This window comes from Pseudophryne corroboree, chromosome 2, assembly GCF_028390025.1.
Source record: "Pseudophryne corroboree isolate aPseCor3 chromosome 2, aPseCor3.hap2, whole genome shotgun sequence".
In the NCBI taxonomy this organism is placed as follows: Eukaryota; Metazoa; Chordata; class Amphibia; order Anura; family Myobatrachidae; genus Pseudophryne; species Pseudophryne corroboree.
In genome coordinates, this window is record NC_086445.1 from 427,523,052 (window position 1) to 427,595,140 (window position 72,089).

Consider the following 72,089-nt stretch of genomic DNA (forward strand, 5'->3'; position numbering starts at 1 on the left):
TGCAAGTTATATCATGTCTGCTTCTGAGGGTAACGGTTCTGGGGCTGAACACACTGCCGGTGTTGCTGACGCCACGGAGCCATATGAGGAGAATATAGCAGCTGTGGGCTCTGGTTCTGGGGGCTCCTTGCCCCCCAGTGGGACTGTGGCAATGGAGGCACATACTGACCCACCATGGGCTGCTTTTTCCATGCTTCTGCATACGCTAGTTCATAAACTAACTCCCCCTATGGGACCCCCAATGCCGGTACAACCGTATGTGGTCCCTGCAGCTAACCCGCCGTGGGCGGACGATTTATCTGCTCAATTAAAGAAGTTGAACCAGTCCTTGACTACTAAAAAGTCTGACCAACGCTCGCCTAAGTCCAAGAGGTCCTCTAAGCGAGCGCTTATCTCCTCACAATCCACTGCTGTCACTGACACCTCGTCTGATGAAGACGGCATTTACACTGACCCCACAGGTTCTGACTCAGATACGGCTGATGGGGAGGGTAGTTCATATGTGGATGTTCCTGATCTTGTGGAGGCTATTAAGTTATTTCTGCAGATTACGGATGATCCCGAGCCATCCGTCCCTCCTAAGAAACCAGATAGTTTCAAGCGTCAGAAGGTGGTTAAGCAAGTTTTACCTCACTCTGACCACCTAGTGGATATACGTCAGGAACCCTGGGAAAACCCGGGTACGAAGTTTGTGCCTCAAAAGAAGATGCTGGCTCGCTATCCCCTCGCGCCAGAGATGTCTAAAAATTGGTTAACGCCTCCTCCAGTGGACTCACATGTGGCTAGGATGGTGGATTCCTCAGCTCTACCTGTCACTACCGTCACGACTCTAAAAGAGCCTATGGATAAACATGTGGAGGGTTGTCTGAAAGCGATTTACACCCTCACGGGTGCTGCACAAAGGCCCACTATTGCAGCTACATGGGCTGCAGAGGCTATTGAAGCATGGGCCCTGGAGTTAGAAGCTGAAATCTCTTCTGACCATGCTAGACAATGCTTGTCATATATTGTCACAGCTTCTCGCTATATTAAAGAGGCGGCTTCTGATGCCGGTATCCTAGCAGCCAAGGCCTCTACTATGTCAGTCCTGGCTCGACGGATATTGTGGCTGAGATCCTGGTCTGTGGATCTGGACTCTAGAAAAACCCTGGAGGTACTCCCTTTCAAGGGAGATATTCTGTTTGGGGAGGACTTAAATAAGATTGTGGCTGACTTGGCTACTGCCAAAACTGCCTCTCTGCCTAATACCGCTCCTTCTGTGTCAAAGGCTAAAGGTACATCCTTTCGCCCCTTTCGTCCTTCAGGTAAAGCAAAAGGTCAGTCGTACCATAAGCAGGCCCGCACTTCCAAGCCTGGTAAGCCGAAGCCCAAAAGAGCCTGGGCTGCCCGTCAGCCAGCTGTCAAGACCGATAAGCCTGCCGCATGACGGGGCGGGCCTCCCCCTGGGGGATCCCAGGGTGGGGGGATGGCTTCTAGGGTATACCCAGGAATGGTTGAAGACCACTTCAGATGCCTGGGTACGGGAAGTCGTCACACGAGGTTACGCCATAGCCTTCAAAAACCGACCCCCTCATCGATTTTGCCAGACAGACGTCCCTTTGGACCAGACAAAGGCAAAAACTCTACACTCGGTGGTACAGACCCTCCTGGAGTTGTCGTACAGGTGCCTCTTGCTCAGAGGGTTCCGGGGGTACTATTCTCCGCTGTTTCTAGTCCCGAAACCGAATGGGTCCTCCCGGCCCATTCTTAACCTCAAGGCATTGAACAGGTTTGTGAAGGTTTCCAAGTTCCGTATGGAAACCCTTCGCTCTATAGTTCTGGCCTTGGAACCTGGGGACTACATGGTCTCCCTGGACATACAGGATGCTTACCTGCATATTCCTATAGCAGTATCACATCAACAATACCTGAGGTTCGCTATTGGCAACCTACATTACCAGTTTCGGGTGTTACCTTTTGGTTTAACAACGGCTCCGCGAGTCTTCACCAAAGTTATGGCGGTGCTGACGGTGGTACTCCGCCGTCAAGGGGTCAGGATACTGCCGTATCTGGACGACTTGTTAATCCTGGCAAATTCCCCAGATCTTCTCCTGCGTCATCTGGATATGACGGTCCGGTTTCTTCAAGCCCACGGGTGGCTCATCAACTGGTCCCTACTCAGAGCATGGTGCACCTGGGAGCATTGTTGGACATGCAAACCAGAGGTTGCTCTTGTCTCAGGAGAAAGTCCTGAAGATTCAGGACAGGATTCGTTGCTTCCTTTCTCGTCCGCAAGTGTCGATACATTCGGCAATGCAGGTGCTGGGCCTAATGGTATCAGCATTCGACATGGTGGAGTATGCTCAATGACATTCTCGCCCCCTCCAGAGGCTGATTCTTGCCAAGTGGGACGGCCTGCCTCACCGGATCATATCTCAAATGATCTACTTGACTTCGGAGGTCCGTCTGTCGCTACACTGGTGGCTCCAGGACCAACAATTGTGCAGGGGTCGTCCCTTCTGGATATCCAACTGGCTCCTGTTGACGACAGATGCCAGTCTAAGAGGCTAGGGCGCGGTGCTGGAGCAACACTCCCTTCAGGGTCGGTGAGCCAAGGAGGAATCTCTCCTCTCGATCAACATTCTGGAATTGCGGGCGGTCTTCAATGCGTTGAACCTCAACTCCTCGTGGAAAAGTGGGGTCTTCCAGACGTGGATCTGATGGCGTCTCGACACAATCACAAGGTTCCGGTCTTCGGAGCAAGGACAAGGGATCCTCAAGCAGCAATCGTGGATGCGCTGGCGGTACCATGGAGGTATGTGTTCCCTCTGGTGTCACTCCTGCCCAGGGTAATTCGGAAGTTCAAGCAAGAAAAAGGAAATCTGCTTCTCATAGCTCCAGCGTGGCCCAGACGGCACTGGTTCTCAGACCTGCAGGGCCTATCGTCAGAGCATCCAATTCTACTTCCACAATGCCCATACCTCCTCGTTCAGGGCCCCTGTGTCTACCAGGACCTAGTCCGGCTGTCTTTGACGGCGTGGCTCTTGAAGCTTCCGTCTTAAGGGTTAAGGGTTTTTCTGAAGAGGTCATTAAAACTATGTTGCGGGCCCGGAAACCGGCTTCTGCTCGGATTTACCATAGGGTCTGGCATTCCTACTTTGTTTGGTGCGCATCTAACAATTATGACGCTTCCAAGTTTAGTACAGCCAAGCTTTTGGCTTTTCTGCAGCAAGGCCTAGAGTTGGGCCTGCGTCTGGCCTCCCTAAAGGTTCATATTTCTGCCTTGTCGGTGTGGTTTCAGAGAAAAATTGCGACTTTGCCTGATGTTCATACTTTCACTCAGGGCGTGTTGCGTATCCAACCTCCATATATCCCGCCTGTGGCTCCTTGGGACTTGTCGTGGTTTTGGAGGCGTTGCAGGAGCCTCCGTTTGAACCCCTTGGTTCAGCTGACCTTAAGTGGCTTTCCCTTAAGGTGGTGTTCTTGCTGGCTATTGCCTCTGCTAGAAGAGTGTCGGATCTGGGTGCCTTGTCTTGTAGTTCTCCATATCTGATTTTTCACCGTGATCGGGCGGTTCTTAGGACTCGTCCCGGATATTTACCTAAGGTGGTTTCTTCGTTTCACCTTAATCAGGAGATTGTGGTTCCGGCCTTTGTCTCTCCTGATTTGTCTCCCAAAGAGCGGTCTTTGGATGTGGTACGGGCTCTCCGTATCTATGTGAAGAGAACTGCTACTATCCGAAAATCTGATTCTCTCTTTGTTTTGTTTGGATTTCACAAACGTGGCTGGCCTGCTCACAAGTGGACCCTGGCCAGATGGATTAGAATGGTGATTGCACATGCTTATGTGAAGGCTGGTCTCTCTGCTCCTGTTCACATTAAGGCCCTTTCTACTCGGTCTGTTGGACCTTCTTGGGCGGCCCAACGTGGTGCGACCCTTGAACAATTGTGCAAGGCGGCTACGTGGTCTTCCGGGAACACGTTAATAATTTTCTATGCCTTCGATACTGCCGCTTCCCAGGATGCTTCCTTTGGACGCCGGGTTCTTGTGCCCGCTACAGTGCGTCCCCTCCCATAAGGAACTGCTTTAGGACATACACATTGTCCAATCCTTGTGGAGCCCAGTGTACCCCGCAGCAGAAAACGAGTTTTATGGTAAGAACTTACCTTTGTTAAAACTCTTTCTGCGAGGTACCTCGCAGAAAGAGTAACAAAGGTAAGTTCTTACCATAAAACTCGTTTTCATTTCCACTGGCAGTGAAAGAGAATAAAATACCTGGAATACAGTCAATACTTGTCATTTATCCCTAAGACACAGCATACAAAAGTGTATAATAAGAAGATATATACTGCGCTTCACCTAAGGAAAATTGTGTATATAGCTGAAATAAAGATGGGAAAGACACAATAAGAAAATAATAGAAAAATGGTGCAGATGTATCAAAGGGTATCCCGGCTCTATGAGTAGTGTTAAAGTTCAGGTGCGATACAGCACAGCTCAGACTGAAAAAAAAAGGATGGAGAAAGTAAAAAAGGGAAGGGGAAAAGAAAAAAAAATTAAACATGGGAGAAGAGAAAAAGGAAGAAGGAATAATAGAACCAGTACTAATAATAGGATTTTAATACCTGCCGGTAAATCCTTTTCTCTTAGTCCGTAGAGGATGCTGGGGACACTTGAAGAACCATGGGGTATAGACAGGATCCGCAGGAGACATGGGCACTTTAAGACTTTGAAGGGGTGTGAACTGGCTACTCCCTCTATGCCCCTCCTCCAGAATCCAGTTATAGGAACTGTGCCCAGGGAGACGGACATTTCGAGGAAAAGGATTTATTGTTAAACTAAGGTGAGATACATACCAGCTCACACCACAACACACCGTACAACATGGCATTTAACAGAAACTCCAGTCAACGGCATGAACCATGTCAGCAACAGGCTGACTATAACAAAAACACAACCTGTGTGTAAACATAATTAATAACTAATAACTGCAGATAGAGTCCGCACTGGGACGGGCGCCCAGCATCCTCTACGGACTAGGAGAAAAGGTTTTACTGGTAGGTATTAAAATCCTATTTTCTCATACGTCCTAGAGGATGCTGGGGACACTTCAAGAACCATGGGGTTTATACCAAAGCTCTAGAACGGGCAGGAGAGTGTGGATGACTCTGCAGCACCAATTGATCAAACATGAGGTCCTCATCAGCCAGGGTATCAAACTTATAAAATTTTGCAAAAGTGTTTGAACCCGACCAAGTAGCTGCTCGGCAGAGTTGTAATGCCGAGACTCCACGGGCAGCCGCCCAGGATGAGCCCACCTTCCTTGTAGAGTGGGCCTTCACTGATTTCGGTAACGGCAATCCAGCCGTAGAATGAGCATGCTGAATCGTATTGCAGATCCAGCGCGCAATAGTCTGCTTTGAAGCAGGCGTACCAATCTTGTTGGCAGCATACAGGATAAACAGAGTTTCCGTCTTCCTACGTTGAGCCGTTCTGGTGACATAAATCTTCAAGGCCCTGACAACATTGAGAGATTTTTGACTCCGCGAAGGCGTCAGTAGCCACTGGTAGCACAATAGGCTGGTTCATGTGGAACGATGAAACCACCTTTGGCAGAAATTGTACACGAGTCCTCAACTCCGCTCTATCCTCATGGATATGCAACTATACTGAAGACACTCGCTGAAGCAAGATATGCAGATACACTGGAGATGTTGGCAGATGCAGGAAATCCGTATAAGATGGAAATGTAGCAGATGCAGGGAATCCAGATATGCTGGAAATGTAGCAGATACAGAACCCAGATATTCTCTACTGAGAACAACATTGATCAGTACACAGTAGTTGAAGACAGCGCTGAGAAGGACACCAGGATTAGCTGATGGCAGCGCTGAGCAGGGCACAGTTTCCTGTCTCACGTTTAAATAGGAAAAGGATGAAGTCCATTGAAGAATGAAGTCAGATGACTGCTGCAACACAGAGGTTGGCTGAATACACCACTTAACACAGTACAAGATTGCCACAGAGAACATGTAGGATGTTTAGAGGTTAATAACAGATCAGGATTTCAGGATCATTGCTGTAAACATAGGAGTGTATTAACTAGTAGCTAGCAGTGGCGTAGACATCTAGGCCGGGCCCAGGTACTCGGAGGGTGCACGGCCAAAGCAGGGAGGTGTGGCCAGCCCCCCTTCCTTAGGAAATATATATAAAAAAAGAGCAATGATGAACATTTGAACAGCGCAATGATGAGATTAGAGACTTGCAGAGTATACCTTGATTTATGACACCGCGGGGTTGCAGATTACCACTGGAGGCAGACGGATCTCTGGTCACTGCTTTGCACTCCATAAACTCACTTGTTCTGTGTCCACCTTCCTCCTCCCTCTAATCACTTCACTGGCTCCAGCGTGATTGCCACTTGGGGAAGTCTATGGAGTGCCTATGTGTGTGGTTTCTCCTATCGATGCCTATGTGTGTGTGTGTTTTCACCTATCAGTGCCTATCTTTGTGTGTTTTCTCCTATCGGTGCCTGTGTGTGTTTCTCCAATCGACAGTCACAAACAATCGCATGCATCGATCCCCCCACACTAATAAGCGTGAAGGCACCTGTACCTGCCAATTGGCGCCAGTATCTATCAAGAAATGGAGATATAGGGGGTAATTCCAAGTTGATCGCAGCAGGAATTTTTTTTTAGCAATTGGGCAAAACCATGTGCACTGCGGGGGGGGGGGGGGGCAGATATAATATGTGCAGAGAGAGTTAGATTTGGGCGGGTTATTTTGTTTCTGTGCAGGGTAAATACTGGCTGCTTTATTTTTACACTGCAATTTACATTGCAGATTAAACTCACCACACCCAAATCTATCTCTCTCTGCACATGTTATATCTGCCTCCCCTGCAGTGCACATGGTTTTGCCCAACTGCTAAAAAATTTCCTGCTGCGATCAACTTGGAATTACCCCCATACTTCGGTAAAAGCGGCTGCTCCCAATTTATAAGGATAATTGCACTCCTTATATTCAACAACCAAACTACTCACAGGGAAGAAAAAACTCCCCGTACAAAATCAGGAGCGCTACCTGTACCGATTAAAACTAAAATTCAGAATTAATATTCAATCTTTTATTCAAAAAGACATATATATAAAATGAACGTTATGGTAAGAACTTACCGTTGATAACGTGATTTCTCTTATGTCCACAGGTATCCACAGGATAACATTGGGATATTGTCGAGCGACAGCGAAAATGGCACCAACACGGTCACGAGCTTTCTGGCCTCCCAGGATGCATTGGGGCCTCCACTATATAGTCCCGCCCACTGACTCAGTCAGATCAGTTCTTTCCACAGCGATTATAGGCAGGAACATTAGGTAGAGACCTGTACAGGCGATAAGAACACACATGCACACCCTTCCATACAAGAAGGAAGAGGTTTTTAGTGTTTGTCTAGATCCTCAAATCAGATGCGTCCGGGTGGGATCCCTGTGGATCCCTGTGGACATAAGAGAAATCACGTTATCAATGGTAAGTTCTTACCATAACGTTCATTTCTCTCGCTGGGTCCACAGGATTATCCACAGGATAACATTGGGATTCCCAAAGCCATTTTAGTGGTGGGGACGCTCCTGATTGCACAGGAGGACCTTTCGCCCGAAGTCTGCGTCATGAGAGGCAAAAGTATCCAAGGCATAATGTCTGATGAATGTGTTTATGGAAGACCATGTGGCTGCCTTACATATCTGTTCTGCTGATCAGGGGCGGAACTGTGGGAGGCAGTGGAGTCGGCTGCCGCCGGGCTCCTGACCTCAAGGGGGCACTTCTCCACTGTCTGCTCGCTGCTATTGCAGACGGAGGAGCTGTGAGTCCAGGGCCATTAACTTCACCAGGGGAATTACCGGTGGGCTGGTTGGTGCGTGAGGCCGCCTGTCATCTGTGGCTCCGCCCCCTTAGGTCATCACCGGGTCGCGGTTTTGTGCATGACAGGCAGCCCATACAGACTGTTACTAGTGAGGCCACTGTAGTGAGAAGAGGCTCGTCCCACCTAACTGAAAGGCGGTACACGCGCCACTGAATTCACGGCTGTCACGCACCTCGGAGGATGAAAGGGAAGAGGGTGCGCATCCAGGAGAGGTGAGTTCAGCAGCCTGCACAGCGATCCCCCAGGCAGTCATCAGCTGTAGCCTGCCAGCCTGTGCACAGGAGCAGGTACACGAGGGCAGACAGAGTGGGGAAAGTCAGGTGCCACTGAATGAGTCTGATTGCACTGTTGGCACATGCTGCAGTCAGTCTTTAAAAAGTAAAATGTCATGCAGGTTGCAGGACTTTTTTTTTTTTTTAAAGACTGACAGGCTGCCTACAGAGGTGCACTGGCTGATAGGGGGACATTTTGATCTGTCTGGGGGAGTGGGGGCACTAGCGCACGCAGGGGGGGTTTCTGAGTACCCAGAAACCCCCACTGCCAGACCAAATTATTATTATTTTTGTAAAAAACCCGCCGCGGAGACCCGCGATTTAAGCCCCGCCCCTTTTGGATTTGGCTCTGCCCCTTTTAGAGACCCGCAAATCGCGGGTTGTACACCTGTTGTGGGCTGGCTGTATGTCAGCTGCAGCTGCTGTTGTCTCTGATGCTGCCACAGCCCTTACATTCCGTTCTGCTTCTATTCACTCAGCCCACTCTTCCTTCCTGGAGGAAGGTACTGTATTTCAAGCTTAGATAATTCACAAATATACATACAGCATGCAGTAATATTTTATAAGTTTATATTATATATATATATATATATATATATATATATATATAGATATATATATATATATATATATATATATATAGATATCCCATATGTACAGCGGCACTCAGAGACTCATGTTAAGTGAAAAAAATGTGCAAAATTTATTCCATGTTACAAACTGTTCAGGCCTGAACAGTTTGTAACATGGAATAAATTTTGCACATTTTTTTCACTTAACATGAGTCTCTGAGTGCCGCTGTACATATGGGATATCTGGATATTGATTACTTTCAGAGGGCACCGGAGCAAAGTATTTATGAGAGGTGAGTGCCGGTCCTACACGATATATATATATATATATATATATATATATATTTATTACAGATGTAGCCAGCCTCCTCTATCTCGCGATGTGTATGCACAGGCATACGCATCACGGATAGCGCATATGCGCCACACTGCGATTGATCGCAGCGTGGCATTTGCACATTGGAATACAGTGTATGTGCGTACGCACATGCGCAGCGGTCACACTACTTGCATCATCCAAGCCGCTATGTGTACGCATTGCGAGATGGATGAGCATGGCTACATGTGTACAAATGTTATATATATATATATATATATATATATATTAATTATACAGTGTATGTGTAATGTGAAAATGTCTTGTAAACGCCATTGAAGCGTTGAAGCACTGAAGACAAAGTCTTTCTGAGCTACGAGTGCCGCCGACACATGTATTATTTGGATGGTAATGGCTTTGTTTCATTATTACCAGAGGGCACCGGCATATGCTACCTGAGGATGGGGAGTGTGTATGTATGTGTATATATACATATATATATTGGTTTCCTTATCTGGCTAACCCCTTCAAGGTCTAGCACCTGGCATTGTCATGTTTCTATACAGTGATGGTTTTCTAATACATTTTTAGAATAGCTCTATGACTATTTTAAAATACATTTGGTCTGTCTGTCTATCTATCTATCTATCTATCTATCTATCTATCTATCTATCTATCTATCATCACATGTAGGCCTTTCTTTCTATGCTAGTTTAATGGACCTGGCATATACTGGGTCACTACAGTCTCCACCCCCATGCTTGGCTCCACCCCCCTCTGGAAACCCCCTCCTGCATATCCTACGTTTGCCCCTGAGTGGGGGGGCAATGTGTAGTAGGGGGGAGAAGGTTATTTAGTGCCAGGAGCGTATCTCTTTATCGACCAGGATGGAACCTGCCCGAGGCACTAGCTAAGGAGGGGCACTGCCTGGCGGTGCCTCCAACTGCAATGGTTCGGAGCCAGCAATAATTAATCCGCAGAAGCAGTGATACGTGTGAGCTCCCCTAGAGTAGCAGACAAATACTCTCCTCATGGCAAGTTCCTTGCTGCTGCATGCACCCCTCTCCAGTAACAATCTCTGGCAGCCCATTGTGGTTTGGAGCTAGGGGGAGAGCAGGACCACACAGACAGCAGGACTGGCCTCATTCACTGCTGCCTGCTACAATCCTGGGAACCAACTGAACTGCGGTCACTTTAACTGATGGTCACTACACACTGGCAGATCCACGCCGAGCTGCCCGACGAAAGAGGCATGTGTGTATGTTTAAGTGAAAGAGGCGTGTGTGTGCTTTTAAGTGAATGAGGTGTTTGTGTGTTTTTTATATTTATCGGCACACCGCTGCGCCAAAGCATCTCCATCGAGACCTACTGGCGGGTGAGGGAGTGATGTAGGTGTACTATAAAGGTATGCTGGTTTCTGTTTTTATTGTAATGACTGACTTGGAGTGCGTCTACTTTTTATGTGTATCTATATTACTGTTGGGAAAGGTACCTGAGCACGCTGCTACTGTTCACCCTGAGTGCCGGATAGTTACATATGGTATGTGTATGTATATGTAGGGGGGCACCAACATTTATCATGCCTCCGGGCGACTGGGACGAACTTACGCCACTGCTGCTGATGCACCCTGTTGTGCTGCCCAAGAAGGACCTACCTTACGTGTAGAGTGTGCAGAGACATTAGTCGGAATAGGGAGATCTGTATGAGAATAAGCTTCAGATATTACCATTCGGAGCCATCTCGCCAGCGTCTGTTTACTAGCAGGCCAACCTCTCCTATGGAATCCGTAGAGGATGAAGAGGGAATCTGTTTTCCTGATGGCACTAGTACGATCTATGTAGATTTTTAAAGACCGGACCACGTCCAGTGACGCTTCTCCCGCAGATAGTCCCGATACCTGAAAAGCTGGGACTACAATCTCTTCATTCAGGTGAAACTTTGACACCACCTTTGGAAGATAACTAGATCTCGTTCTGAGAACTGCTCTGTCTGGAAAAAAACTTAGGAAAGGAGACTTACATGATAATGCTCCTAAATCTGACACTCTTCTGGCTGACGCCATTGCCAGTAAAAAAAGAACTTTAACCGTTAACCACTTAAGATCTGCTCTCTCAAGTGGTTCAAACAAAGGACCCTGGAGAAATTTAAGAACTAAATTCAAATCCCAGGGAGCTGCAGGAGGAACAAATGGAGGTTGAATATGTACTACTCCTTGGAAAAAGTACGTACATCCTGTAGGTCAGCAATCTTCTGCTGAAACCATACAGTCAACGCTGAGACTTGCACCCTCAAGGAAGCAACCTTCAACCCCTTATCCAATCCTGCCTGCAGAAAATCCAAAATTCTAGCTACTTTAAAGGCTCTTGGATTGTAATTTTTTCCAGAACACCAATGAATATAGGCTTGCCATATTCTATGATATACACGGGCCGAAGAAGGCTTTCTTGCTCTAAGCATGGTTTGGATTACTTGCTTTGAAAATCCTTTAGCCTCTAAGATAGAGGTTTCAACAGCCACGCCGTCAAAGACAGGCGATCCAGATGACTGTGACAACAAGGACCCTGCATTAACAGATCTGGACGTTGAGGGAGCAGTATCGGTGCTTCCACGGACATTCTCCACAGATCTGTGTACCAATGCCTTCTTGGCCAAGCTGGAGCTATTAGAATGATTGCTCCTTTTGCCTGTTTTATCTTTCTCACTACTCTGGGTAACAGAGATATTGGAGGGAACAGATATGCCAGCTGAAACCTCCATTCTACTGACAGTGCGTCTACCAGGACTGCTCCTGGGTCCCTTGTTCTTGATCCGTACCTCGGAACTTTGTTGTTTAGACGAGACGCCATAAGGTCTATCTCCGGTAGACCCCATCTGTTCACCAGTGTCTGAAACACTTCTGGGTGTAGTGCCCATTCGGTTTCCTGAATGGTGTGCCGACTGAGAAAATCCGCTTCCCAATTTAGTACACCCGGGACAAATACTGCTGACAATGCTGGGAGATGGAGTTCTGCCCACTTTAGAATGGGAGTTACTTCCTCCATCAGACTCTTGCTGTGAGTCCCTCCTTGATGATTTAGGTATGCTACTGCCGTCGCATTGTCTGAGCGGATCTGGACTGGTCTTCCTTGTAGATTGTCCTCTGCCTGAACTAGGGCCAAGTAAATGGCTCTTATTTCTAACAGATTTATCTGCAGGCGACTTTCCCTTGCGGTCCATTTTCCCTGGAACCATAGGCTTCAGAGTACCGCCCCCCAACCTTGCAGGCTGGCATCTGTCGTCGGGACTTGCCACTCTTTTATCCAAAAGGGTCTCCCCTTGTTTAAATGGTCTGTCTGTAGCCACCATGCTAGAGACCTTTTACATTTACTGGAATCTTTATCATCTGCTTCTTTATTGTTTGATGATTTCCGTTCCATTTTGTCAAAATGAGATGCTGCAATGGTCTGGAGTGGAATTGCGCATATTCCACCATGTCGAACGTTGATACCATCAGACCCAACAGTCGCATTGCTGCATGGACTGACATTGTCTGGGCTTGCAACGCTTTCTGAGCCATGACCTGCACCTTGACTATTTTCTTCTCTGGTAAGAGAACTCTCTGTAGGTCTGAATCCAATATGGCTCCCAAATGAACCATCCGCTGTGATGGATTCAGGGACGACTTCTCACAATTTATGAGCCACCCGTGTCTCTGTAAACAAACTATCGTCTGTTGGAGATGGCTCAACAGTAAATCTTGCGACTGTGCTAAGATTAATAGGTCGTCTAGGTATGGGAATATCCTTCTCCCTTGTTTGCGCAGACAAGCTGCCATAACCACCATGATCTTGGTAAACACCCTGGGTGCTGTAGCTAGCCCGAAGGGCAGAGCTTGGAACTGGAAGTGTTCCTTGAGGATGGCAAACCTGAGGTAACACTGATGTGATAGTGCTATAGGCACATGTAGGTAAGCATCCCGCACATCCAGAGATACCATATAGTCTCCCGGTTCCATAGCCAACATTATGGAGCGTAACGTCTCCATGTGGAACTTCGGGATCCATATGTAATTGTTCAACATCTTCAGATTTAGAATTGGTCGATATGACCCATTTGGTTTCTGGATTAGAAACAGATTGGAGTAATACCCCTGTCCCTTTTGTGATGAAGGTACTGGGACAATCACACCTGACTGCAGTAATTTTTGGACTGCTTTTTGCAGGGCATTGGCCTTCGACTCTATACGAGACGGGCTGGTGCAAAAAAATCTTTGAGGAGGCTGCCTCCTGAATGGGAACCCATACCCCTGAGATATTACCTTCTGCACCCAGGCATCTGTTGTTGACTGTTGCCATGTGTGTGCAAATTGCAGGAGTCGGCCCCCAACCCTGGAATCCTCCAGGCGGAGGCCCGTCTCTTCAGGCTGAGGGCTTTTGTTCAGGTTTGGAAGCTGGCTTTTTGCTAGCCCACTGCTTCTTACCCCTGGATTTAAACTGGGGTTGTTTAGGCTCCTCTTTACCTTTCGCTTTGCTTTGCCAGCGAAATTAGCGAAATTTTAAACCCTTGGACTTAGGGTTGTAGGTAGCCGGAAATCTGACCTTCTTCGATTCAGCCTCTGACTCTAGGATATCCGATAAAGGTTTTCCAAATAATATATTACCCATGAAAGGCAAAGCTTCCAATTCCTTCTTGGACTCCGCATCTGCCTTCCAGGTCCGTAGCCAGACTGCTCTGCGAGCGACTACTGCCAGGGCTGAAGCTTTAGAAGCAACAGTGCCTACATCAATGGCTGCTTCTTCTAAATACTGGGCAGATTGTCTTAAACGGCAAAGACGATCCTCTTGCTCCCTAGTAGGAGAGGGGATGTCATTCTCTAGTTCCTCTATCCATTCGCCCATTGCCTTTGCTACCCAGGCCGAAGCCATAGCAGGTCTTACCACTGCACCCACAAGAGAAAAAATATTTTTCAATAGGCTCTCTACCCTCCTGTCTGTGACATCATTCAAAGAGGTAGATGACAGTGGCAAAGCAGATTTGTGCACGAGTCGCAGAACATGTGCATCTACTGTTGGAGGAACTTCTCTCTTCGAACAATCTCCAGCAGGAAATGGATAATAAGAATCCCATCTCCTAGGAATCTTATACTTTTTACCGGGCGCTGCCCAAGACTCATCCATCATTTCCGTCAACTCCTCTGACGCTGGAAATTCAGCTTTCACTGACTTTGTTCGTTTGAATACAGGTGCTTTTGCTTTTAACGCTGTCTTGGCTGGTTCTTCCAGAGAAAGCACAGCCTTTACTGCATTAATGAGTTCAGCTACATCATCTGAACTAAAGCTCTGCGACTGATCATCATACGGAGTTGAATCTATTGTTTCCGCATCATCATCCGATGTATCCTCTTGTGTAGTCTGCCATACAGACGTATCTGTCTTAGTCTTACCTACCCCTTGGTTGCTTGTAGAGGCTACTGGAACCAAACCATAGGAAGGGAGCTGCATGTATGGGTTCATAGTGTAACCTAACCCCTGAGGTGGTGCTACTGGAGCTAACCTGTCCGCTATTGAAGACAGAGTCTTTGCGAACATATTCCATGGTGGCTCTACTGGAGGTTGAACTAACTCCTGTTTTTTACTTCGCTGAAAAGCGAAACAGTTTGCACACAAACCCTCATAAGTGACCAATTGAATCATATCAATTACCCCTGACTTACAAGATAAGCATGTTAGGGCTGTAGGAGTGCTTGACAAATTCTCCTCATCACTTTTGCCGCTCACAGACATTTTTTCTGATATTGACTACACAATTTTGTGACTGAACCACACCCTATAATCAGTATATAGAGGTGAAATCAATCTGACCACAGTGCACCTGATTTGAGGGTCAGAACAGGACTGACATTACACAGAAAAGTCAGCACACATACTAGCAGTCAGTCACATGTTAAAGCATTAGACATTGTCATATGAGAATACAACCTCCATAATAACTTATACATAAGTAGGAAATTTGTACTTCTGTTTAACTGGTTCTTTTTCAACATAACATGCAGAAAACACAGTAATATACAGGTCTCATATGCAATAGGTACTAAAAATTAACAGTGCACACTAAGAAGTAGAAGGAATTTTTAGTACTGTATACCCTGCCTCCAGGGAGCGGGATACAGGGAGACTCACCACACTTCCATATCCAAGCAAAGACGCTCGAAAGACGCTGAGTGGATTCAGACGCTACTGGTGTACACTGCCGCTCTTGGTAACTGATAACGGACACGGACGCTCACCAACGGACACGGACGCTGAGCGACTCCACGTGCATGCAGACACTAAAGGCCTGCGACTCGGTCTGGGCGGGTTTATATCCAGTGTACACAACCGCAGCGTCTAAGCTGCGACCGAGTATCCTCGTGGTAGCGTCTGAGCCGAAAGTGAGGTCATTCAGTTCATGAAACGAGAGACCCGCGGGAACTGGCCATGAACTCGGAGGAGGGACGGCCAGGAGAGCGTCTGAAACCCCCTGTTGACTTAAACTCCCAGGATCGCGGCCTCACCTAGTCCTGGCGCCTATGATCCCCGGAGCGTAGCGCTGTCACACTCGAGATGTTCAGCGCATCAACACGCTGTTTGTAGTCTCCACCAAATCAGCGTAGCTGTGTCCTGACCCCTCTAGTAAGAGGAAGTCCATATACTCACTGTCTCCCCATGCTCCGGCCACAGCCTGGTAACGTCTGTTGGACCTGCTAGAACATCCGACACAGATGCCCGTCGAGACAGCACTGTACCGCGAAGGTAAGCGTTGTTGCGACCCGGTGGGGAGTTGTTGGAGCGACTCTTTCTAATACACGTTTAAGACGCTGTTAAGAGAAGTCGCTCAAACAAAAACAGTAAGTCTATAAAAATAAAGTAATGAAAACTTGAGGCTGCTTTCACAGCAGCCCTGTGACCATGCGGCTTCCTGCCGCACCAAGCAAAAAACTGATCTGACTGAGTCAGTGGGCGGGACTATATAGTGGAGGCCCCAATGCATCCTGGGAGGCCAGAAAGCTCGTGACCGTGTTGGTGCCATTTTCGCTGTCGCTCGACAATATCCCAATGTTATCCTGTGGATAATCCTGTGGACCCAGCCAGAGAAAAATACATAATGATGCAGCATACAATAAAAAATAGATATATATAATAAATCAATACAAATTTAAATACAATTTTTTCTCTCCAATCGGGTGGCTATTTGTGGTTTTTTTTCCCCCTATCTGTGGTGTGTGTGTGTGTGTGTGTGTGTGTGTGTGTGTGTGTGTTATCCTATCCGTGCCAGTGTGTGTATTTTTTTTTTCATGCAAAGCTTACAAGTTTTATATTTTAAAATAATAACTTTTTTTTATATATATACACAAAGCCTGTGTGTTTTATAATTTTCTTGTGGGGGCCCGAGTGTTTTATTTTTCATGTGTAGTCTATGCATTTTATTATTTCCCTATGAGGGCCCATGTTTTAGTTTTTTTAACCTGTGGATGCCCATGTGTGTGTTTTTACCTGTGGGGGCCTATACTTGTGTTTTTTCCTATTAGGACCTATTAGTCTGAATCACGTTGGATCGCTATTTGCAATCCTACCGCAAAAACTACTAAAGGCGCAGAGTGAGAGGGGCGGGTACTCTTTATCTGGTCCCACTACCCTCCCCCTCCCCTGTTGCTGACAGCTGCACGTCTGGTCGGGAGAGAGGCTGCGGCAGCTAGACCCCTCTCCCTGCGTGATGAAAGGAAGGGAAGCGATCACCCACAGGTTTTGACACCGGCGCGTGCCGCGGGCGGAGCGGTCTTTGGCCATACCCCCTCTCATTACTGGTGCCCGGCAAAGCTGTCGGCGCCCCTATCAGTGCCTGTGTGTGTGTGTTTTCTCTGATCAGTGGCTATTTGTGTGTGTTTTCTCCTATTGATTCCTGTTTGTGTGTGTTTCTCCTGTTGGTGCCTATGGGGAGGGGGGGTAATCCAATTGCCGGTGGGAGATTTAAAAAACCCTGTGGTGTGGGATTTTGGTATTCAATTGCAGAACAGAAAATTGGATGCTTCGATTTTTATAGACATCACCACGGCTGCACCAAAGATAACTAATTAAGCATTTGGAAGCTATCCTATTAGCTTCCAAATGCTTCATTAGGGGCTTATCAAGGATCTTGTTTCACCTGCCTCAGGCAGGCGAAACCAAATCACTTGAAATGGCCCCGCAGTTTCTACCGAAAACACTGATCCCGCAGTTTCTACCGTTTCACTGAACCTGTGTGGTTTCGTGAGAATTTTTCTTTTTTATACAGTCAACCAAATTGGATAGCCTGTGCAAAAATATGGGTGAAATATTGGGAAAAATTTGGAAAAAGTCTGTTTTTTTTTATATCCGATGCTTCTTCACAGGTAATTAGATATCCCCCCTTCCTTCCTCCAAGTATGTATATGTGCATGTGAGTGACCCCACTGCGTTTGTGTATGACCCCCCGTAGAGCTGCTGCTGTGAGAACTACGCCTCCCAGCAGCCTTGGAGCCTTCCAGCAGCCCCCAGGACTCCCAGAAGCTCCCTCCCAAGTCAGAAAATGGAGAGGAGACCACCAGGAGCCGCAGAGACCTCCGAACAGGTGTCATTTTTGGGGTTTTTTAGGGCGTAAATATGTGTGTGTGTGTGTGTGTGTGTGTGTGTGTGTGTGTGTGTGTGTGTGTGTGTGTGTGTGTGTGTGTGTGTCTCCTATTAGTGAGTGGTTTTTTTTTTCATGCAAAGCCTGTGTTTTATTATTATTCCCACTTCAACCACTGCTTTATATATGTTTTAAGCCCACACTAGTGTCCTACTGTTTGCACCATGAATTGTGCGCCAGCATGCGAAAGAGGATAGGAATTACATCACCACCCTCTTCAAGATGCTGATCATCGCATCAAATGGGTGCAGCAAGTCATATAATGACGTTCTTTCCATCATTCAGGCATATATCTGCTCCTTTTACAGGCCAGTGAGTGACCTGGAAGTTTATCCTGGCCTCCTAGTAGTACGGAAAGTATCCCAAAAGCACTGTTGTCGAATTTCCAAACTTCAATTGAATATACTTTTGTTGAATTGCCGCCTTTGTACCATTGCAGAAATGTCGAATTTGACAAATGTCGAATTTCAAAAAGTCGGATTTGGAAAGTCCGTTTTTTTGACGAAAAGTACTGAATTGCATTGTCGAATTTTTTTTTTGGGCGAAAATGTCCCGTTTTTCGACATTTTCCGGAATTCGACCGCAATTGCATATACCCCATTGAGCGTATTGTCCTTACACACGGCACGTTCCCGGCTGCCGGGTTGCAGACGGAACTATCCACTGGAAGGTTTGGCTTACGGGCCGGCGCCGGGCCGTCTTTGCAGCCAGTAAGCCGTGTGTGTGAAGGGGAGCTTTCACACACAACGTTTTTTTCTCAAGCTGTGTCTGATGCTGCGCATGCGCACAGCATCACACACAGCTCAAAGCCGTCCTGTGTGACAGACTCTGCCGGTTTCTCCCGGATGGCAAAAAGCCGGACAAAGTTTGTCCGGCTTTTTGCCATCCGGGAGAAATCGGCCAGTGTGTTACAGCCCTTATGCAAGTTTTAGTGATATCGAGGCTGCAGCACAGTTGGTTAAATCAAAATAACTGAGGTGCTAATTAAGTCACCTGTGCTCAAGCCTGGATATCACTAAAACCAGGACTGTTAGCGTGCCTTGAGGACCGTGGTTGGGAATGCCTAGTTTACAACCCTCTCTCTCCCAGCCTGTGGTAATCCTATGCTCAGCCTGTAGCATGCAGTGTTGTCTCCAGCACTCCGTCCTGTGTCGGCACCGTAAGTGTTACCAGCAGTGTGGCCCCGCCCCTCCCGGCGTCTCTATATATAGCCCGTTACCCATGATCCTCTCTTTCTCTTCGCCATATTTGCCGGCGCCATGAAGTAAGATGGAGTCGTGTAATGTGTATGAGGCTCTGGGTGTGAATCCGCCGCCATCCTCCGGGCTGGGCCCGTGGCTCGCTCTGGCGGGATGGAGAGTCGGCGGCGCCGGGACTCCCGTTCACTCACCGCTCTTCATTGTCTCTCTGCAGGGTCGAGCTGTGCAGCTTCAGCGGCTACAAGATCTACCCGGGCCACGGGCGGCGCTACGCCAGGACTGACGGGAAGGTGAGCACCGGGGGTGTCACAGGGGAATGCGGAGGGGGAAGTATGTGCGCCGGCAGGAGAGCTTTGACAATAGGGGGTCCCAGGCCAGTGACTGGGGAAGCCTCTTCCTGCTCCAGTGTCAGTACGGGGTGAGCTGTGTCCTGGCCCAATGATGCTGCCGGTGGCCCCGGGTCCTCTCTGTGTGTGTCCTGTGTGTACAGCTTGCGGCCTGTTTACAGGGTACGTGTCCTGCTTATACATACTCACATTGGTGTGTCACTACTAGCTACAGTGTATAATGTGCGGCCTGTGATGTTCCGTATGTATATAAAGGCACTGGTAGATACGGTGTATAACATTGTCTTTGATGTATATGTGTATAGCATTATCCTTTGTTATACTGTATTAAAGCCATTTTCTTGTGATTAGGTCTTCCAATTCCTGAATGCAAAATGTGAGTCTGCATTCCTTTCCAAGAGGAACCCACGTCAGATCAACTGGACTGTTCTGTACAGACGAAAACACAAGAAGGGACAGTCGGTATGTATGCTTATAGCTTATCAAACGTGTTAGTGTGCGATTACAGCTTTTTAATTATAGGTAAGTTATTAGGGCTGTCTTAATAGACTGGTCACTTATAGTGTAGCCTTAATCAATGTCTGTAGTCTCAATACCAGAAGGCAAAATGTGGTCTGCCATGCAGTTGGCTCTGGTCTCTCTTGCTGTAGTACATGCTGTATGTTTCCAGCAGATTGGGTACTGGGGCATGGGCTTCTTGCTGCAGTTTGGAGGTTAGGCCACACATTGGCACAACAAACTTCCACTATAAGGCTGTGTACACACGGCGCAATGCGCCTTACAGCCTGACATTGACTGTTCGATGGGACCGGAGCCTGGCCGCACCATTATAGTCAATGTTGGGCTGCCTGCAGAGTATATTTTTCCTTGCGATGCTGATCTCGTGGGACTGCGCGTCTGCATCGCAAGGACTATACAAACAGTGCAATATGCTCTATATTTTCTTACGATTTTTTTCTATATAGTCAAAATTGAAAGGCATATTGCACTGTGTACACACCTTAAGCTTCTGTCTCCCAGCTTCATAGTAGTTGGCTATGGTAAAGATCCAGTGATAGGCTTGTAAAGCCTGACTCACAAGGTACCTTCTGCCTTGAACCTTTACTGCTGCACCCTCACCTGACCCCTTCTTTCCAACCAAGGGCCTGATTCAGACCCGATTGCTGCTGTTTTCTCACAGCGGGCGATCGGCTATTGGCTGCATAGGCACTACAATGCACATGTGCTTCTGCAAACAGGCATCACTGGTCAGCGTAAAGGCTGGTGTGAAACTTCTAATCGCACAGCCATTCACATGCTGATTAACATGAGGAAGCCATTTGTGGGTGACAACTGACCGTTTTCTGGGAGTGTCAGGGAAAACGCAGGCGTTCCCAAGCACTTTCGGGTGACGTCCGCTCCGGCCCTGATCAGCCCGTACTTATCGCACTGTAGAAGTAAGTCCTGAGCTGCGCACAGACTGCACATACAGGGCAAATCATTCAATGGTTAGTGAGCTGCAAATGGTTTTGAAGCTGACTGTTTTTTATTTTTAGCAGCTCGGCATGCACATGCGATCGCACACTTGCACGGCGAATATACACTCCCCTTAGTGGCGACTATCTGATCGTGGAACAATTTTAGCAGCCTAGTGATCAGGTCTGAATCACCCCCAAGTTTGTATGTCTTTCCAATAAGCTGTATACTCTGGGTTTTGTGTCACATTTTGTATGTCTCGTCTTTTATTGGTGACCCCACAAAGACCTATTATAACTGTCAAATGCACAAACTAAAGCTATTGGTGGGGTTGTGGCACTACTGATGACATTTATTAATCATTTGTTTTATCCTGTAAGTAACGCGATTTTGGATAATAATCTTGGACATTGTATATTCAGTGATACGCCACTGTTTACTTATACAGGTTGGGTATCTCGTATCCAAAATGTTTGTGACCAGAAGTATTTTGGATATCGGATATTTGGGTATTTTGGACATACTGTTATGAAAGATTATGGTGATCAGACCCAAGTCTAAGCACAGAATGCATTTGTTTCATATACACCTTATACAAAGCCTGAAGGTCATTTAATACAATATTTTAATAACTTTGTGTATTAAACTTTGTGTACATTGGGCCATCAGAAAACAAAGGTTTCTCTGTCACACCAATATTCCGTATTTCGGAATTTTCCGATAGGGGATACTCAGCCTGTATCCCTTTTCCATTGACATGAAAATCCCTAAAATAACCCAGATTGCCGACCCGGTGGAAATGGGTCTGACTTGGTTTGGAACAGTGTTCCAAATCTCAGGTCAGACCTGGGACTAAAATGGAAAAGAGGTATAAAAGTACTTTGGGTAGTCTTACTAAAGTTGCATTTTATTGTACTGTGGTTTATGAAAATGCCAATTTTAATGCTGGTGTATAAGTTACATAATTGTGTACTGGCTGATGCCGGTTATTAACCCAAAATGCTAATTGCTAGTTGTCAAGGCTTGGTTATAATATGCGTTACATTGAGAAGACGTACAAGGATATGTACAGTGAACGGTTGACTTTGTTGGCCAATCTAACAGAATATGGTCAAGCTGTATTAAAGATGTCCTATGGTCAGTTGGTTTTATACATTGAGTTTTACAGAAGTTCTAGCTCTCAAGAACTTACTAAGGGGTATAATCAATTAGGGTCGGATCCATTCTGACATGCATTTGTCGGAATGGATCTGACAATCCCTATTCAATCCCATCTCAATTCGACTTTAAAAAAAGTCAAATTGAGATGAGACCTGAGAGGGGGGGGAGAGCCGCGGGCAGACTGAGAGCAGCGCTGCAGAAGGATGTCTCACAGCCACCAGACCTCACAGTAGTGTCCACCTGGCTCCAGCAAGCGTGACCTCACTTGCTAGAGCCCTTTGGACGCTGCCGTGAGCGGCGCGGCTGTGACACATCCTCCTACTGTGCTGTTACGCTGCTCTCCCGTCTCCCCGCGGCTCTCCCCCCTCTCCTCCTGTTAGGTCCCTCATCTTAGTCCGACATTTTTTTGTCTGCCTGAGATGGTCTGAAACGGGGCCAAATCCTGTCGAATTTGGCCCCGTTTCCCTCAAAAGTACGTGAATCGGCAGCTATACCGCTGATTCACGTACTATTCGACAAGTCGAATTCCCCGACTTGTCGAATAAAAATAGCTGTGATTGAATAGGTCGAATCACGATTCGACCTTAAAGTCGAAAACTGCCTTCTCGACAGACGGCAGCTTTCGACCCTAATTGAATATACCCCTCAATGGGGTCGATTCTATTCGGCAACTAATTAATAGCGCCGGGAATTAGCTCCCGACGCTATTCAATTCAGCAACTAGTTACGTCGGCGATGGCCCGTTCTCGCCGACAAAACAGGTTGAATTGTCGGGAGAACGGGCATTCTCCGACTTAACTCCCCGGCGCGAGGCTGATTCCCGACAGAATCAGCCTCGCGCCGGCCGCGAGGCAGCACTTTTGTCGGGTTTCTCTTCTCATCCCCCGGGGATGAGAGAAGAATTCCCGACAATTGCAGGTAATTAGTTGCTGAATTGAATAGCGTCGGGAGCTAATTCCCGGCGCTATTCATTAGTTGCCGAATAGAATCGACCACAATGTGAGCTATGAAAACATTGAGGATCATGCCTGGCAACACATCGTGGGATGCTTGCCTTGCAACACTTTGTCAAAGTGACAGACTTATGGGGAAATTAAATTGCTTCTCGAGTCTGTTGTGCCCATTTAACGACTGGGAGCTGTTTTGTTCTGGGCGCCCATCACTTATCGCGGATTTCTGTTTGCATCCTCCTGACGTGAACAGAAATCCATATAAAGTAGGGCTTTTAAGCCAAGCACACTTGGCATGGGAAAAGCTGGATATTAGCCAAATTCCGCTTTTGGGTGCAATAATACAGCTGATGAGAACATCGCAATTGAACTGCTGAATGTATTTGTTGGGAAATACTGGTGCTAGAAACATTTTGGTTTCTCACCTGTAGTGTCCAGATTTGCCCAGATTCAAGAGACCCAACAGGACAATATCTGCATGGAGCATTAAGTCAGCTTCCTGAAGACCTGTGTTTGCTTTTTTTCCCTTTTAATGTGATTGGAAGAGGATTGTGTACACCGATCTTCACATGCCTCATGATCCAATGTGATTACATTTGGATGGACTGTTTTGGATCCGATCAGTAGCAGTATTACTACTTGTGGCTGGATACAGACTTTTGTGTTACAGCTCACTTGATAAACTTGTTTTATGTATTCCTCCTTCTGTTCAACAGGGACTATATATTAGAATCAGAAAAATTGCAGTAGCACAAAGCAACTAGACCAGGGGTGGGCAATTATTTCAGCTGAGGGGCCACTTGACACTTTCCTGTCAGTATTCGAGGGCCGCACACAAAAAAGCAGCTCCCCCCCCCCCCCCCCTCCTCCATGCGCCAAAAATATGGGGATGTGGAAGGGGCATGGCCAAAAATCATACAGATTCATATTAGGCTGCACAATAGTCTCCATTATTTAAATGATGCCACACAGTAGCGCCACTTACACACATTACACCAGGTAGAGCCCCTTTTACATTACAGCAGGTAGAGCTCTCTTTTACACACTGTGGGTGGGGGGGGGGGGGGGGAGGGTTTGGGTTAGGCTGCGGGGAGGTTAGGGTTGGGCACTGCCCTCGGAGGGTTAGGGTTAGGCTACTGGGGAAAGGGCCCTAGGTTTAGGCAGCCATGGGGGGGTGGTTAGGGTTAGGCACCAAGGGTTAGGTTGCGGGGAGGGTTAGGGGGTTGGGGAGAAGGGAGAACACCCCTTACTCACCCCTGTCAGTTTCAAGATATCGGGATCCCAGCGTCGGTATTTTGACCGACGGGATCCCAAGTGGCGGTGAATCATACTGATCCAACACATACACAGAGCTACATATACATAGTTACACAGACACATATACAGAGTTATAGACATACAGTATACAGTTACACAGACACATATAGAGCTACAGACACGTATACAGAGCTACAAACACATATAGAGTTACACAGACATATACATATACAGGCACATTATCATTTACAGTTACACAGACATAATATAAGTTATGGTCCCTCATACCTTAAATGAAAGAATGTCACTGCATGAAAACTTTGACTTCTTTGGAAGTCCATCATCCTACGTAGCTGCCATGCATAATAGAGTGCAGGAGCATCAGGGCTGTGCTCTGTGCTGGATAGCCCCGCCCCCTGCAGGGACACTACTTCCTCCTTCTGATAATCAGGGATGGCCCATTGAAGGAGGGGGGCCCAGGACACATGCCCCGAGAGACCCCTGCTACTGAGAGCCCTCCATTCTTCGCACGGCAAAGCAAGCAGTCCTTCCCCCTGTCTCAGAGGCGGAGCTTTGCCTGGCTGGGTGAGTGAGAGTAGCAGGGGGAGGAGGAGCTGCGCTGACAGGGAGCAGGGGGGGAGAGATCGCATAGTGCCGGCTGCAGTTAAGAGCCGCGCTGCCGCAGGCATCAGCTCGCAGCTGCTGCTGGTGACCTGGGCTGGAAGTTGGCCGGGACAATGACAAGCGGCCCTGTCGGGCCGCTTGTCATTGCATGTAGGTGGGAGGCAGCGGGCAGGATCGGTTCGCGGGCCGCATTTTGCCCACCCCTAAACTAGACACTAGCTTTCATGGCTTGTACTAAACCAGTTAAAGAGATCGGATTGCTTCAGGTTTACATCTTTGATACTTTTTGCCCTGTCTCTACATTTTCCATTGAGCTGCTCTGTCGGCAAGTTCTATGCTGTAAACAAATGTAAGAATTGTTTTATAAGGATCATTTTGTACCGTGTTCAAGACCAGTAATAAAGTTACGTGGTAGTTTAAAGTCTTCATAGTGATATTGTGTAATTTGACCAAGTCTAATTTGGCACTATTTTATTTTTTATTTTTTTCATCCATTAGGTGTCACTGGGGTACTCTTGGGATTGGCAGGGCGTTAGCAGGGATAGGCACATTTAAATATTTAAATTGGTAACCCTCCATACTCCCAAAGGTACCTCAGTATTTTTTGTTTTTTTGTGCCTCACTGGGATAGCACATGTTGGAGTCTTCTCCACACTTTTTTTTGTATTAATTATTTTTTTTTTTTTTGACAATCCCTTCCCAGCTTACTGAGAAGCGTGGGTTTGGGGGTGCTGCTGAGGCAGCAGGGCTTGTCGGCACTCGGGAAAGGAGCCCCGCCATAGACCTAATCAGCATTAGCTGATTCAGCCTAAGGCTGCTGGAGCTGGACAAGCTTAACACAGAAGCCCCGTCAGAGCCTCCTCCTAACCTAGGTAATGGGCAGGCAGCTCACACTGCCGCTCCATTATACATTGTACATGCTTTCAGCTTACATGGGCTTTCGGGAGAGGGGCGGTCAGACCTTGCTGCCGCCCCACCATGTGGGGGATGTTTTTCATTAGCTTGACTGCTCTCTCCAGCCTGGGTGCAGTCAGCTGGGTGCCTGCTGTGTTCCCTGATCGCCCAGTCGCGGATAGCCATGCTGCCGCAGCTGGGCGCCCCCTGTCCTGGCTCACACGTAGTTGGCTTCCGCGGTGTCCACCCCTCTGCTCTCAAGGCACTGTTATGATTGATGGCAGCAGACAGCTCCCTCGGCTGCCATGGCTCGCGGTCTCTTGCCCGCTGTTGCCTCGTAATAGTGTACCTTTTTAGATGCAAATATCCGTGTCTACTGTAGCAGCACATGGTGGGGGACAGGTGAAGTCCCTAGTCCAGTGTTCCCCCACCATATATGGGGGGATGGCACTGGATTGTCAGGTAATCCAGGCTACTAAGTCTGGAACTGTGGTTGGGAGCATGTTTAGACCTATTAAGGGTCTATTGTATGTATGTTTCACATGGGGGGGGGGGGGGGGACACATGGTAGGACACCATTTTACATTTCTCTATCGTCCTAGTGGATGCTGGGGTTCCTGAAAGGACCATGGGGAATAGCGGCTCCGCAGGAGACAGGGCACAAAAAGTAAAGCTTTTCCAGATCAGGTGGTGTGCACTGGCTCCTCCCCCTATGACCCTCCTCCAGACTCCAGTTAGATTTTTGTGCCCGGCCGAGAAGGGTGCAATCTAGGTGGCTCTCCTAAAGAGCTGCTTAGAGAAAGTTTAGCTTAGGTTTTTTATTTTACAGTGAGTCCTGCTGGCAACAGGATCACTGCAACGAGGGACTGAGGGGAGAAGAAGTGAACTCACCTGCGTGCAGGATGGATTGGCTTCTTGGCTACTGGACATTAGCTCCAGAGGGACGATCACAGGTACAGCCTGGATGGTCACCGGAGCCGCGCCGCCGGCCCCCTTGCAGATGCTGAAGTTAGAAGAGGTCCAGAATCGGCGGCTGAAGACTCTGACAGTCTTCTAAAGGTAGCGCACAGCACTGCAGCTGTGCGCCATTTTCCTCTCAGCACACTTCACACGCTGTCACTGAGGGTGCAGGGCGCTGGGGGGGGGGCGCCCTGGGAGGCAAATGTAAACCTATATACTGGCTAAAAATACCTCACATATAGCCCCCAGAGGCTATATGGAGATATTTAACCCCTGCCAAACTTCACTAAAGAGCGGGAGACGAGCCCGCCGTAAAAGGGGCGGGGCTTATCTCCTCAGCACACAGCGCCATTTTTTCTCTCACAGAAAGGCTGGAGAGAAGGCTCCCAGGCTCTCCCCTGCACTGCACTACAGAAACAGGGTTTAAACAGAGAGGGGGGGGCACAAATTGGCGATATAAATATATATATATATATATAAAGATGCTATTAGGGAGAAACACTTATATAAGGTTGTCCCTATGTAATTATAGCGTTTTTTGGTGTGTGCTGGCAAACTCTCCCTCTGTCTCTCCAAAGGGCTAGTGGGGTCCTGTCCTCTGTCAGAGCATTCCAGGTGTGTGTGCTGTGTGTCGGTACGTGTGTGTCGACATGTATGAGGACGATGCTGGAGGAGGCGGAGAAATTGCCTGTAATGGTGATGTCACTCTCTAGGGAGTCGACACCGGAATGGATGGCTTATTTAGGGAATTACGTGAGAATGTCAACACGCTGCAAGGTCGGTTGACGACATGAGACAACCGACAAACAATTAGTAACGGTCCAGGCGTCTCAGAAACACCGTCAGGGTTTTTTTATAAAAAACGCCCATTTACCTCAGTCGGTCGACACAGACACAGACACGGACACTGAATCCAGTGTCGACGGTGAATAAACAAACGTATTCCTCATTAGGGCCACACGTTAAGGGCAATGAAGGAGCTGTTACATATTTCTGATACTACAAGTACCACAGAAAAGGGTATTATGTGGAAGTGAAAAAACTACCTGTAGTTTTTCCTGAATCAGATAAAATAAAATGAAGTGTGTGATGATGCGTGGGTTTACCCCGATAGCAAATATTGGCGTTATACCTTTTCCCGCCAGAAGTTAGGGCGCGTTGGGAAGCACCCATTAGGGTGGATAAGGCGCTCACACACTTATCAAGTGGCGTTACCGTCTCCAAATACGGCCGCCCTCAAGGAGCCAGCTGATAGGCAGCTGGAAAAATATCCTAAAAAGTATATACACACAGACGGTGGTTATACTGCGACCAGCGATCGCCATCAGCCTGGAGATGCAGTGCTGGGTTGGCTTGGTCGAATTCCCTGACTAAAAATATTTTATTGATATAGAGAATTTAATAGGATGCATTCTATATATATGTATGCGAGATGCACAGAGGGATATTTGCACTCTGGCATCAAGATAAGTGCGTTGTCCATATCTCCCAGAAGATGTCATGGACACGACAGTGGTCAGGTGATACAGATCCCATACGGCACATGGAAGTATTGCCGTATAAAGGGAAGGAGTTATTTGGGGTCGGACCTGGGGGCCACGGCCACAGCTGGGAAATCCAACCTTTTTACCCCAAGTTACATCTCAGCAGAAAAAGACACTGTCTTTTCAGCCTCAATCCTTCCGTTCCCATGTGGGCAAGCGGGCAAAAGGCCAGTCATATCTGCCCAGACATAGAGGAAAGGGAAGTAGACTGCAGCAGGCAGCCCCTTCCCAGGAAAAGAAGCCCTCCACCAGTGGGGGGGTAGTCTCAAGAGTCTCAGCGCGCAGTGGGATCACTCGCAAGTTGACCCCTAGATCATACAAGTATTATCCCAGGGGTACAGATTGGAGAGTCGAGACATTTTTTCCTCGCAGGTTCCTGAAGCCTGCTTTACCAACGGCTCCCTCCGACAAGGAGGCAGTATTGGGAAAAAATTCACAAGCTGTATTTCCAGCAGGTGATAATCAAAGTACCCCTCCTACAACAAGGAAAAGGGTATTAGTCCTCCACACTATATTGTGGTACTGAAGCCAGACGGCTTGGTGAGACATAGTCTAAATCTGAAATCTTTGAACACTTACATAAAAAGGTTCAAATCAAGATGGAGTCACTCAGAGCAGTGATAGAGAACCGGAAAAAAGGGGACTATATGGTGTCCCTGGACATCAAGGATTACCTCCATGTCCAAATTTGCCCTTCTCAACAAGGGTACCTCTGGTTCGTGATACAGAACTGTCAATATCAGTTTCAGACGCTGCCGTTGAATTATCCACGGCACCCCGGGCCTTTACCAAGGTAATGGCCGAAAAGATGATTCTTAAAAGAAGAAAGGCATCTAAATTATCCCTTACTTGGACGATATCCTGAAAGGGACAAGTTTCCAGAGAACAGTTGGAGGTCGGAAAAGAACTATCTAAAGTAGTTCTACGACAGCACGAGTGGATTCTAAATATTCCAAAAATCGCAGCTGTTTTCCGATGATACGTCTGCTGTTCCTAGGACTGATTCTGGGCATAGTCCAGAAAGAGGTATTTCTCCTGGAGGGGAAAGCCAGGGAGTTATCCGACCTAGTCAGAAACCTCCTAAATCCAGGCCAAGTATCCGTGCATCAATGCACAGGAGTCCTGGGAAAAATGGTGGCTTCTTACGAAGCGATTCCATTCGGCAGATCTCACGCAAAAACTTTTCAGGGGGATTTGCTGGACGAATGGTCCGGATCGCATTTTCAGATGCATCAGCGGATAACCCTGTCTCCAAGGACAAGGGTGTCTCTTCTGTGGGGGCTGCAGAGTGCTCATCTTCTAGAGGGCAGCACATTCAGCATTCAGGACTGTGTTCTGGTGACCACGGATGCCAGCCTGAGAGGCTGGGGAACAGTCACACAAGGAAGAAATTTCCAAGGAAGTGTGGTCAAGTCTGGAGATTTCTCTCCACATGAATATACTGGAGCTAAGGGCAATTTACGATGCTCTGAGCCTAGGAAGACCTCTGCTTCAAAGTCAACCGGTGCTGATCCAGTAGGACATCATCATGGCAGTCGCCCACGTAAACAGACGGGGCGGCACAAGAAGCAGGAGGGCAATGACAGCAAGGATTCTTCGCTGGGCGAAAGATCATGTGATAACACTGTCAGCAGTGTTCATTCCGGGAGTGGACAACTAGGAAGATTTCCTCAGCATAAATGAATTCCACCCGGAAAAGTGGGAACTTCATCTGGAAGTTTCCACGTTTGTAAACCGTTGGGAAAGACCAAAGGTGGTTATGATGGCGTCCCACTTGAAGCGCCAGGTCTAGAGACCCTCAGGCAATAGCTGGGACGCTCTGGTAACACCGTGGGTGTACCAGTCGGTGTATGTGTTCCCTCCTCGGCCTTTCATACCCAGTGTATGGAGAATGATAGGAAGGAGAGGAGTAAGAACTATACTCGGGGTTCCGGTTTGGGCCAAGAAGAACTTGGTACCCGGAACTTCAAGAGATACTAGAAAGGATCTTGATTCAGCAAGAATCATGTCTGTTCCATGACTTACCGCAGCTGCGTTGACGCCAGGGCGGGTGAACGCCGGATCCTAAGGGAAAAAGGCATTCCGGAAGAGGTCATCCCTACCCTAGTCAGAGCCAGGAAGGAGGTGACCGCACAACATTATCACCGCTTAGGTGAAAATATGTTCCATGGTGTGAGGCCAGGAAGGCTCCACGGAAGAATTTCAACTAGGTTAATTCCTACATTTCCTGCAAGCAGGAGTGTATATGGGTCTCAAATTGGGGTCCATTAAGGTTCAAATTTCGACCCGTCGATTTTCTTCCAGAAAGAAATTGGCTTCAGTTCCTGAAGTCCAGAAGTTAAGGGAGTACTGCATATACAACCCCTTTTTGATGTCTCCAGTGGCACTGGGCGATCTCAACGTAGTTTGGGATTCCTAAAATCACATTGTTTTAAACAACTCAAATCTGTGGATTTGATATATCTCACATGGAAAGTGACCATGCTGTTGGTCCTGGCCTCGGCCAGGCGAGTGTCAGAATTGGCGGCTTTATCTCACAAAGCCATGTCTGATTGTCCATTCGGACAGAGCAAAGCTGTGGACTCGTCCCCAGTTTCTCCCTAAGGTGGTGTCAGCGTTTCACCTGAACCAGCTTATTGTGGTGCCTGCGGCTACTAGGGACTTGGAGGACTCCAAGTTGCTGGATGTTGTCAGGACCCTGAAAATATAGTTTCCAGGTCGGCTGGAGTCAGGAAATCTGACTTGCTGTTTATCCTGTATGCACCCAACAAGCTGGGTGCTCCTGCTTCTAAGCAGACTATTGCTCGTTGGATTTGTAGTACAATTCAGCTTGCACATTCTGTGGCAGGCTTGCCACAGCAAAAAATATGTAAATGCCCATTCCACAAGGAAGGTGGGCTCATCTTGGGCGGCTGCCCGAGGGGTCTCGGCATTACAACTCTGCCGAGCAGCTACGTGGTCGGGGGAGAACACGTTTGTAAAATTTTACAAATTTGATACCCTGGCAAAAGAGGACCTGGAGTTCTCTCATTCGGTGCTGCAGAGTCATCCGCACTCTCCCGCCCGTTTGGGAGCTTTGGTATAATCCCCATGGTCCTTTCAGGAACCCCAGCATCCACTAGGACGATAGAGAAAATAAGAATTTACTTACCGATAATTCTATTTCTCGGAGTCCGTAGTGGATGCTGGGCACCCATCCCAAGTGCGGATTTTTCTGCAATACTTGTACATAGTTATTGTTACAAAAATCGGGTTATTGTTGTAGGAAGCCGTCTTTCAGAGGCTCCCTTTGTTATCATACTGTTAACTGGGTTTAGATCACAAGTTGTACGGTGTGATTGGTGTGGCTGGTATGAGTCTTACCCGGGATTCAAAATCCTCCCTTATTGTGTACGCTCGTCCGGGCACAGTACCTAACTGGAGTCTGGAGGAGGGTCATAGGGGGAGGAGCCAGTGCACACCACCTGATCTGGAAAAGCTTTACTTTTTGTGCCCTGTCTCCTGCGGAGCCGCTATTCCCCATGGTCCTTTCAGGAACCCCAGCATCCACTACGGACTCCGAGAAATAGAATTATCGGTAAGTAAATTCTTATTTTTTACTGTTTCTTTCTACAGGAATTTGCTCGGTCCTACAACACTCAGCCACTGGAGGGTGCAGGGGTGTTAGTAGGAATGTCAGTGAAGCACTCTAACAAATTTAGTGTATTTCAGGAGCTGTGCGCTTCTGAAGTTTACACACTTTCCTTCGTTGGGACTTGTGTTTCACTGTATACCGGTATGTGTGCATAATGAGTTAAACTAATGCAAAATCAAAGAAGCAGCTCGTCTGAGACTGTTATCTGATGCAACTTCCACATGTGATGTCTGAGTTAACATCAAATCTTGCCGCTGCACGAAAACATTGTCAGGTGGCTAGGTCTGATTCTACGGTAACACCGTCTGAGCTGCCAGATTGGGTTCAGGATATGTCAAAGACTTTGCAGAGTTTACAAAAGTCCAGGTCTAGCTCCATTCCCAAAAGTAGTCAGTTTGGTTCCTAACTTCCCAAATTCAGCTGTGTTGCATTCTGACTATTCAATGCCAGACCTTGGGTGAAATTAAGTTGTTCGGACAGTCGGTTGGGTGTCTGTTTTTTTTCCTATCTAATAAACTGGAAGAAAGACACCCAACTGACATTTCAAATCATTGAATACCCCCCTTACCTCTCAGTAGGAACAAGAGGTGAATTGTGCCAGGAGTCGGATAGTGAGGTGACTGATAGCCGGCCAATGATCTCATCAGTGCGGTACGCCAGATTCTAAATTTTACGGAGACTGAGGAACCTCTTTGAAATGACAATTTTATTTGCTAAAAGATGGAGCACAATTGTTTCTTATTCAGATTCTCTTAAGCAGTTAACGGAAGCATGGAAAAATACAGAAACTCTTGTGTCTGCCTAGGTTTCTCTAACGTCCTAGTGGATGCTGGGGACTCCGTCAGGACCATGGGGATAGCGGCTCCGCAGGAGACAGGGCACAAAAGCAAGCTTTTAGGATCACATGGTGTGTACTGGCTCCTCCCCCTATGACCCTCCTCCAAGCCCCAGTTAGGTTTTTGTGCCCGTCCGAGCAGGGTGCAATCTAGGTGGCTCTCTTAAAGAGTTACTTAGAAAAAGTTTTTAGGTTCTTTATTTTCAGTGAGTCCTGCTGGCAACAGGCTCGCTGCATCGAGGGACTTAGGGGAGAGATTTTCAACTCACCTGCGTGCAGGATGGATTGGCTTCTTAGGCTACTGGACACCATTAGCTCCAGAGGGAGTCGGAACACAGGGCTCGCCCTGGAGTTCGTCCCGGAGCCGCGCCGCCGACCCCCCTTGCAGATGCTGAAGATTGAAGAGGTCCGGAACCAGGCGGCAGAAGACTTTCAGTCTTCATCAGGTAGCGCACAGCACTGCAGCTGTGCGCCATTGTTGTCAGCACACTTCTCACAGCGGTCACGGAGGGTGCAGGGCGCGGGGGGGGGCGCCCTGGGCAGCAATGTATAATACCTGTATGGCGAAAAATACATCACATATAGCCCTTGAGGCTATATGGATGTATTTAACCCCTGCCAGATATCACAAACTCCGGAGAAGAAGCCCGCCGAAAAGGGGGCGGGGCCTTTTCTCCTCAGCACACAGCGCCATTTTCCCTCACAGAAATGCTGGTGGGAAGGCTCCCATGCTCTCCCCTGCACTGCACTACAGAAACAGGGTTAAAACAGAGAGGGGGGGCACTGATTTGGCGATATGTACATATATTAAAATGCTATAAGGGAGGAACACTTATATAAAGGTTGTCCCTGGATAATTATAGCGTTTTGGTGTGTGCTGGCAAACTCTCCCTCTGTCTCCCCAAAGGGCTAGTGGGGTCCTGTCCTCTATCAGTGCATTCCCTGTGTGTGTGCTGTATGTCGGTACATGTGTGTCGACATGTATGAGGAAAATGTTGGTGAGGAGGCGGAGCAAATTGCCTGTAATGGTGATGTCACTCTCTAGGGAGTCGACACCGGAATGGATGGCTTATTTATGGAATTACGTGATAATGTCAACACGCTGCAAGCCGGTTGACGACATGAGAGGGCCGGCGAACAAATTAGTATCTGTCCAGGCGTCTCAAACACCGTCAGGGGCTGTAAAATGCCCATTTACCTCAGTCGGTCGACACAGACCCAGACACGGACACTGATTTCAGTGTCGACGGTGAAGAAACAAACGTATTTTCCTTTAGGGCCACACGTTAAGGGCAATGAAGGAGGTGTTACATATTTCTGATACTCCAAGTACCACATAAAAGGGTATTATGTGTGAGGTGAAAAAACTACCTGTAGTTTTTCCTGAATCAGATAAATTAAATGAAGTGTGTGATGATGCGTGGGTTTCCCCCGATAGAAAATTATTGGCGGTATACCCTTTCCCGCCAGAAGTTAAGGTGCGTTGGGAAACACCCCTCAGGGTGGATAAGGCGCTCACACGCTTATCAGAACAAGTGGCGGTACCATCTACAGATAGGGCCGTACTTAAGGAGCCAGCTGATAGGAGGCTGAAAAATATCCTAAAAAGTATACACACACATGCTGGTGTTATACTGCGACCAGCGATCGCCTCAGCCTGGATGTGCAGAGCTGAGGTGGCTTGGTCGGATTCCCTGACTAAAAATATTGATACCCTTGACAGGGACAGTATTTTATTGACTATAGAGCATTTAAAGGATGCATTTCTATATATGCGAGATGCGCAGAGGGTTATTTGCACTCTGGCATCAAGAGTAAATGCGATGTCCATATCTGCAAGAAGATGTTTATGGACACGACAGTGGTCAGGTGATGCAGATTCCAAACGGCACAAAGATGTATTGCCGTATAAAGGGGAGGAGTTATTTGGGGTCGGTCCATGGGACCTGGTGGCCACGGCAACTGCTGGAAAATCCACCGTTTTTTACCCTAAGTCACATCTCTGCAGAAAAAGACACCGTCTTTTCAGCCTCAGTCTTTTCGTCCCTATAAGAGTCATATCTGCCCAGGGATAGAGGAAAGGGAAGAAGACTGCAGCAGGCAGCCCATTCCCAGGAACAGAAGCCCTCCACCGCTTCTACTAAGTTCTCAGCATGACGCTGGGACCGTACAGGACCCCTGGATTCTACAAGTAGTATCCAAGGGGTACAGATTGGAATGTCGAGGCGTTTCCCCCCTCGCAGGTTCCTGTAGTCTGCTGTACCAATGTCTCCCTCCGACAGGGAGGCAGTATTGAAAACAATTCACAAGCTGTATTCCCAGCAGGTGGTGATAAAATTACCCCTCCTACAACAAGGAAAGGGGTATTGTTCCACACTATATGGTGGTACTGAAGCCAGAAGGCTAGGTGAGACCGATTCTAAATCTGAAAAATTTGAACACTTACAAGGGTTCAAATCCAGATGGAGTCACTCAGAGCAGTGATAGCGAACAAGGGGACTATATGGTGTCCCGGGACATCAGGGATGCTTACCTCCATGTCCCAAAAATTTGCTTTTCTCACCAAGGGTACCTCAGGTTCGTGGTACAGAACTGTCACTATCAGTTTCAGACGATGCCGTTGGATTGTCCAAGGCACCCCGGGTCCTTACCAAGGTAATGACCGAAATGAGGATTCGTCTTCAAAGAAAATGGACGACCTCCTGATAAGAACAAGGTCCAGAGAACAGTTGGAGGTCGGAGTAGCACTATCTCAAGTAGTTCTACGACAGCACGGGTGGATTCTAAATATTCCAAAACCGCAGTTGTTCCGACGACACGTCTGCTGGTCCTAGGGATGATTCTGGACACAGTCCAGGAAAAGGTGTTTCTCCCAGAGGAGAAAGCCAGGGAGTTATCCGAGCTAATCGGGATCCTCCTAAAACCAGGAAAAGTGTCAGTGCATCATTGCACAAGAGTCCTGGTAAAAATGGTGGCTTATTACGAAGCGCTTCCATTCGGCAGATTTCACGCAAGAACTCTTCAGTGGGATCTGCTGGACAAATGGTCCGGATCGCATCTTCAGATGCATCAGCGGATAACCCTATATCCAAGGACAAGGGTGTCTCTCCTGTGGTGATTACAGAGTGCTCATCTTCTAGAGGGCCGCAGATTCGGCATTCAGGATTGGATGCTGGTGACCACGGAGGCCAGCCTGAGAGGCTGGGGAGCAGTCACACAGGGAAAAAATTTCCAGGGAGTGTGATCAAGTCTGGAGAATTCTCTCCACATAAATATACTGGAGCTAAGAGCAAATTTATAATGCTCTAAGCTTAGCAAGGCCTCTGCTTCAAGGTCAGCCGGTATTGATCCAGTGGGATAACATCACGGCAGTCGCCCACGTAAACAGAAAGGGCGGCACAAGAAGCAGGAGGGCAGTGGTCAAAACTGCAAGGATTTTTCGCTAGGCGGAAAATCATGTGATAGCACTGTCAGCAGTGTTCATTCCGGGAGTGGACGACTGGGAAGCAGACTTCCTCAGCAGGCACGACCTCCACCCGGGAGAGTGGGAACTTCATCGGGAAGTTTTCCGCATGATTGTGAACCGTTGGGAAAGACCAAAGGTGGACATGATGGCGTCCCGCCCGAACAAAAAACGGGACAGGTATTGCGCCAGGTCACGAGACCTTCAGGCGATAGCTGTGGACGTCCTGGTAACACCGTGGGTGTAACAGTCGGTGTATGTGTTCCCTCCTCTGCTTCTCATAACCAAGGTATTGAGAATTATAAGACTTAGAGGAGTAAGAACTATACTCGTGGCTCCGGATTGGCCAAGAGGGACTTGGTACCCGGAACTTCAAGAGATGCTCACAGAGGACTAATGGCCTCGGGTGCTAAGATGGGATTTGCTTTCAGCAAGAACCATGTCTGTTCCAAGAGGAACCGTGGCATCTGCCTCTAAGAAAGGACCTGCTCCAGCAGGGACCTTGTCTGTTCCAAGACTTACCGCGACTGCGTTTGACGGCATGGCGGTTGAACGCCGGATCCTAAGGGAAAAGGCATTCCGGAAGAGGTCATACCTACCCTGGTCAAAGCCAGGAAGGAGGTGACCGCACAACGTTATCACCACATGTGGTAAAAATATGTTGCGTGGGTGAGGCCAGGAAGGCCCCACGAAAAAATTTCAACTAGGTCGATTTCTGCACTCCCTGCAAACAGGAGTGTCTATGAGCCTCAAATTGGGGTCCATTAAGGTTCAAGTTTCGGCCCTGTAGATTTTCTTCCAGAAAAAATTGGCTTCAGTTCCTGAAGTCCAGACGTTTGTCAAGGGAGTATTGCATATACAGCCCCTTGTGTGCCTCCAGTGGCACCGTGGGATCTCAATGTAGTGTTGGGATTCCTCAAATCATATTGGTTTGAACCGCTCAAATCTGTGGATTTGAAATATCTCACATGGAAAGTGACCATGATGTGGCCCTGGCCTCGGCCAGGCGATTGTCAGAATTGGTGGCTTTGTCTTAAAAAGGCCCATATTTGATTTTCCATTCGGACAGGGCAGAACTGCGGACTCGTCCCCAGTTTCTTCCTAAGGTGGTGTCAGCGTTTCACCTGAAACAACATATTGTGGGGCCTGCGGCTACTAGGGACTTGGAGGACTCCAAGTTGATAGACGTTGTCGGGGCCCTAAAAATATATATATATATATATATATATTTCCAGGACAGCTGGAGTCAGAAAGTCTGACTTGCTGTTTATATTGTATGCACCCAAAAAGCTGGGTGCTCCTGCTTCTAAGCAGACTATTGCTCGTTGGATTTGTAGTACAATTCAGCTTGCACATTCTGTGGCAGGCCTGCCACAGCCAAAATCTGTAAATGCCCATTCCACAAGGAAGGTGGGCTCATCTTGGGCGGATGCCCGAGGGGGTCTCGGCTTTAAAACTTTGCCGAGCAGCTACGTGGTCAGGGGGGGAACACGTTTGTAAAATTCTACAAATTTGATACCCTGGCTGAGGAGGACCTGGAGTTCTCTCATTCGGTGCTGCAGAGTCATCCGCACTCTCCCGCCCGTTTGGGAGCTTTGGTATAATCCCCATGGTCCTGACGGAGTCCCCAGCATCCACTAGGACGTTAGAGAAAATAAGATTTTACTTACCGATAAATCTATTTCTCGTAGTCCGTAGTGGATGCTGGGCGCCCATCCCAAGTGCGGATTGTCTGCATTACTTGTACATAGTTATTGTTACAAAAATCGGGTGGTTATTGTGGTGAGCCATCTTTTTTAGAGGCTACTTCATTGTTATCATACTGTTAACTGGGTTCAGATCACAAGTTGTACGGTGTGATTGGTGTGGCTGGTATGAGTCTTACCCGGGATTCAAGATCCTTCCTTATTGTGTACGCTCGTCCGGGCACAGTACCTAACTGAGGCTTGGAGGAGGGTCATAGGGGGAGGAGCCAGTACACACCATGTGATCCTAAAAGCTTGCTTTTGTGCCCTGTCTCCTGCGGAGCCGCTATCCCCATGGTCCTGACGGAGTCCCCAGCATCCACTACGGACTACGAGAAATAGATTTATCGGTAAGTAAAATCTTTTTTCTGTAACTACCGGTTCCCAAAGTCTATGACCACTAAATGGGAAAATCCACCAACAGTGGATTCCTCAGTTTCAAAACTTAAAAAAAAAAAAAAAAAAGTTAACCATTCCTATCCCCGCTGCACGGACACTTAAGGACCCATCAGAGAGAAAGCTAGATGCTATGCTAAAGTTAATGTATACAGCAGTAGGGGTGTTGGTTAGACCTGCTTTAGTTGGAGTTTGGGTTAACAAGGCTGTAGTTGCATGGGCACAGCCCAAGTTGGACTTAAAACTGGATCTTCCCTTAGACCAGATTATTCTTGCTGATCACATCTGTTAATCTGCTAGCTATTTAGGTACGGCTTCTATAAACGTCGGCCCGGTTAGTTTCAGCTTCACTAGTTGTGGCCTGACGGGCGCTTTGGCTGCGTTCTTGGCAGGCAGAGTCTAAACGAGGAATAGAAGCATTGCCTTACACTGGCGATATGTAGTTTGGTCCTGAATTGGTCAACTGGATTTCTCAGGCCATTGTCCACACCAGTTCCTAAATGGAATTATGCTGGACCAGCGTTCAAATCTTTTAGACCTCAGTCCTTTCGAGGCCATGTGACAGGAACAACCATACTGGGTAGACGTGGTAGAGGACGTGGTTTTCAACAAGCCCCTAACTGTCGTCGGGACACAAAGGCCGCTCACAAGCCAGTGGCATGACTGGCTTCCAGCCCATCTCGTTTTGTCGGTTGTGGGAGCACGCCTTCAGATGTTTCACTTGGCGTAGTTTCAGACATCCACAGATGGGTGGATCCGCAATTTAGTGTTCAAAGGTTACAAAATACAGTCGAAATCTACCACCAATGTGGTTTTTCAAGACAGGCCTACCTATGTCAGGTGACAAAAAGGATGTTCTGCAGACAGCGATTCAGTAGTTTTGATTCAGGTTCCTGCTCCAATATTATTCCAATATTTCTCTAACGTCCTAGAGGATGCTGGGACTCCGTAAGGGCCATGGGATAGACTGGCTCAGCAGGAGACATGGGCACTTATAGAAAGACTTTGGATCTGGGTGTGCACTTGCTCCTCTGTGCCCCTCCTCCAGACCTCAGTTTGATACTGTGCCCAGTGGAGATTGGGTGCTTTCAGGGAGCTCTCCTGAGTTTCCTGTAAAAGAGTATTTTAGTTAGGTTTTTTATTTTCAGGGAGCCTGCTTGCAACAGGCTGCCTGCATCGAGGTACTGGAGAGAGAAACAGACCCACTTCTCTCAGTTGCAGGGCTCTGTTTCTTAGGCTACTGGACACCATTAGCTCCAGAGGGATCGGTACGCAGGTCTCACCCTCGCCGTCCGTCCCAGAGCCGCGCCGCCGTCCTCCTCGCAGAGCTGGAAGATTGAAGCTGGGTGAGTATGTGAGGAAAAGACTTCAGAGGCGGCAGAAGACACCTTGATCTTCATAGAGGTAACGCACAGCAGTGAAGCTGTGCGCCATTGCTCCCATTCACCTCGCACACAGTCACTGTAAGGGTGCAGGGCGCAGGGGTGGGCGCCCTGGGCATCAATAAAAACCTCCTGTGGCAAATACACATATATACATGTACAGCTGGGCACTGTACATGTATAAAAAGAGCCCCCGCCATGTTGAGAAATTTGAGCGGGACAGAAGCCTGCCGCTGAGGGGGCGGGGCTTCTCCCTCAGCACTCACCAGCGCCTTTTTTACTCCACAGCACCGCTGAGAGGAAGCTCCCTGGACTCTCCCCTGCTTGACACACGGTGAAAGAGGGTTTTAAAGTAGAGGAGGGGGGGCACATAATTGGCACATATACATGCTACAAAAGCGCTACTGGGTAAACATTCTGTGTTTTTTCCTGGGTCATATAGCGCTGGGGTGTGTGCTGGCATACTCTCTCTCCAAAGGGCTTCCCTGTGTGTGTGGTGTTAGTACGCGTGTGTCGACATGTCTGAGGTTGAAGGCTCACCTAAGGAGGAGGGGGGGGGGAGTATGAATGTTAGGTCTCCGTCGGCAGCGCCAACACCTGACTGTATGGATATGTGGAATGTTTTAAGTGCTAATGTTAATTTATTGCACAAAATATTAGACAAAGCTGAAGCTAGGGTACAGTCAGGGAGTCAACCCAATGTTGCCAGGACCTTCGGGGTCTCAGAAGTGCCCACTATCCCAAATAGTTGACACAGATACCGACACGGATTCAGACTCCAGTGTCGACTACAATGATGCAAAATTGCAGCCAAGGGTGGCTAAATGTATTCGATATATGATTATCGCAATTAAAGATGTTTTGCATATCACTGAGGAACCCCCCTGTCCCTGACACGAGGGTACACATGTATAAGGGAAAGAAACCTGAGGTCACCTTTCCCTCTTCACATGAGTTGAACGAATTATGCGAAAAAGCGTGGGAAACTCCAGACAAAAAACTGCAGATTCCCAAAAGGATTCTAACAGCGTATCCTTTCCTGTCACAGGACAGAATACAGTGGGAATCCTTCCCTAGGGTAGACAAAGCTTTGACACGCTTATCAAAAAAGATAGCGCTCCCATCCCAAGATACGGCTACCCTCAAGGATCCTGCTGACCGCAAGCAGGAGGTTACCTTAAAGTCCATTTACACACCTTCTGGTACGTTACTCAGAACGGCAATTGCGTTGGCCTGGGTTTGTAGTGCTGTAGCAGCATGGAGAGATTCCTTATCAGCGGATATTGAGACCCTTGATAAGGATACCATTTTAATGACCCATGGGCATATAAAAGATGCTGTCTCATATATGAGGGATGCTCAGAGAGACAGTTTACTGGGTTCCAGAATAAACGCTATGTCTATTTCTGCTAGGCGAGTCTTATGGACCCGACAGTGGACTGGGGATGCCGACTCAGAGGCATATGGAGTTTTTGCCTTACAAGGGTGAGGAATTGTTTGGAGAGGGCCTCTTGGACCTCACCTCCACAGCTACGGCAGGTAAATCGAATTTTTTGCCTTATATTCCCTCACAATATACGAAAGCGCCTCATTATCAAATGCAGTCCTTACGTTCAAATAAAAGCAAAAGAGTACGTGGATCGTCCTTTCTTGCCAGGGGTAAGGGCAGAGGAAAAAAGCTGCACAACACAGCTAGTTCCCAGGAACAGAAGTCCTCCCCGGCCTCTGCTAAATCCACCGCATGATGCTGGGGCTCCCCTGAGGGAGTCGGCTCCTGTGGGGGCACGTCTTCGACTGTTCAGCCACATCTGGGTTCACTCACAGGTGGATCCCTGGGCAATAGAAATTGTTTCCCAGGGATACAAGCTGGAATTCGAAGAGGTGCCTCCTCACCGGTTTTTCAAATCTGCGCTACCAACTTCTCCCCTGGAAAGGGAGATAGTGTTACATGCGATTCACAAATTGTGTCTTCAACAAGTGGTGGCCGAGGTTCCCCTGCTTCAGAGAGGGAAGGGGTACTACTCAACTCTGTTTGTGGTCCCGAAACCGTACGGTTTGGTCAGACCCATTTTGAATCTAAAATCCGTGAACCTTTACTTAAAACGGTTCAAGTTCAAGATGGAATCGCTCAGAGCGGTCATCGCCAGCCTGGAAGGGGGGGATTTTATGGTATCTCTGGACATAAAGGATGCATGTCTTCATGTTCCCATATATCATCAGGCGTACCTGAGATTTGCGGTACAGGATTGTCATTACCAATTTCAGATGTTGCCGTTTGGGCTTTCCACGGGCCTGAGAATTTTCACCAAGGTAATGGCGGAAATGATGGTGCTCCTGCGCAAGCAGGGTGTCACAATTATCCCATACTTGGACGATCTCCTCATAAAAGCGAGATCACGGGAGAAGTTGCAGAACAGCGTATCTTTCACTGAAGGTGTTACAGCGACACGGCTGGATTCTCAATATTCCAAAGTCGCAGCTGAATCCTACGACTCGCCTGCCCTTCTTGGGCATGATTCTGGACACAGACCAGAAAAGGGTTTTTCTTCCTATAGAAAAAGCGCAGGAACTCATGACTCTAGTCAAGAACCTGTTGAAGCCGAAACAAGTGTCAGTACATGATTGCACTCAAGTCCTGGGAAAAATGGTGGCGACATACGAAGCCATTCCCTTTGGCAGGTTCCATGCAAGGACTTTCCAATGGGACCTATTGGACAAATGGTCTGGGTCACATCTGCACATGCATCAGCGGATCACCCTGTCCCCCATGGCCAGGGTATCTCTCCTGTGGTGGCTGCAGAGTGCTCACCTTCTAGAAGGCCGCAGGTTTGGCATTCAGGATTGGATCCTGGTGACCACGGACGCGAGCCTCCGAGGTTGGGGAGCAGTCACACAGGGAAGAAATTTCCAAGGCCTTTGGTCAAGTCTAGAGACTTGTCTTCACATCAACATCCTGGAACTAAGGGCCATATACAACGCCCTACGTCAAGCGGAGACCTTACTTCGCGACCGACCAGTTCTGATCCAGTCAGACAACGTCACCGCAGTAGCTCATGTAAACCGCCAAGGCGGCACAAGGAGCAGAGTGGCTATGGCGGAAGCCACCAGAATTCTTCGCTTGGCGGAGAATCATGTAAGCGCACTGTCAGCAGTGTTCATTCCGGGAGTGGACAACTGGGAAGCAGACTACCTCAGCAGACACAACCTGCATCCGGGAGAGTGGGGACTTCATCATGAAGTCTTCGCACAGATTGCAAGTCAGTGGGGACTGCCCCAAATAGACATGATGGCGTCCCGTCTCAACAAAAAGCTACAAAGGTATTGCGCCATGTCAAGAGACCCTCAGGCGGTAGCTGTGGACGCCCTAGTGACACAGTGGGTGTTCCAGTTGGTCTATGTATTTCCTCCTCTTCCTCTCATACCCAAGGTGTTGAGAATAATAAGAAAAAGAGGAGTGAGAACAATACTCATTGTTCCGGATTGGCCACGAAGGTCCTGGTATCCGGATCTGCAGGAAATGCTCACAGAAGATCTATGGCCTCTTCCTCTAAGACAGGACCTGTTGCAACAGGGTCCCTGTCTGTTCCACTTACCGCGGCTGCATTTGACGGCATGGCGGTTGAACGCCGGATCCTAGCGGAAAAAGATATTCCGGATGAGGTCATTCCTACGCTAATAAAGGCTAGGAAGGACGTGACATCCAAACATTATCACCGAATATGGAGAAAATATGTTTCTTGGTGTGAGGCCTGGAATGCTCCTACGGAAGAATTCCATCTAGGCCGTTTTCTTCACTTCCTACAAACGAGTGAATTTGGGCCTAAAATTAGGCTCCATTAAAGTTCAGATTTCAGCCTTATCCATTTTCTTTCAAAAGGAATTGGCCTCTGCCTGAAGCACAGACTTTTGTGAAGGGAGTACTGCATATTCAGCCTCCTTTTGTACCTCCGGTGGCGCCTTGGGATCTTAACGTGTTAAGTTTTCTGAAGTCACATTGGTTTGAACCACTTAAAACAGTGGAGTTGAAATATCTCACTTGGAAGGTGGTCATGTTAGCCTTGGCTTCGGCTAGGCGAGTTTCGGAATTAGCGGCTTTATCACATAAAAGCCCCCATCTGGTTTTCCATATGGATAGAGCTGAACTGCGGACCCGTCCTCAATTCCTACCTAAGGTGGTCTCATCCTTTCATATGAACCAACCTATTGTCATGCCTGTGGCTACACGTGACTTGGAGGATTCTGAGTACCTTGATGTGGTCAGGGCTTTGAAGATTTACGTGGCTAGGATCAGAAAAACAGAAGCACTGTTTGTCCTGTATGCAGCTAACAAGGTTGGCGGCCCTGCTTCAAAGCAGACTATTGCTCGCTGGATCTGTAACACGATTCAGCAGGCGCATTCTACGGCAGGATTGCCGTTACCAAAATCTGTTAAGGCCCATTCCACTAGGATGGTGGGCTCGTCTTGGGCGGCTGCCCGAGGGGTCTCGGAACTACAGCTGTGCCGAGCTGCTACTTGGTCAGGGTCAAACACCTTTGCAAAGTTCTAGAAGTTAGATACCCTGGCTGAGGAGGACCTAATGTTTGCTCAATCGGTGCTGCAGAGTCATCCGCACTCTCCCACCCGTTTGGGAGCTTTGGTATAATCCCCATGGTCCTTACGGAGTCCCAGCATCCTCTAGGACTTTAGAGAAAATAAGATTTTAAACCTACCGGTAACTCTTTTTCTCGTAGTCCGTAGAGGATTATGGGTGCCCGTCCCAAGTGCGGACTACTTCTGCAAGACTTGTATATTTTTATTGCTTTCATAAGGGTTGTCTTAGTTTCGTCGGTTTTGGACCGATGATGTTTTCAGACTGTTAACTAGATAGTATATCACAGGTTATACGGTGTGATTGGTGTGGCTGGTATGAATCTTGCCCTTAGATTAACAAAAATCCTTTCCTCGTACTGTCCGTCTCCTCTGGGCACAGTTTCTCTAACTGAGGTCTGGAGGAGGGGCATAGAGGGAGGAGCCAGTGCACACCCAGATCCAAAGTCTTTCTTAAAGTGCCCATGTCTCCTGCGGAGCCCGTCTATCCCATGGTCCTTACGGACTACGAGAAAAATATTTACCGGTAAGTTTAAAATCTTATTTTTTGTAGTACCAAAGCCGGACTGCTCGGTTAGACCAATATTGAACCTTTAAGGGGCTCAGTCAGTACGTGATTAACTACAGATTCAAGATGGAATCCCTGCGGTCGGTGATTGCAGGTTTAAAACCACAGGAATTCATGATTTGGCTGGATCTCAAGGATGCGTACTTACAAATTCCAGTTTGGCCACTGCATCAGGTGTACTTAAGGTTTGCAGTACAACAAAACCATTAATTTCAGGCACTACCATTTGGCCTCTCTGCGCCTCAGGTATTCAGAGGTGATGTCTGTGAGGATAGCTCATCTCGGATCCGTGGGGGTGATAATAGTTCCGTACTTAGACTACCTTCTCATCAAGGTTCCCTCTCAACAAATACTCCAAAATGCCTTACTAATGTACAGTGTATTAGTTCAGCACGGTTGGATTGTCAACTTCAAGAAATCATGCCTGGTTCTGTGTCAAAATTCAATTCCTAGGACTGATTTTGGAGACGATGGATCAACGAATTTACCTGCCAGAACAGAGCGCAATGTATTCGTTATCTGGTACAGTTAATGCTCAAACCACACAGTCTGTGCACTTGTGCATGCGACTGTTAGGAAAGATGGTGGTGTCTTTCGAAGTACTCCAGTCTGGAAGATTTCACTTGCGTCTTTCAGCTAGACCTAGCACAGTGGTCAGGCTCTCGTCAACAAATTCATCAGATGGTGCGGATGTCTCCAAGGGCCTGAGTATCACTACTCTGGTGGCTGCAAGTACAGCATCTCGCCATGGGAAAGCGGTTCGGAGTCTGGACTTGGATATTTCGGACGATGGACGCATGTCTCAGAGGCTGCAGAGCAGTGGTCCTACATTGTCTGCCTGTTTCAGGGTCTCTGGCCAAACCGAGAGATTACGGTCACTAAATATCCTGGAACTCGGGGCAATCTACAACGCTCTGCATCAGGCAGTTCAAATACTCCAGTCTCTGACCGTGTTCAGTCAGACAACGCGACGGCAGTCGCATACATCAACAAACGAGGGACTCTAAGTCACATGGCCATGCGAGAACTTGCTCGAATCCTGACTTGGGCCGAGTATCACCAAGTGTTGTCGGCAGTGTTCATTCCAGGAGTGGACAACTGGGAAGCAGATTATCTCAGACGTCAGGATTTTTATCCAGGAGAATGGGCTATAAACCCAGAAGTGTTCCAGATGTTGGTCCAGCGGTGGGGTTACCCACAGGTGGATCTAATGGCTTTTTACCAAAATCATCAAACACCCCAGTATGTGTCCAGAACGAGATCCAAAGACACTGGCAGTGGATGCTCTCACAATAGCATGTCCGTACAGCCTTGTGTATCTGTTTCCACCATTTCTGCTGATGCCTCGGTTGCTAAAGTGGATCAAGAGGATCCACTACCGGCATACTAGTGGCGCCTCATTGGCCTCGGAGGGTGTGGTTCTTGGCTCTCCGGTCAACTCGCAGACTATCCGTGGCCGGTTCTGCTACATCCACACCTATTACAACAGGGTCTGTTCCTTTACCCTGATTTAGTGCGGCTGAGTTTGACGGGGTGCCTGTTGAAACCGCTCTCAAGGCAAGAGGGCATTCCAGAGTCTGTTATACCAACCATGTTACGTGCTAGGAAGCCAGTTACATCGGCTCATTATCACAGAATCTGGCAAGCTTTATATAGGTTGCTGTGACGCTCTGAAGTTTCTGATATTTTCAAGTTATCCTGTCTTTTGCTATTTTTACAGGCGGGGTTAGATGGACTACGTTTAGCTACACTAAAGTTGCAGGATCTGCCTTTTCAATTTTCTTTCAAAGGCGTTTGGCTCTTGCCTACAGTTCACACTTTTCTGCAAGGTGGTGTTAGCGTTCTACCTCCATTCATACCACCTACAGCTCCATGGGACTTGAATTTAGTTTTTAGATTTTTTGCAGTGTTCGGTTTTTTTTTCCAACCCTTACAACACGTGGAGTTTAAGTTTCTAACTTGGAGGGGGGGAGGATTTTTCTGGTAAGTACCAAAATCCTATTTTCTCTTTCATCCACTAGGGGTCACTGGAGTGCTCTTGGGACATATCAAAGTTTCCCCCTTGGGCGGGAGAGCCGTTTGGCACCTGTAACCCTACACGGCCAAAGCTAGATGCTGATGCTGCAAACGTATCAAACTTTTAAAGGCACACAAACATGTGCATTGATGACCATGTAGCCGCACGGCATGGTTGCGTCGTAGAAGCTCCACAACCTGCTGCCCATGACGTTCCCGCAGAATGTGTGGAATGTGCTGAAAACGGATGCAGGCGGTTGTAGACCAGCATGAACGTAAACCTGACAATCCATCTAGCCAAGGTCTGCTTGGAAGCTGGCCAACATATCTTACCTGCATAATAGAGAACAAATAATGGATCGGTTTTACGTACTGGAGATGTTCAGGCTACATAAACGTGAACTGTGCGTACCACATCCAAAGTAGCTGGAGTTCCTGAACTTCTGAAAAACAAGAACTACGATTGGTTGATGTGAGAAGATGCTACCTTTTGGTATAAAAGCGGGATTTGTCCGAAGTTCTGCTCTGTTATGAAATACCAGATACGGTGGCTTGCATGACAAGGCACCTAATTCTGAAACGCGCCTTGCTGAAGCTAAGGCTAGGAGAAACACTGTTTTCAGGGACACTGGATGCCCACCCAGAGTAGTTTCACCGGGCTTGTGAGTTCAATAGTTCTTATGGTAACACATTCTCACCGACTTATTCAAATGTTAAGTGATATCTCTTGTCCACTTTCTAGTTGTTCGTGATGTGTTAACTTTATAGTTGTTTGTTATGTTACATGTAATTCTCAATTGTTCATCCTCTCGCTCCTGTTCGGCTCAGTAAAAAAACAAAACACTGCGGTACCTTTGGGAGTTTATAAGGGGGGGGGGTTGGAGGGTTATTAATTTAAATACTTAAATGTGCCTATCCCTGCTAACACCTCATCCATATCCCAAGAGTACTCCAGTGACCCCCTGTGGATTCCAAGAAAAGTATTTCTGGTAAGTACCAAAATCCTATTTTCTTTCCACATCAGTTATTGTGCATTCTCAGACTAAAACCTTGCAACAGAATATTGAAAACCGCATTCTGAAATGATTTAAAGTAATGTTTACATATGTTTCTGGAAAGGAATTAAAGCTTTAAAACAATGTTAATATTTCAGGAAGAAATTCAGAAGAAGCGTAGCCGCCGTGCAGTAAAGTTCCAGAGGGCTATCACTGGTGCCTCTCTGGCTGAAATCATGGCCAAGAGAAACCAGAAGCCTGAAGTGCGAAAGGCACAGCGGGAACAGGCAATTAGGTGAGTAGTTCTTTAATTTTGTAGACTTCTATAGCAGTCGGCAATTGTAACATTACATTTATTCCTAAGTGATCGACTTACCTCACTGGCTTTGCATCCTCTGTCAAGATTACACCTGCAATGGAAGTGTTGGGTGCTTGGAAGCCACTACCATAGCATGCCTGCATTCCTCAGCATACTTGTTCTCTCAATCATTTTGCTGAAAGTGTTTGCATATTATGTTGGGCTAGGGCAAATTATGGCCCTATACGGGTAAACTGAATATGAATACACTATGCTTCAAAATCTTAACATGTAACAGAACCATTTCAGATTCTGCAGGAGAACTTGTCTGAAAGAACTCAAGCGTTAGGTCAGGGCTTGACAAATCTTTCTAACCCCCACCAACCCAACCCCCCAAAAAAAGCCACATCACCGAGCAGCTTCCTCACATTCCCCAAGGTAAACAACTCTCCCCCCCCCCCCCCCCCCCCCCCCACAGCTATGCAACAAAGGGGATACCCCGAGGCAAACCAGCCCTCAACAGCCGCAGTTCAGCTATCCCCCCGGAAAAAAACAACTCCCGTGCCCACATTAAAGAGCAGTTCACATCAGCCAAACAAGTAAGGGGATAGACCCCAGGCAAACTAGCCCTCAGCAACCACTCCCAAGGCATAAGAAAAACCTTCCTTGTGGTCACATCGCTACCTCCTCCGAAGCCGTGATACCCGGCCACACAGACCCTCTTATCAGAGCTCTGTGCAGCCGGAGTTTTGAAACAGCAGGCAACGCATGCTGGGACGGACAGGAGGAATCAACCCAGGCTGGGATGGACAGACACTCGGCCATTTCATACAGAGGAGTGCATGTGCTGTTACAATACAGACGTGCCCACGAATCTCCACTGGGGCTGAAGAGGATCTGCTTGCTCCCTCCCTCCATAATATGGTAGCTAGGCAATAAAATCTAGGAGCCACGGCGACCTGGCCCCTGGAATTTGTCGAGCCCTGCGTTAGGTCACAATTTAATTGAAAACAAACTGCTTAGGTCTTGCTGGACATCAAAAAATAAAACCAAGAAAACTATAAATTACCATATTTGATCATAGTGGTAACTGAACCTTGTATTAAACCATAGGAGATCTAGATTATGCATTAGTCAGCTGATCAGCCATGGCAGTAATATACAAGAGAACTGGCTCATGCTGATTCCTTTAGACGTTTTTAATCCTATTTAGACAGTTAATAAAATCGGCATATTTTGTATTGGGGTGGTATTCAGTATGCCGACTGACGGGATCCCGGCGCACAGTATACCGGCGCCAGGATCCCGACAGCCGGCATACCGACACTTATTCTCCCTCGTGGGGGTCCACGACCCCCCTGGAGGAAGAATAAAATAGCGTGGCGCGCCACCGTGCCCATAGCGTGGCGAGCGCAGCGAGCCCGCAAGGGGCTCATTTGCGCTCGCCACACTGTCGGTAAGCCGGCGGTTGGGCTCCCGGCGTCGGTATGCTGGTCGCCGGGAGCCCGACCGCCGGCAGATCGTAGTGAACACTTTGTATTGATGGAGGCGTGTGGCTTATGCGCTGCGGTAACTACATGTGTAGGTGCACTATTGTCATAAAAATATTTTTTCTGTTTTACTCAAAGATCGGTCAGTAGTTATCATTTTCAAAGCTGCTCAGGCTGTCCTAACTGCTGCTAATTTTGTTATTTACCATATAGGTATCTTTGTTTTATGCAATACTAACAGGGTTTGTGTTTATATTGCATAGCACAGTCCCTGTGCATTCATCAATAGAAGTTTATTATACACTGACATTAAATTATGCTTTTAATGCTTTGTAAATGTTTGTGATTGCATAAGAAAATATCCAATAATGTATGTAAATTCTGTTATGCAGTAGAGGGGATACGGTCATTAGGTCGACCACACTAAGGTCGGCAGAGACTAGGTCGACATGCGTTTTTCAAATTTTATTTTCAGTTTTTGAACTTGTTCATACTTTACGATCCATGTGGACTACGATTGGGAATTGTTACCTTGCCCGAGGCATGGTGAACGAAGCGAATCGTGGGGGACACTACTCTAATTGGTGTTCCCCTTCACTTTACGAAGAAAACACCAAATAAAGTAAAATTAAAAAAAAATGTTGACCTAATAACTTTGACCTATTTCAGGTGTTGACCTTGTCACTGTCAACCAATAGTGATCAACCTAATTGCTACCAACCCATGTCCCTTCCTCTTGCCACTGTTAATCCGTCCAGTTGTGCCCACCTTTATCCTTCCAGCATAGGGAGCCTGCCTCTGCTTTCTCACACTTCTCCATCCCTGTAAACAAGTCGGCCCATGCCTGCCCCACCACCCCCTCTCCTCCTTTCTGGCCCTGTGACTTGGTCTGTACGAATAGACCCACCCATGCCAGAAGCACATACATATTGATGTGTGCAATTCAGGTTTGTGTGACTGTGCATGCATCTAATATGTGAATAGATGTTGTTGTGTAACATTCTCCTGTCTTGTTAGTGTAGGTCAGTGATTATCAAACTGCCGCACCACCCTTGGGTGCCTCGGGCCACTTGCAGGGGTGCCCTAGGTCGGTGGTCTAAGACCGGTTTAAAATTATTTATCGTCCATGTAATAGGCAAAACCAAATGCTGGTGGCTTGTCAATTGTAAAATATGTAAACAAATAGAAGCAAATCTTGTCCCTCACCACATAACTGAACCTGATGATGACATATAAACACAATGGGTCAGATGTATTAACCTGGAGAAGGCATAAGGAAGTGATAAACCAGTGATAAGTGCAAGGTGATAAATGCACCAGCCTCCTCACCTCCTAACTGTTAATTTACATATTGGAGCTGATTGATTGGTGCGTGTATCACCTTGCACATTTCACTGGTTTATCACTTCCTTATGTCTTCTCCAGGTTAATACATCTGGCCCACTGTACTTAATTTAATATTCCTTCCTAAATTTCTGAAACTTTTAACCTAGAGGTGCCAGGAAAACAATTCTGATACTCTAGGGCACCGTGATTCAGAACATTTTGGGAACCACTGGTGTAGATCCATTTATCCTTAGTGTTACGTTTTTGTACTGGTTGCTGTCTACATTAGATACTTTAAGTTGTGTTAACAGAAGGTAACTGGATCATGTGGTCATTAGCTTTCTCCTACTAAATACATGAACGGCTACTTACTGCAGCTGAATCAACCTTTTAATGAACTAGTGTATGGTTGGTGGCTGGATTCGGAGCTGGTAACATTGCATCTTATGGATGTTCCTTCGTTGTCACACGGTGAATGGTTTTTTTTTTTTTTTGGGGGGGGGGGGGGGGGGGGGTTAATTAGACTGCTCAGATTGCCCAGATACTAATTAACTTCATTTTTCAGAGCTGCCAAAGAAGCAAAAAAGGCTAAGCAGGCTACTAAAAAGACTGTCTCCACCAAGGTAAGGAATGTTATGTCCTTGTGTGATGCATATCAAGAATAAGCACCTGTCTAACTGGTAGTAGCCACAATTGTCTGATTGCTGAGGTCTTATTCAAGGTTAGTCTTGCAATGCCCTCTGGTTTTAAACAGTGGCTTGGCACACATGGTCTATTATGTTTCATACACAATCTGTTCCCTACAATTTTTTTTTTTTTATAATAAAAGTGCCTGAAAACTATTTGTGTGCTCTGAGACTTTATGGTTAACCAATTCCTAACCTGGCAGAAAAAAGAATCCCTTTGACAAGTCTTGATGGTGATCCAAGTGCATCCTGGTCTTACAGAACTCTAAGGGGTATATTTACTAAAGTGTGGGTTTTTAGAGGTATATATTGCCCATAGCAAGCAGTCCGATTCTAGCTTCTAGAAGATGTTGGATAAGTAGAATCTGGTTGATATGGGCTATATGTCCACTTCAAAAAAAATCTGCACTCAATATAATATACCTCTAATGTTGCTCCACTAGATATAGGGGATGTGTAATATAAGTATATCAGAATCCTATAGTGTCCTGCTTCACCTATTTTAGATTCAAAGCAGGGTCACTTACTGCCTGAATTGCTGGAAAGGGAGAGTGCTGAATCCCTCCTCCTTTTGCTGCTTTGACCCAGCACTTTCAGGTGTTCTGTGCATGTGCTGGTCAAAAGCACTTTTTTTGGAGTGATAACTTTTTGTAAGCCTGATACCTGGCTGCATATGCCAACAGCCAGGTACAGTGCTGTGTGTGCAGCAGTGACAGCTGGAACGATTAAAATCAATGGCTGCAGTTGTCTGAACGATAAGTGCCACTAATGGTTTATAACTTGCCAAACCAGATCAGCATACTATCTAGGTATAGCAGCATCGATCATGACGCGCCACTGTCATTCTGATCTTTCATGCTTTATTACATGTGGGGAAGCTGGAACTGCACCACATACATGTAGCACACCTTCATAAATCTCCCCCTTAATGCTGTATATAAGAATGTTGTGCAGGTATAACGTGACAAGCTGGCTAAACATAAATTTGGCATGTTTATGTATTTACTATAATTTTATTTATTTTTACTTCTAGGCACCATCAAAGTCTGCGCCCAAGCAAAAGATTGCCAAGCCTGTGAAGATGCAGGCTCCGCGTGTTGGTGGAAAGCGCTAAGCAAAGTGATGCCTGTTGGTGTGCTAATAAACTAATTATGAAAACATGGCTCTCATTGTGGTCAGTCTATTTAAATAGGGTACTGCTGCTAATGGTTTAGTTAAAAATATTTATATATTCACCAGTACAGTCCAAGTACAAGACATGGCCAAACATCTGGACACCCTTCAGCCTCACACACTAATGGGTATAGAAATAATCAGTAGCTGTAGAATGGGTTGTACTGTTAGGCCTACTTAGTATGCCACTTGACTATTCATCACATTTCTCTGACGTCCTAGTGGATGCTGGGAACTCCGTAAGGACCACAGGGGGAATAGCGGCTCCGTCGGAGTCTGGGCACATCTAAAGAAAGCTTTAGGATCACCTGGTGTGCTCCTCCCCCTATGACCCTCCTCCAAGCCTCAGTTAGATTTCTGTGCCCGACGAGAAGGGTGCACACTAGGGGCTCTCCTGAGCTCTTTGTGAAAGTTTTAGTTTAGGTTTATTATTTTTAGTGAGACCTGCTGGCAACAGGCTCACTGCATCGTGGGACTAAGGGGAGAAGAAACGGACTCACCTGCGTGCAGAGTGGATCGGGTTTCTTAGACTACTGGACATTAGCTCCAGAGGGACGATCACAGGTTCAGCCTGGATGGGTCCCGGAGCCGCGCCGCCGGCCCCCTTACAGAGCCAGAAGAGCGAAGAGGTCCGGTGAAATCGGCGGCAGAAGAAGATCCTGTCTTCAGATAAGGTAGCGCACAGCACCGCAGCTGTGCGCCATTGCTCTCAGCACACTTCACACTCCGGTCACTGAGGGTGCAGGGCGCTGGGGGGGCAGCGCCCTGAGACGCAATAAATCGATAAAAACCTTATATGGCTAAAATAAATGCATCACATATAACTCCTGGGCTATATGGATGCATTTAACCCCTGCCAAAACATACAGAAAAACGGATGATAGGCTCCGCCCCTTTCTCAGCGTCCTTATCTCCTCAGCACACTGGCGCCATTTTCCCTCACAGCTCAGTTGGAGGGAAGCTCCCTGGCTCTCCCCTGCAGTCACTACACTACAGAAAGGGGTTAAAAAAGAGAGGGGGGCACAAATTAGGCGCAGTATAAACAATACAGCAGCTATAAAGGGAAAAACACTTATATAAGGTTATCCCTGTGTGTGTGTGTATATGTATATGTATATGTATGTATGTATATATATATATATATATATATATATATAGCGCTCTGGTGTGTGCTGGCAAACTCTCCCTCTGTCTCCCCAAAGGGCTAGTGGGTCCTGTCCTCTATCAGAGCATTCCCTGTGTGTGTGCTGTGTCGGTACGTTTGTGTCGACATGTATGAGGAGAAAAATGATGTGGAGACGGAGTAGAGTGTCTGTAATAGTGTTGTCACCCCCTAGGGGGTCGACACCTGAGTGGATGTACTGTTGAAATTGCGTGACAGTGTCAGCTTTGTATAAAAGACAGTGGTTAACATGAGACAGCCGGCTACTCAGCTTGTGCATGTCCAGACGTCTCATACAGGGGCTCTAAAGCGCCCGTTACCTCAGATACAGACGCCGACACGGATACTGACTCCTGTGTCGACGGTGAAGAGACAACCGTGATTTCCAATAGGGCCACACATTGCATGATTGATGCAATGGAAAATGTTTACACTTTTCTGATATGAATACCACCAAAAAAGGGGTATTATGTTTGGTGAGGAAAAACTTCCTGTAGTTTTCCTGAATCTGAAAAATAAAATGAGGTGTGTGTGGTGATGCGTGGGTTTCCCCCCGATAACAATTGATAATTCTAAAAAGTTATTGGCAGTATACCTTTGCCCGACAGAGGTTAGGGTGCGTTGGGAAACACCCCCTACAGGGGATAAGGCGCTCACACGCTTGTAAGAACAAGGGCTCTACCCTCTCTTGAGATGGCCGCCCTTAAGGATCCTGCTGATAAAAAGCAGGAGGGTATCCTAAAATGTATTTACACACATACTGGTGTTATACTGCGACCGCAAAACTTATCCTGCACCAGACTTAATATAATTAATTAACTAAATACTGATAACCAACTAGAAAAAAAGAGATTTTGGCCCCCATGGGCAACTATTCTAACGTTGGAGGTGCTCCTCGGAATAATGTACCAAATACATGTAAATTTGGTGGATGTAGAAGAACCCACAACTCACCAAAAGAAAAGAAATTCCTTTGTTAGGAGCACTCTTTTGAAAAATATATGTGAATTTTTGAAAAATGTGTTCGTATTAAAACTTAACTTTTATTAATCCTTACTTGACTAAAAAATTATAAAGGGGGTGTGCTATAATTGATGAGTCCCCTTTTAAACAGTGGTAAAAATCTGTGAGTAAGGACAATTACAATCGTTTATTATATAATGATGTAATTGTCCACAAATTGAAGAATACAGTGATAGTAATCTATCAAAATAATCAGGTAAGCAGCAGTGGTGATATTACTTACTTTCATATGCTCAAAAAATTTAATACCTCTTGGGTATTTAATATCACAAAATAGATTTTTCAGACCAGTTGTATGTGTCTGGATTCGATCAAGCGGTATAGATAGTACTCGAAAATTTATTTAGATCAGCTTCTCCCCACAATCCAATCAATTTATATATAAGAGACTGATATTTTCTCATAGAGAAAAACAGTAGTGCTATCCATAACTGTGTGGTGAATAAAGAGTACAAAGTTGCAATCTGACTTCTTTAAACAAGAGACTGACATATATTATATCACAATTGTATAGAGCAGATGTTGGTGCATAAATGACCATCTATTATTGAAGCCAGATTCCAGTCACAGTTTGATCAGCACATAATCTCATTGAAAGAAAGGGTTATGCATTACAAACATATAGACAAAATTTGTATTGTAATATGACAAAAGAAAGCGGGGGAGAAGGAGGGGGGGGGGAAAAGGAGAAAACAAAAATATGGACACTCTAGTCAACTGATCCCATCTGCTGTCTAACCTCATCCAAGAGCGGAGGAAAGATGAGAGTGGGACCGTCGACTGTGCTGTAGAAATGAGAAAGACAGGCACATTGGCTGAAGACCCCGTCGTGGTGTTAGGTGGGCCCTGATGCTAGCAAGCCTTGCAGGGTCCAAATGCGCCACTTGGGCCAGAGCCAGAGGCCGAAAATAAAAATAAAAGGAAGTATTACAGAGTAAGGGTTAAATTTTTGCTTTCAGCTTAATGAAAAAATGAAATCAATAAAACTTTTGTTTTTAAAGCAAAGTTGTTAATTTTTTTAAATGCAATTGCCCACATCTGAAATGCTCCTCAATTAATAAAGGCTAGTTTTATTATATAACCTTATAAGTATTGGCTAATTAGTACAAATATTGGTGTGTCCACCTTTGTTGCACCTTGCTCATTGCCATATCTTTCAAAGAGACATATACCTATTAGAAAAATGTGTTTGAAAATGCCTGGCTAGTGAGGGCTGAAAAAAAGGGATAGTAGGCACTCCAGTTCACTGATCCCATCTGCTGTCTGACCTCATCAGAAGAGCGGAGGACAGATGAGAGTAGGATCGTGGGCTGTACCGTGAAAGAAGAAAACCGGGTGGCATTTGAGAAGCCGTATGTGGTGTTAGGCGGACCCTGATGCTATTTTAGCCTTGCAGGGTCCGGATGCGCCACCGGAGACCAAATGTCCATCCATGAAATAAGAGAGGGAGAGAAGAAGGGGTATGGGGAGTACCGGATTGTTGTGTCTGAAGCGCAAATCGCTATCCGTCACAGCTCTGGCAGCGGTCCGTTGATCCAAGCCGCTACTCCTGATCACGTCTCCCCCGCTGCTAGCCGCGGTTAATTGATCAAAGTCGCTCGATTGCTGGAAACTGCTGCTGCTGATCACGGCTCCCCCTGCAGTGAGGAGACCGTGCATTGGGCCGTAATTAGGACGTACGTTTCACCACCTGGGCTTGCTCACCTAGCAGCCTATAGTGGTGTTCAAATGGTATCCTTAAAAAGAGATCATTAGCCAATCACTTCCCTAAAATCTTAAGGGTCCAATTATAACAAGAATGAATCCAGCTGTTCTGTCCCTTGGATAGTACGTGTCCTACACAGCTATGAAACCACATGGAGTAGCAGATCATCATCTCAGAAATAGATTATATATGGAAATAATTCCTACAGAGCGAAATTAGTAAGTCATGATGTTATCATAATAAAAATAAACATTTCTTAGATTGTGTATATTATTGAATCTTATGCATCAAAGGATTGCGAAGTGAGTGAGCAGAGTTAATTAATCAGGCACATGGTATAAGTTTGATTATCCGACAAAAGGGGGCGGAGATCCAGACTGAATCACCAAAGAAAAAAAAACAAACAAATTTGTTATTGATAAAAGAAAATTTTTTTTTTTAAAGACAAGCAATTATTTTAATAAAATTGAAGAAAATTATAAAAAATATATATATAATAGAACAATAAGATTATTAATGTGATAAATATCAGTTGATTAATAATTAGTGATTCAACACTATACTAAATAAAATAAATTTATAAATATAGTGTGAATTCTTAAAGATGAGGGAAGTGATGGAAATATTGAAATGATAATTTCTTATTAGTGGTAATGATTATAAAAGCAATATTGTGAGTGTTTAACAATGTTAAACATTATTTCAAATGATAAAAATAAAAATAAATATAAAAAGGAAAATAATAGTAATACAGATAATAATAATAATAATAAAAATAAATAAAAATGAAAATAAATATAAAAATAAAAAAAATAAAAATAAAAATAATAATAAAATTAAAAATAATAAATAAAATGACAAATACCATGACACTTTGTAAAAAAAGGAGAAAGGTACCTATAACTTGCATGATTGCAAGGCCTAAGAAGGGTGGGAGGGGGTAGCCGGGGGGGGGGGAAAGGAAAAGAAAAATTACGGGAGTGTCCATACCTGGTGTTCTTACTATAAAATACAGAATAGTGCATGTAATTAAGTGTGTAGTGAAAACTGGAGACCATTTAAAGGTGGGTATGAAAAAAGAGGAAGGGGGGGGGGGGGGAGGAAGGGGGCGCGTGTATGACAGTATTGAAGAATGAATTGTGATGTATCAAAGTGTTAATCATTGGTTTGGGATGTATATGAAAGGTGTGAAAGAGTGTGTCTACATGGTGAAAAAGTGTGAGTCTTGTAAGTGAATCTTCTACTTGCTAATCAAGTAGCATATTTAATACCTAAGCAAGTGTAGCCTGGAGAATAAAATTATGTGTATGTGAATAAAGTGATTGAAGTGCCTCACAGCGAACACGTGCATACGTGAAAAAGTAATAAAATCAAAACTGGTGAAAAGTGCTGAGAATGGTGGTGTAAAATGTGCTAAAATCATTTGAGAAAAGTTGTATATGTATATATAAATTTGAATTGTGATAAAATCAGGAGAAAAGGAAAAAGGGGAGGCAAGAAGGAAGGAGGGATGGGTGAACGAGATTGTGATGCACTGATGATTATGTGCAATTTGAATTGAATTAATTATAATGTTGTAGATATAATATATGGATAATAGCTGGAGATACCTATGTAGGTCTAGGAGGAGTGTCTCCACTTCACATAGATATGATCATAAGAACACGGTGTAATTTATGTGTTCATTAAGACCTGATGGAGCTAGGCTTCCCAGTAGATAGGTCCACTGACTCTCCTTTTTGAGTAATTCCTGCATTGCATCACCCCCTCTAATTCCTAGTTTCACTTTTTCCAAACCAAAGGCTTGCATTCGATGAGTATTATCATTGCGATGGAGATAAAAGTGTCTGGCCACCGTTGTTATTTGTCGGAAATTCTGCATGTCTCTATTCGCATTCCGGATCGTTCCTGCATGTTCCAATATCCGCTGTTTGAACATCCGTGTGGTTATTCCCACATATCTTTTGCCGCATAGGCACTGTAAGCAGTATACCACATTTGTTGTTTTGCAGTTGAAGTAGTCAACAATCCTATGTTGATTACCAAATTTGTCTGTAATCTCTTGTATTGGCCTCATGTACTCACAAGCCCTACAGGTCCCACATGGGTATGTGCCTCTTACTGTGGGAGAAATGGAAGGCTGTCGTTGGTAATGACTTTGTACCCAGTGATCCTTTAAATTCGGTGACCTTCTCCAGCTCATCGAGACCTTTTCTCCCAGATTGATTGCTAAATCCGGGTCAGATAACAGGACGTGCCAGTGTTTTTGAATGCCTTCCTTAAGTTGTCTCCACTCCTGGCAAAAATCTCCCACAAATCTCAGTTCCTCTTGATCCTTTACTTTCTTTTCTTGAAAGATAAGTGAGTTCCTATCTGTTTTTAGTAAGGAGTTGCGTGCCCTTTTAATGGACCTGTTGCTATAGCCCCGTTCTTTAAGACGGACTGTCACCTCCTCACTCTTATGTCGGTAAGTTGCCTCATCCGAACAATTCCTTTTTAATCTTAGGAACTCCCCTTTGGGTATATTTCCTATGGTGGGAGGGAAATGTGAGCTAGAGTTATGGAGAATGCTGTTTGTAGCAGTCTCCTTTCTATGTAATTCTGTAGCCAACATATTACTCTCATCTCTATAAATTTTTAGATCAAGAAAAGAGATTTCCTGGCTGCTGTGATTCATTGTTAATCTCAAATTAAGGTTGTTATTGTTCAACTCTGTGAGGAACTCAAAAAGTTCATGTTCAGAACCATCCCAGATGATGAAAACATCATCTATATAGCGCAGCCAGGTGATAATATGCTTTGTATGTTGGTCATTCCTGTCAGAAAATACATATTCTCTTTCCCACCACCCCAGGAAGAGGTTGGCATATGTGGGCGCGCAAGCCGCCCCCATAGCTGTCCCTCTTACCTGGAGGTAGTAGCGGTCATCGAAAACAAAGTAATTTTTGTGTAGTACAAATTTCAATAGCTTTAACAGAAAGAATTGGAAATCACCCATCCCTTCCATATGAAGGAAGTATTCAACTGCTTTCATCCCCAGATTGTGGGTTATGCAGGTATAGAGGGACTCAACGTCCATACTGACCAGAATATATTTGGTCTCTAGTTGGACATCATTGAGTCTTCGCAATACGTCTGGCGTATCTTTGACGTATGACGCTAGCTGTGTTACATGCGTTCTGAGGTGAGTATCCAAAAAAATGCTTGCCTTCTCCGAAAGTCCACCTATTCCGGACACTATGGGGCGTCCCGGCGGTTCCTGTAAGTTCTTATGGACCTTAGGGAGTAGGTAAAATGTGGGAATTTTTGGATTGGTCGCTTGCAGGAAGTCACGTTCTTCCTTAGTAATAGTGCCATTTGTGAAGGCACGATCTATCATGTTGTTATACATCTCTTTGTAATTTTGAGTAGGATTAAGTATGAGTTTTTGATAGCAGGTTGTATCATTCAGTTGCCTTAATGCCTCCCTCATATACATGGTTTTGGGCCATAGAACTGTGTTGCCCCCTTTGTCAGAGGGCTTAATTATGACATCATCCCAATCCTTTATTTCAGCTAGGGCTGATCTTTCTTTTTGATTCAGGTTTCCTATCTGTCTGTTATATCCAGATTTCTTATAGATGTTATCGAATTCTCTGGATACCAGATTTAGGAAAACCGTGGTTTCTGGGCTGATAGTCTCAGGAGGGATGAATGTAGATCTCTTTTTACATATTTTCCTAGGAGTAGTGGAAATGTCCACAGATTGGGGCTCATTCCTGGACAACTCCTCAAGGGACTCCAGAGCTTCCCTTTCTTGAGAGGACCATAATAAAGCAGTATTCCCGCCTTCTTGGCTTGTTCCCGAACTCAGAGATCGTAAAAGGGACAAGTTGTCATCTGATTTCATAGAAAAAAACTTCTTTAATAGAAGTTTCCTGCCAAAGAGGCGTAGGTTTTTCTCCCACATAAACCTATTAAAATGTTTGGAGGGTGAGAAAGATAAACCCTTCCTGAGAATATTGATTTGATCTTCTGTAAGGGTCCGTTCAGTGAGGTTAATGACATTAAGTTGGTCGCTTTCACTTATTTTTTCTTGTATGTTCGAGTTGAATACCTCCTGGGTGGAGGAGATTCCCATCTCTGTCTGTTTTTGGTTTTTCTTGCGGCCACGTCTCGTCTTCCTCTTGGTGCTTGTCCCCGATGGGTCCTGCCGTCCTCTAAAAAAGAGAGTCTCTGGTCTAGATCCCCCTTGTAGCTAGTGGTGTTTATAGGTATGTGATCTCCTGTATCTTCACTGCCTGAGGAGTCAATTTCAGATGAAATATATGAGTCCTCTCTAAATTTCCTAGGTTGTTGTTCTGAAATCTTGTGCCATCTGAACACTTTGTTGGTAGCAAAATCTCTAGTATCTCTTGCAAACTTTATCCTCTTTCTCTCTATAATAGTATCTTCATACTGTTCCAGTTCCTTTTTCTGATCCTCAAAGCATTTCTGGAAATTTTTATTTTGTTCCCAGGTTTCTAGCTTCTTACCCAAGATGTTAATCTCTTTCTGGCATTCCTCAAGGGCCAAATGATCATGCTTAATGAGGATCCCAATCAATTCTGATGAGCATTTGAGTAAGGCTCTTTCCCAGTCCTGTTTTAAGTTTTCTGTTGCTAACTCAAAAGCCGGGAAGGTTTTTGGGCGTAAGCCCCTGGGCACAATCTTGTGTTTGATATAGTTTTCCAAACTGGTCAGATCCCAGTTGGTTCTAATTTGTTTTTGTAGTAATCTTTTTAATTTATGAAAATCCCCTTCCCAGTTTGGTTCTGGTTCAGAGATATTAACAGAACTAGAGAAGATACTATCCAAATCATCTATTTTACGTTTGGATGTTAATTCAGAGAGAAGTTTGAACTGAGACATATTAAATGGTGAGATAGTCAAGAAAAACAAACAGGAAAGTATAGTTTGTCATAGAATGACCAATCAGGTCTGAGGAAATAGTTGTGTCTGTGCTAGGATAAAGAACTGAGCAAAGAACTCAAAAACAATACATGAAAACGCAAAACTTATCCTGCACCAGACTTAATATAATTAATTAACTAAATACTGATAACCAACTAGAAAAAAAGAGATTTTGGCCCCCATGGGCAACTATTCTAACGTTGGAGGTGCTCCTCGGAATAATGTACCAAATACATGTAAATTTGGTGGATGTAGAAGAACCCACAACTCACCAAAAGAAAAGAAATTCCTTTGTTAGGAGCACTCTTTTGAAAAATATATGTGAATTTTTGAAAAATGTGTTCGTATTAAAACTTAACTTTTATTAATCCTTACTTGACTAAAAAATTATAAAGGGGGTATGCTATAATTGATGAGTCCCCTTTTAAACAGTGGTAAAAATCTGTGAGTAAGGACAATTACAATCGTTTATTATATAATGATGTAATTGTCCACAAATTGAAGAATACAGTGATAGTAATCTATCAAAATAATCAGGTAAGCATAATTGGGTATTTAATATCACAAAATAGATTTTTCAGACCAGTTGTATGTGTCTGGATTCGATCAAGCGGTATAGATAGTACTCGAAAATTTATTTAGATCAGCTTTTGTCATATTACAATACAAATTTTGTCTATATGTTTGTAATGCATAACCCTTTCTTTCAATGAGATTATGTGCTGATCAAACTGTGACTGGAATCTGGCTTCAATAATAGATGGTCATTTATGCACCAACATCTGCTCTATACAATTGTGATATAATATATGTCAGTCTCTTGTTTAAAGAAGTCAGATTGCAACTTTGTACTCTTTATTCACCACACAGTTATGGATAGCACTACTGTTTTTCTCTATGAGAAAATATCAGTCTCTTATATATAAATTGATTGGATTGTGGGGAGAAGCTGATCTAAATAAATTTTCGAGTACTATCTATACCGCTTGATCGAATCCAGACACATACAACTGGTCTGAAAAATCTATTTTGTGATATTAAATACCCAAGAGGTATTAAATTTTTTGAGCATATGAAAGTAAGTAATATCACCACTGCTGCTTACCTGATTATTTTGATAGATTACTATCACTGTATTCTTCAATTTGTGGACAATTACATCATTATATAATAAACGATTGTAATTGTCCTTACTCACAGATTTTTACCACTGTTTAAAAGGGGACTCATCAATTATAGCATACCCCCTTTATAATTTTTTAGTCAAGTAAGGATTAATAAAAGTTAAGTTTTAATACGAACACATTTTTCAAAAATTCACATATATTTTTCAAAAGAGTGCTCCTAACAAAGGAATTTCTTTTCTTTTGGTGAGTTGTGGGTTCTTCTACATCCACCAAATTTACATGTATATGTTATACTGCGACCAGCAATCCCCTCAGCCTGGATGTGCAGTGCTGGGTTGGCGTGGTCGGATTCCCTGACTGGAAATATTGATATCCTAGATAAGGACAGTATATTATTGCCTATAGAGCAATTAAAAGATGCATTTCTATATATGCATGATGCACAGCGGAATATTTGCCGACTGGCATCAAGTATAAGTGCGTTGTATTCTAAAAGGGGATGTACCTAGGTCGCCTCTCAAAATAAGATGCCGTATTATCAGGCGCAGTCCTGGTTGGCAAGTGGACAAAAGGGTTCCTCTTTTCTGCTCATGACAGAGGGAGAGGAAAATGGCTGCAGAGATCAGCCAGTTCCCAGGAACAGAAACCCTTTTCCGCCTCTGCCAAGCCCTCCGTATGACGCTAGGGCTTTACAAGTTCAGGCACGGTGGGGGCCCGTTCTCAGTGAATTTCAGTGCGCAGTGGGCTCACTCGCAAGTAGACCCCTGGATCCTTCAGGTAATATTTCAGGGGTACAAATTGGAATTCGAGACGTATTCCCCTCGCCGTTTCCAAAAGTCTGTTTTACCGATGTCTCCCGCTGACAGGGAGGCAGTTTTGGAAGCCATTCACAAGCTGTATTCCCAGCAGGTGATAATTAAGGTACCCCTCCTGCAACAGGGAACGGGGTATTATTCCACACTATTGTGGTGCCGAAGCCAGACGGCTCGGTGAGACCGATTTTAAAATCTAAAATCTTTGAACACTTACAGAGGTTCAAATTCAAAATTGAGTCACTCAGAGCAGTGATTGCAAACCTGGAAGAAGGGGACTACATGATGTCTCGGGACATCAAGGATGCTTACCTTCATGTCAAAATTTACCCTTCTCACCAAGGGTATCTCAGGTTATGGTACAGAACTGTCACTATCAGTTCAGACGCTGCCGTAGGGATGGTCCACGGCACCCCGGGTCTTTACTGAGGTAATGACCGAAATGATATTCCTTCGAAGGAAGGGAATTTTAGTTATCCTTTACTTGGACGATTCCCTGATAAGGGTAAGATCCAGGGAACAGTTGGAGACTGGTGTAGCACTATCTCAGGTAGTGTTGCGGCAGCACGATTGGATTCTCAATATTCTAAAATCGCAGCTGGTTCCGACGACTTGTCTTCTGTTCCTAGGGATGATCCTGGACACAGTCCAGAAAGAAGGTGTTTCTCCCGGAGGAGAAAGCCAGGGAGTTATCCGAGCTAGTCAGGAACCTCCTAAAACCGAACCAAGTCTCAGTGCATCAATGCACAAGGGTTCTGGGTAAAAATGGTGGCTTCCTACGAAGCAATCCCATTCGGCAGATTCCACGCAAGACTTTCCAGTGGAACCTACTGGACAAATGGTCCGGGTCGCATCTTCAGATGCATCAGCGGATAACCCTGTCACCAGGGACAAGGGTATCCCTCCTGTGGTGGTTGCAGAGTGCTCATCTTCTAGAGGGCCGCAGATTCGGCATTCGGGACTGGGTCCTGGTGACCACGGATGCCCGCCTACGAGGCTGGGGAGCAGTCACACAGGGAAGGAATATCCAGGGCTTGTATCCAGGCTTGACCATATCACTTCACATAAATATCCTGAAGCTAAGGGCCATTTACAATGCTCTAAGCTTAGCAAGACCTCTGCTTCAAGGTCAGCCGGTGTTGATCCAGTTGGACAACGTTACGGCAGTCACCCACGTAAACAGACAGGGTGCCACAAGAAGCAGGAGGGCAATGGCAGAAGCTGCAAGGATTCTTCGCTGGGCGAAAAATCATGTGATAGCACTGTCAGCAGTTTTCATTCCGGGAGTGGACAACTGGGAAGCAGATTTCCTCAGCACGACCTCCACCCGGGAGAGTAGGGACTTCACCCAGAAGTCTTCCACATGATTATAAACCATTGGGAAAAACTCGACAGGTGTTGCGCCAGGTCAAGGGACCCTCAGGCAATAGCTGTAGATGCTCTGGTAACACCGTGGGTGTACCAAATCAGTGTATGGGTTCCCTCCTCTGCCTCTCATACCCAAGGTACTGAGATTGATAAGATGGAGAGGAGTAAGCGCTATATTAGTGGCTCCGGATTGGCCAAGAAGGACTTGGTTACCGGAACTTCAAGAGATGCTCACGGAGGATCCGTGGCCTCTACCTCTAAGAAGGGACCTGCTCCAGCAAGGACCTTGTCTGTTCCAAGACTTACCGCGGCTGCGTTGACGGCATGGCGGTTGAACGCCGGATCCTTAAGGAAAAAGGCATTCCGGATGAAGTCATCCCTATCCTGATAAAAGCCAGGAAGGATGTAACCGCAAAACATTATCACCGCATTTGGCGAAAATATGTTGCGTGGTGCGAGGCCAGTAAGGCTCGACGGAGGAAATTCAACTGGGTCGATTCCTACATTTCCTGCAAACAGGAGTATCTATGGGCCTAAAATTGGGGTCCATTAAGGTTCAAATTTCGGCTGTCAATTTTCTTCCAAAAAAGAACTAGCTTCAGTCCCTGAAGTTCAGACATTTGTTAAAGGGGTACTGCATATACAGCCTCCTTTTGTGCCTTCAGTGGCATTTTGGGATCTCCAGGTGGTTTTTGGGTTCCAAAAGTCACATTGGTTTGACCCACTTAAATCTGTGGAGTTAAAATATCTCACAGAAAAAGTGGTCATGCTGTTGGCTCTGGCCTGGGCCAGGCGCGTGTCAGAATTGGTGGCTTTATCCTATAAAAGCCCTTATCTGAATTTCCATTCGGACAGGGCGGAATTGAGGACTCGTCCTCAGTTTCTCCCTAAGGTGGTTTCAGCGTTCACCTGAACAAAACCTGTTGTGGTGCCTGCGGCTACTAGGGACTTGGAGGACTCCAAGTTGCTAGATGTTGTCAGGACCTGGAAACTATGTTTCCAGGACGGCTGGAGTCAGGAAATCTGACTCGCTGTTTATCCTGTATGCACCTAACTAGCTGGGTGCTCCTGCTTCTAAGCAGACGATTGCTCGTTGGATTTGTAGTACAATTCAGCTTGCACATTCTGTGGCAGGCCTGCCACAGCCAAAAATCTGTAAATGCCCACTCCACAAGGAAGGTGGGCTCATCTTGGGCAGCTGCCCGGGGGGTCTCGGCTTTACAACTTTGCAGAGCAATTACTTGGTCAGGAGAAAATACGTTTGTAAAATTCTACAAATTTGATACCCTGGCTGAGGAGGACCGGGAGTTCTCTCATTGGGTGCTGCAGAGTCATCCGCACTCTCCCACCCGTTTGGGAGCTTTGGTATAATCCCCATGGTCCTTACGGAGTTACCAGCATCCACTAGGACGTCAGAGAAAATAAGAATTTACTTACCGATAATTCTATTTCTCGTAGTCCGTAGTGGATGCTGGGCGCCCATCCCAAGTGCGGATTGTCTGTAATACTGGTACATAATTATGGTTACCAAAAAAAAAAAATTCGGGTTATTGCTGTAGTGAGCCATCTTTTCTAGAGGCTCCTCTATTATCATGCTGTTAACTGGATTCAGATCACAAGTTGTACAGTGTGATTGGTGTGGCTGGTATGAGTCTTACCCGGGATTCAAAATCCTTCCTTATTGTGTACGCTCGTCCGGGCACAGTATCCTAACTGAGGCTTGGAGGAGGGTCATAGGGGGAGGAGCCAGTGCACACCAGGTGATCCTAAAGCTTTCTTTAGATGTGCCCAGACTCCGGCGGAGCCGCTATTCCCCCTGTGGTCCTTACGGAGTTCCCAGCATCCACTACAGACTACGAGAAATAGAATTATCGGTAAGTAAATTCTTTTCTGCCCTGGTCACTTGGAAGTGCTCTGAATGTAAAGAGGAAGCACATAGCAGTAAATGGCTTGTCCATAAAGCAGTAGGTATTACAGAACATCTTGTGTGCTCTAGTGCTTACAAATTGTCAGCTCACTACAAAATTCTAAACTTCCTTTGACCACTTTCATGGCTAAGCCAAGAGTGGTGTGAAGCAAGCTGCCATTGGACTCAGCAGTGGGAAAGTGTTCTGGAGTGACCAATCACATTTCACCATCTCAGTGAGCAGAATGGATACAATGAGCACCTTTCCTGCCCAAATACACACTCCACTCTAAGGATTAAATGAGCAAGAATAACATTCAGGGGCTGTTTTGTAATGGCTCATAGGTTCCAGTGAATGAAACTTCATGCTTAAATTGTAGAGAATTCTGTGCGTTCAATTTAATGAGAATTATTCTTAAACTTTGTGCATCCATGTACAAATGGTGTAGTAGGTTATGCCGGGCTCCTGGCGACCAGCATACTGGCGCCAGTATCCTGAAAGCAGGGCGAGCGCAAATGAGCCCCTCGTGGGCTCGCTGCGGGCATGGTCGTGGACCCCCCAAGAGGGAGAAAAGATGTCTGTATGCCAGCGGTCGGGATTCCGGCGCCGGTATGCTGGTCGTAGGGAGCCTGGCTGCCGGCAAACAGAAGACCATCCATGTACAAAGTGAGGTCTATCAAAAATAGGATTTTGGTACTTACCAGGTTAATCCTTTTCTTTGAATCCATAGGGGGCACTGGAGTACTCTTGGGGATATGGATGGGCTTCTGTAGGAACAGCACTGAATATTTAAATTTAGAACACTCCACCCCTCCATATCCCCGAGCACCTCTCAGTGTTTTTTACTGAGCCGAACAGGAACTATTGAGATGTTGACAATGGAGTATTACATATAACATAACTGACAATAACGAAGTTAACACATAATGTTACTGACAACTAAACAGTTGACACCCTAACCAGCACTTGTAATTTGAACCAGTCGGTGAAAGTGTGTTACCATAAGATCCTCAGAACTCACCACAACTAGGTAAAACTGCTCTGGGTGGGCGTCCAGTGCCCCCTATGGATTCAAAGAAAAGGATTTACCTGGTAAGTACCAAAATCCTATTTTCTTTATCATCCACTAGGGGTCACTGGAGTACTCTTGGGACGTACCAAAGCTTCCCTTGTGGGCGGGAGAGCTGTTTGGCACTTGTAACACTAGGCGGCCAAAGCTAGATGCTGATGCCGCAAACGTATCAAACTTGTAAAAGCGCACAAACGTGTGCACTGAAGACCATGTAGCCGCACGGCAAAGCTGCGTCGTAGAAGCCCTACGACCCGCTGCCCATGAAGTTCCCACAGAACGTGTGGAATGAGCGGTTACTGGCGTAGGCGGTTGTAACCTAGCATGAAGGTAAGCCTGACGTATGGTCAGTTTTATCCATCTGGATAAGGTTTGTTTAGACGCTGGCCAACCTATCTTGGCAGCATCATAGAGAACAAACAACGTATCCGTCTTACGAACTGAAGACGTTCGGGATACATAAACGCGTAAAGCGCGTACCACATCAAGAGTTCCAGAATGTGCTGTCAGCACAGGAACTACTATTGGTTGATTGATGTGAAAAGATGACACTACCTTGGGTAAGAAGGCGCGATTCGTCCGAAGTTCCGCTCTGTCATCATGAAACACCAAATACGGTGCCTTGCATGATAAGGCACCCAAATCCGAAACACGCCTTGCCGAAGCTAAGGCTAGAAGAAAAATTGTTTTCCAAGTGAGAAACTTTATATCCACTTGCTGTAAGGGTTCAAAATATGAAGACTGTAAGAACTCTAAAACCAGATTCAAGTCCCATGGCGCTGTAGGTGGAATGAATGGAGGCTGTACTCTGAGGACACCTTGGAGAAAAGTGCGTATAGACTGCAATAGAGCCAATCTTCTTTGAAAGTAAATTGACAAAGCAGATACCTGCACCTTTAGTGTAGATAAACGCAGTCCTCCATCTAACCCTGTTTGTAGAAATAACAAAAGGCGGGATAACTTGAAAGAGGATGTCGGAAACTTCCGAGCTTCACCCCAACCTATATAGGCACGCCATATTCTGTAATAATGAGCTGCCGTAACCGGCTTCCTAGCTCGTAACATGGTTGGTATAACCGAATCTGGAATGCCCTCTCTTCTTAAGAGGGCGGTCTCAACAGCCACCCCGTCAAACGCAGCCGCGCTAAATCGGGGTAAAGGAACGGACCCTGTTGTAACAGGTCTGGACGCAGTGGGAGTGGCCAAGGATCGTCTGCGAGTAGTCCTCGGAGATCCGAGAACCAAGCTCTCCGAGGCCAATGAGGCGCCACTAGTATGACTGTGACCGACTCTCTTTTGATCCGTTTTAGCACCAGAGGGAGCAACGGAAACGGTGGAAACAGATACACAAGACTGTACGGCCACGCGACAGAGCATCCACCGCCACTGCCTTTGGATCTCTTGTTCTGGACACATACTGGAACGTTTGGTGATTGTGTCGAGACGCCATCAGGTCCACCTGAGGATAACCCCATCGCTGAACCAACATGTGAAACACTTCTGGATTTAATGCCCATTCGCCTGGATGAAAATCCCGACGACTGAGATAATCCGCTTCCCAGTTGTCCACTCCCGGAATGAACACGGCCGACAATATCACCTGGTGACATTCCGCCCAATTGAGGATTCGAGCTACTTCCCGCATTGCCATGCGGCTTCTCGTTCCTCCTTGTTTGTTGATGTATGCGACCGCCGTCGCATTGTCTGACTGCACTTGGACCGGCTGAGAGCGAATCATGTGCACTGCTTGTCGTAGCGCATTGTAAATTGCGCGGAGTTCCAGGACATTTATAGACAGCAATTTTTCGTGATCCGCCCAGAGACCCTGGAGCTGACAATTTTGAATTATCGCTCCCCAACCTCTGAGACTGGCGTCCGTAGTTAGAATTATCCAATTCCAGCCTCCGAACCGTCTTCCTGCGGTTAAATTGTGTTCCTTGAGCCACCAGAGCAGAGATACTCTTGCTCTTGGCGACAACCTCACCCTGTGGTGAATCTGCAGATGCGAGCCCGACCACTGGGCGAGCACATTCAGTTGAAATGGACGAGAGTGAAATCTTCCGAACTGAAGCGCCTCGAAAGCTGCCACCATTGTGCCTAAGAGGCGAATGCACAAGTGTACCGACACTGTGCGTGGCTTGAGCACTAATTGTACTAGATGGCGTAGCATTTGTACTTTCTGCTGTGGTAGGTAAATTCTTTGACCGTATCGAGAATCATACCTAGGAACTGAAGGCGTTGAGACGGAATTAGATGTGATTTCTTGAAGTTGACAATCCAACCGTGGTGAACCAGTACATTGTATGTTAGCAGCGCATGTTGGAGAAGTATCTGTTGAGACGGAGCTTTGATGAGCAGATCGTCTAAATACGGAACTATTGTCACTCCCAGGGATCTGAGGTGAGCTATCATCACAGACATCACTTTGGTGAATACCCGCGGCGCTGATGACAGGCCAAACGGTAGAGCCTGAAACTGGTAATGGTTCTGGCGTATTGCAAACCGTAAGAATTTCTGATGAGGCTGCCAAATTGGAATGTGTAAGTACGCATCCTTGAGGTCTAGCGATCTGAAGAATCCTTAAGCGTAGTAGCTGCTGGCACTGGTATGGTTAATTTCTTGGTAAGCTTGGATACTGACGAATCAACTAGTGGTGGATTCTCCCATGTACACGTTACCGAGTCTGGAAACGGATAACTAGACTTAAATCTGCGAGGTATAGAAAACCGTTTATCTGGATTCTGTCGTGTTTCTACTAACATCTGATTTAGAGAATGTCAAAGTCAGAAAAATATCCCTATACACGCTGCCATATTTGCACCTCATGCTGGTCCGTGCTGCGCATGCGTGCGCTTTCCCGTGATAGCGCATACCCGCTGATGCGTGCACCCGCTCGCATTGGTATGCGTATTTACGGTAAAGAGTATGTAGTCGTAGCGTGCGACCCAATCGTTACATATTTCCACAATTAATGTAGTTTGTAGATCATGGTCCCTTTGATAGATTCTGAAAGTTTGGTTAATATAGAATGTCCCTGACTGGAGGAATCCCTCTTTGTATTGTGCGAAGGGTCTAACAGGAATCATACAGCAGTGTTTGGTACCCATCGGAAGAGTATTTAATTAGCAATATTCCGGTGTTGGTTTGGAGCGTATTAATCGCTCGTGCGAATAGTTATGGACATAAGAAGTTTATGTCCATTACTATTATTTACGCATACTCAGGTATGCGGCGGGAAACCTAGTTTCCCACCCACCTGAGCTGTTTGAAATCGTCACAGCCCACCTGTATGAATCACCCTATGACCTTTTGTTATAGTGCGAAGCCGAATTCCTGTGTCCAATGGACGATCAGATTGTAGGGACCATTAGATTGCATTGTGTGTGGGGCATAAATAGGCAGGCCGACCACATCCAGCTCTCACTCTTCAACGGTTCTCATTGCTGAAAATCGGGTGCTGGATGTCCAGGCGCATGCGATCATCCCCTTTACGCGTAAGTTTCACTCCGTAATCATATTGTCTTACTGTGAGCCAATCTCTCTCTCTCTCTCTCTCTCTCTCTCTCTCTCTCTCTCTCTCTCTCTCTGTCCGTCTCTCTCTCTCTCTCTCTCTCTCTCTCTCTCTCTCTCTCTCTCTCTCCTTTCTCTTTCTCTCGTATCTCCCATTGACTAGTATTGTATTGTATTAGATCAGCATAGTATTGTATTTCTTGTATAGTTATTTGGTTAGGAAGTCTCTGTTATATTGTAGTGTATCATTTGTACTGTGATTCTTTTTGCAAGTATAATAGTCATAATACAGATAATAGGCTTTGGACCCTAAACCAGTATCTGTGTATTTCCTATAGTTTTAAGTGTTCACTTGAGCGTCGGTGACGCTCAAGCAGCTTTGTAGTTAGTCAGGTTACACAAAGTTGCACTTACACCCTGTATTCACATTAAGGTATTCTGTGTATAAAAGGTTTAGCCATAAAGGTATAGCGTTGTGAGCGTCTGCGCCGCTGGTGATCTCCTCGTGGTCTCGAGCGTCCGCTACGCCATAGCGAATCATTACTCTAGTCATCACCAATAACGTGCTGTCCTGTGATCACTGGGCCGTGAGCGAACGTGACGCTTGAGCGTCTCGCATACGGCTAAGCGATCGTTACGCAACAAGCGTACCCTTACGGTACTTCTTAAGTAAACAGCGTACTGTGTTCTTAGACTTCATTAAGGGTTGTTTATACGACAAAGGAATTTAACATTGTCAATTGGGGACTCGTCCTGTCCTTCT

At 46.2% G+C, this 72,089-nt stretch overlaps 1 protein-coding gene across 1 annotated transcript; it reads left to right on the forward strand.

The window, feature by feature from the left end:
- The first annotated feature begins 18,929 nt into the window (after positions 1 to 18,929).
- RPL24 (ribosomal protein L24) lies at positions 18,930 to 52,700 on the forward strand. The gene is made up of 6 exons (XM_063953598.1): positions 18,930 to 18,989; positions 19,139 to 19,214; positions 19,623 to 19,733; positions 47,897 to 48,033; positions 51,418 to 51,475; positions 52,572 to 52,700. The coding sequence occupies exons 1-6, from the start codon at positions 18,985 to 18,987 to the stop codon at positions 52,650 to 52,652; spliced, it is 468 nt and encodes a 155-aa protein (XP_063809668.1). The 5' UTR covers positions 18,930 to 18,984; the 3' UTR covers positions 52,653 to 52,700.
- Positions 52,701 to 72,089: the final 19,389 nt, after the last annotated feature.

Bases quoted from the DNA above. Each gene is read 5' to 3' on its own strand.
- RPL24 (XM_063953598.1), top strand. The intron at 19,215-19,622 runs GTGAGCACCGGG...TCTTGTGATTAG, and splicing joins ACGCCAGGACTGACGGGAAG to GTCTTCCAATTCCTGAATGC. The intron at 51,476-52,571 runs GTAAGGAATGTT...TTTTACTTCTAG, and splicing joins AAAAGACTGTCTCCACCAAG to GCACCATCAAAGTCTGCGCC.